At 33.7% G+C, this 60,948-nt stretch overlaps 7 protein-coding genes across 14 annotated transcripts; 4 read left to right on the forward strand and 3 right to left on the reverse strand.

Annotated features, from left to right (window-relative positions):
- The first annotated feature begins 9,165 nt into the window (after positions 1 to 9,165).
- On the forward strand, positions 9,166 to 15,323 carry LOC133689822 (CDPK-related kinase 1-like). 2 transcript variants are annotated; one of them, XM_062109884.1, is made up of 12 exons: positions 10,335 to 10,474; positions 10,899 to 10,971; positions 11,307 to 11,437; positions 12,010 to 12,051; positions 12,145 to 12,253; positions 12,471 to 12,549; positions 12,648 to 12,944; positions 13,041 to 13,153; positions 13,423 to 13,530; positions 13,641 to 13,703; positions 13,833 to 14,000; positions 14,852 to 15,323. In XM_062109884.1, exons 2-12 carry the CDS (start codon positions 10,969 to 10,971, stop codon positions 14,939 to 14,941), a joined length of 1,203 nt encoding a protein of 400 aa, XP_061965868.1. In that variant the 5' UTR covers positions 10,335 to 10,474; positions 10,899 to 10,968; the 3' UTR covers positions 14,942 to 15,323. The 2 variants fall into 2 exon arrangements, with proteins under 2 accessions (XP_061965867.1, XP_061965868.1); XM_062109883.1 differs by lacking the exon at positions 10,899 to 10,971 and having other exon boundaries at positions 9,166 to 10,474.
- A 1,845-nt stretch (positions 15,324 to 17,168) lies between these two features.
- On the forward strand, positions 17,169 to 20,759 carry LOC133689385 (uncharacterized). Of its 3 annotated transcripts, none has more exons than XM_062109231.1 (6): positions 17,172 to 17,571; positions 18,117 to 18,209; positions 18,439 to 18,675; positions 19,233 to 19,335; positions 19,454 to 19,683; positions 20,255 to 20,759. In XM_062109231.1, exons 1-6 carry the CDS (start codon positions 17,246 to 17,248, stop codon positions 20,481 to 20,483), a joined length of 1,218 nt encoding a protein of 405 aa, XP_061965215.1. In that variant the 5' UTR covers positions 17,172 to 17,245; the 3' UTR covers positions 20,484 to 20,759. The 3 variants fall into 3 exon arrangements, with proteins under 3 accessions (XP_061965217.1, XP_061965215.1, XP_061965216.1); XM_062109232.1 differs by having other exon boundaries at positions 17,173 to 17,571; positions 18,442 to 18,675; XM_062109233.1 differs by lacking the exon at positions 19,233 to 19,335 and having other exon boundaries at positions 17,169 to 17,571; positions 19,567 to 19,683.
- Positions 20,760 to 21,508: 749 nt separating this feature from the next.
- Positions 21,509 to 25,406, forward strand: LOC133689387 (uncharacterized). Of its 3 annotated transcripts, none has more exons than XM_062109234.1 (7): positions 21,509 to 21,637; positions 21,758 to 22,197; positions 22,634 to 22,686; positions 22,880 to 22,944; positions 23,057 to 23,135; positions 23,551 to 23,856; positions 24,847 to 25,406. In XM_062109234.1, exons 2-7 carry the CDS (start codon positions 21,797 to 21,799, stop codon positions 24,999 to 25,001), a joined length of 1,059 nt encoding a protein of 352 aa, XP_061965218.1. In that variant the 5' UTR covers positions 21,509 to 21,637; positions 21,758 to 21,796; the 3' UTR covers positions 25,002 to 25,406. The 3 variants fall into 3 exon arrangements, with proteins under 3 accessions (XP_061965218.1, XP_061965220.1, XP_061965219.1); XM_062109236.1 differs by having other exon boundaries at positions 22,634 to 22,665; XM_062109235.1 differs by having other exon boundaries at positions 21,520 to 21,637; positions 21,736 to 22,197.
- Positions 25,407 to 30,418: 5,012 nt separating this feature from the next.
- Positions 30,419 to 31,135, forward strand: LOC133689476 (probable disease resistance protein At4g27220). The gene has a single exon (XM_062109334.1). It carries the CDS (start codon positions 30,419 to 30,421, stop codon positions 31,133 to 31,135), a length of 717 nt encoding a protein of 238 aa, XP_061965318.1.
- A 2,014-nt stretch (positions 31,136 to 33,149) lies between these two features.
- Positions 33,150 to 39,270, reverse strand: LOC133688087 (rhomboid-like protein 20). The gene is made up of 8 exons (XM_062107477.1): positions 39,071 to 39,270; positions 38,844 to 38,944; positions 37,879 to 38,019; positions 37,442 to 37,508; positions 35,446 to 35,597; positions 35,211 to 35,312; positions 34,102 to 34,224; positions 33,150 to 33,742 (listed from the first exon to the last, which is right to left on the reverse strand). The coding sequence occupies exons 1-8, from the start codon at positions 39,093 to 39,095 to the stop codon at positions 33,575 to 33,577; spliced, it is 879 nt and encodes a 292-aa protein (XP_061963461.1). The 5' UTR covers positions 39,096 to 39,270; the 3' UTR covers positions 33,150 to 33,574.
- A 3,134-nt stretch (positions 39,271 to 42,404) lies between these two features.
- Positions 42,405 to 45,740, reverse strand: LOC133690241 (F-box protein At2g26850-like). Of its 2 annotated transcripts, none has more exons than XM_062110468.1 (5): positions 44,750 to 45,734; positions 44,546 to 44,625; positions 44,144 to 44,316; positions 43,843 to 43,917; positions 42,405 to 42,874 (listed from the first exon to the last, which is right to left on the reverse strand). In XM_062110468.1, the coding sequence occupies exons 1-5, from the start codon at positions 45,356 to 45,358 to the stop codon at positions 42,687 to 42,689; spliced, it is 1,125 nt and encodes a 374-aa protein (XP_061966452.1). In that variant the 5' UTR covers positions 45,359 to 45,734; the 3' UTR covers positions 42,405 to 42,686. The 2 variants fall into 2 exon arrangements, with proteins under 2 accessions (XP_061966452.1, XP_061966453.1); XM_062110469.1 differs by lacking the exon at positions 42,405 to 42,874 and adding an exon at positions 43,609 to 43,750 and having other exon boundaries at positions 44,750 to 45,740.
- A 7,427-nt stretch (positions 45,741 to 53,167) lies between these two features.
- Positions 53,168 to 56,788, reverse strand: LOC133689790 (uncharacterized). Of its 2 annotated transcripts, none has more exons than XM_062109831.1 (7): positions 56,632 to 56,788; positions 56,257 to 56,396; positions 55,240 to 56,079; positions 54,990 to 55,133; positions 53,868 to 53,959; positions 53,726 to 53,794; positions 53,168 to 53,575 (listed from the first exon to the last, which is right to left on the reverse strand). In XM_062109831.1, exons 2-7 carry the CDS (start codon positions 56,387 to 56,389, stop codon positions 53,186 to 53,188), a joined length of 1,668 nt encoding a protein of 555 aa, XP_061965815.1. In that variant the 5' UTR covers positions 56,390 to 56,396; positions 56,632 to 56,788; the 3' UTR covers positions 53,168 to 53,185. The 2 variants fall into 2 exon arrangements, with proteins under 2 accessions (XP_061965815.1, XP_061965817.1); XM_062109833.1 differs by having other exon boundaries at positions 53,239 to 53,538.
- Between the last annotated feature and the right edge of the window lie 4,160 nt (positions 56,789 to 60,948).

Raw genomic sequence — 60,948 nt, forward strand, 5'->3', positions numbered from 1 at the left:
ATTTGGATCACAGCTAGAGATCGGATTTTAGAATATTTGTTCAAGCCTTTGGGTGTAAATCAAAATTAAATTTCTTTTCATAGGGGCGCACCTCCTATATTGACTCAGTACATTTAAAAAATTTTAATAAAATTTTCTAAATACAGATCATAAGATTTAAATCCAAAAAATTAAGAACGTAAACAAAACTCTTTAACTACAAGACTAGCTAATGATCCCTTAAAACTAAATCTTCCATGGATAAAAATATTAGAGCTTTGATTCTTATTTTTTCTGCCATGGCTAGTAATGAAAGATAAATGCTAGTGGTCTTTGTTTGTCTTCTGGTGCGTCGTACTGATGGCCAAAGTTGTGTGTTTTTTTTTTCTAAGCAATATATGTATTTTTAAGTTTATAGTGACTATATCGATCTTTTTATTGTACATATAATTATACAGCATTTGGGAGTGCTTTTCAAAAGCGTTTTGAAAAAATTTAAATTTTTTTTTTGTTTTAAATTAATATATTTTTGATGTTTTTAAAAAATTTGAAATAAAATAATTTTTAAAAAATAAAAAAATATTATTGACATACTTTTTTAAGTGAAAAATACTTTGAAAAACAATCATAACCACACTTCCAAACACGCTTTTAATTAGACTGTGGAGTATTTGAATTTTATGGAAATAGTGGTTGAATTTTTGTTAGAGGACAAAATATTAAGAATAATAAATTACTTTTTTATTAAATATTGTTTGGACTGCGTTTTCAAATAATGCAGAAAAGAAGAAGAAGAAAAGCTTAAGTTAATTCCAAATTGAGTCTTAAATCTATAAATTTTATAAATTAAGTTTCAAAAAAATTTAAGAAATTCTTAATCAAGTGTTTTTCTTCAATAGTCATCATCAATATTTGACACGATTGAGAAATAAATTAACCAGGTCGAATTCTTAATCAAGTTTCAAAAAAGTTTTCTTCATTGTGATATCCTCAACCAGGTCGAATTTTCTTTAATTTGACACGATTTTAGTACATAAACTATGCAAATCAGACTTAAACTATTGAAATAAATTAACAAAATGAGACAATTGAGAAATGTATAAGATATTTGGAACCCAATTTGATAAAAAAATCATAGGTTTGAGACCAGATCGAGGTTCCCCCAAGAATTTATTAGAACAAGCCCATCCTCGTCCAAATTAAGCAAGGTTTCTGATAATGGACTTTCATGGACCTTGTAAGAGGAAATTTGAATGACAACTTCTCTATCACTTAGCCGGCTTGCCGATACCAATGATAAAGAGCTATACGTGGTGCCCTTTCTTTGATTTTTTTGATGATTTTATTAAAAATAGAAAATATTTTTATATATTGCATAATGTTTTTTTTCTCTCATTCAATTTGTCTCTTTCTCGTTGTTCTCTCTCACTGATGATGTCTTTCTCAGATTGTACGTATGTTTAAGATAACAACTATGATATAATTGATATATAACCCCAATCTTAAACTGATTTTAAGAACCAGTAGCCCTGATATTGAAGAGGTAAAGCCAGAGAAAGCAGTGAACAAGAAAGGAAGGAGAAGGATCTACAGAGAAGAGCAAGCCATTTCATAGAGGTTTGGAAACCTCTATAGTCCATATTCCACATGTCCAAATATACTGCTCACAGGATCTACCCCCTACTTGGGGGTGTTGGGGTCATGTCCTGGGCTTTCTCAAACACAAGGCATGAGATGCTTACTTTCTTTAGAGGTGGTAGTGCTGGAATAGAATCAAACAAAGTGAATCCACAAAGTTGCATTTCAGTGAGGTTTTGGCAGAGAATCTCTAATCCCAACGAAGCCCCCACGGCATAAATCACGTGGAAAAGGAATAATAAGATAAAATCGACAAGCTGCTGATATAGCTTCCATGCGTCGACAGATTCTTGCTCTCACTTGTTAAAAATAAAGTGAAAATAAAATGAAATGAAAGCAACATAAACCGCCACATATCCATATTCTAGTGAATAATTTCAACGATCGACGTCTCTGCACCCAAGTGGCTCTTCCTTTCCTTTCCTTTCTCTTGGTCAGAGGATTTTTTTAGCAAGAAAATGGCAACTGTCTGTGGTGGGTCACTTAACAATATCATATGATGAAAGATAGATTAGGGTTACTAAATGATCATTAGACGCGCATAATAATGACAATTTCTCTAGGTACTTGCTGTGCCAAACAAACAATGCTCCTAATTAGGTCTTTATTAAACTCCTAATTACAGAAATAAAATATGGTGTGGGGTGGGGTGGGATGGGGCTACTAAATTAGTTAAACACGGTATACAAATAATAATAGTATATTTTAAGCACATAATTGTATTCAATTAGTATCTCATGATAAAAAACAATAAACAAAAATGTATTTGAATAAAGAAACAAGATAAAAACATAAAATGAATATGTTTATAAAATAGTTTTATAATTAATTTTTATCATTTCAAAACAAGAAGTCATGTTTTATTTGTTTTTATTATCTTCATTTTTTTTTCATTTTTTTTTATCTAGAAGACAATAATCAAATATTATTTTAAAGATTTAAGATTGTAGTTTGATTTTTGTGTTGTTATTATCAAAGTTTAAACTTTTTGAATAACAACACAAAAATCGAACATTTAAATCTAAAAGCTATTCGATGGAATAAAAACTTAATTTTTGCATATAAAAATTGATATGATAATACTTTTTTAAAAAAAAAAAAACGTATCTGAAGGCATTATAGTGCCTGAAAAGAACTCATTTCAACACATTTCTTCATCAAACTATGCAATTAATGGCTTACAAGAAATATGTATAACATAGAAAGAGACATTGGAAGCTGCTTTTTATCGCGATTAGCGCTTTACGTACATTTGCCATGGGATTCTCACACTATCAAGTGTGGGTATTAACAAACATTTGACTAAAATTGCTAGTTTTGTCTTCCTGGTCTAGAAGAAAATCTCCTCTTGTGCTAGCTTGGAAATTAACATCTGTATTCCATGGTCTTGCATGTTCCCATGCAATTTTTAAGACACACCAACTCTCTCTTTCTTTCTACCATTTACAAATATTTTTCTTTTCCCTCTTTCATTCCCTGATCATCAACTTTATTCTGTTGAAAAGAAGAGGTTGGGAGGGGAGAATCGAGGAATCAGAATATATATTTTCATAAAACAAAGTCTCCACTCATCAAAGAAAAAGGAATCACTCAAGTCCTTTTTATGTTTTGCCAATATATAATATTTAGGGGCATGCCATCTTATCACTAGTGCCCAAAAGGAGAGCTGAATCTTTCTTTTGCCCCTTCTTCCTTCCAAGAAATTTGTCACTAGAGGGTAAGGGCTAAAAAGGGTCTCTCTCTAAATTTTTAATGTGTTTGGCTTTTGACTAATTATGACCAATTGATTTATATTATTATAGGGCTCAAAATGAGAGATCAGCATACCATAAAATACCAAGCCATTGCCTTTCCACTACACTTGTGCTTCGAAGAGAGTCCAAGGATAATTAATATTATGATGCTCCTTTCACAGTACTCCATATCATTTCCTCGATACAAGGAAACATTTTAAATATGAGATGCATTTTCATATGATTGCTCCATTAATTAATTTGACTGATGAAAACATGGGTTATTAACATTGATCAACTACTAATCATTGAAGTCACTGAAACCAAAATAAAATCTTGATTAGCATGGAAAATATATAGTTTTTAGCTAGTGTTAGCTACCGTGGTAGCCTCTATTTTTTTTTTTATGTGATTCACTTCAAAAAAAAATATTACATTAATTTTTTAGTGATTTTTTATAGTTGTAATGTGATAATGTTATATAAAAACAAAATAAAAAAATCATTTTAATATATTTACAAATAAAAAATATTTTAAAAAAATATTCTGAAATACAATATCAAACATGAGTTTATGTTGTAAGTTGTCCTAAATAATTCAGCTTGTAGTAATTCAAGACAAGTTTGGGTATATAGAGGTTATATGACATTTTATTTCAATGATAACTCTTAAAAGTGTGTTTAACTTGAAAAATTATTAAATTGATATTTTTAATGTGTTTTGACGTTTTAATATATTGATGTAAAAAATTAAAAGAATATAAAAAATATTTTAATATATTAAAAAAATAATTTGAAAATATTTGATTGGGTTAAATGATGGAGTGGTTGAGACTAAGTTTTGATGAAGCAAATGGATGAATTTGACAGCAGGGTTTCCTGACGTGGGTGTGCACATTCTGTGGTTGGGTTCGATGATGTTTTTTTGTATCATCATTATGACAAGCACTTAAAGTCAATCTCACATTAACAAAGAGGACTTGCCATGCCTCGCATGGTGTCTGTATTTTCAAAAGTCTTTTCACTTCCGTATGAGCTTTGCCAATTGGTGCCCCTACACAGCAAACTTATTGAGTTTAAAGCTGCTTAATTACAGATGATGTTGGTTCAAATCCGTAATTTTATTTACCCTTTAAAATATATTATTTTATTTTTAAATGATTCTTTAAACAATGTTATTTTATATTTGAGTTTATAGTAGTCTCGCAACACGTTTTTGTTTTAAAAAGTTATATTAAAAAAAAGGAGAGGTTATATCTACGGTTTATAAATTATAAATTGTCTAAATCCTCAACTCCTAATTAATATAAAATATTAATATCATCAATAGTGAAAACTAATATTTTAGAAACATAATTCGTGCAACAACCAATTTGACCCAAATCCCAATATTTTTTTTAATCAGCTAATAAAGAATAAATGTAAATATATAGATCATTAATAATTTACTAATTAATTACTAATTAAAGAATACACATGTAACAAAACTTAAATAGTGGATTAAGAAATTGCTTTACTCGCTGAACATTTTATGCTCATGTCTAGCTGCTTCTGAACCTTCATCACTTAGCCATGACTCCAGATGGCTCAAGATACATAGTAGTTTTTTTTTCTTAAGATGGAAAACGTAGAGTAGAATCCAAGGTTCCTATTGTCTCCAAATCTTGCGAGAGAGCATGGAGAGAAATTGCACGGGTGCGAACTCTATATTAGAATGGTCAACAATCAACGATAGCAGGTAGCTAGGTAAACTTATTATCATGCTATAATGACATTAATTCGCATGGACTCATATATAAATTTATTTCTTAGGGAGTTGATTAGTTTGACTTCAAATTAATTCATATATATATATACATATATATATATATATATATATGTATATATATATATTTGGGACCATAATCATACGTTTTCATAAGGTATAATTGATTTCAATTAGAGGAAGGAGAATTTTGAAAACTGAAAGTTACGTTTTTTCTTTAATAGTTTGAATTCAAGATATTATACAATATGGTTTAATTATTGATCATATAATATCCTTGATGATGGCTGAAATCAAGATTTTGATGTCGTTTTGGAAAGTGTCGAAATCTTTGAAATCATAATTAGAGTGGTTAGAAGCCTCGATCATTTTCTGCCATTTTAATTTAAGCAATAATTAACCATAGGCTACAAATCATGCACGTACAACCCTTGACTCTCCACATTTGATCAAATCAAATCCTACACTTCCATCAATGGATATTTGAGATCCTCTATCGATCAGATCTCATCATAAAACGTTGAATTTATATGGAAATTTGATTAGTAAAGCAGTCGAACATGGGAGATCAGATCACCTTCAAAGGGTTTGATTTGATCAAATGCATGAAATAGAGGGACCTTGCAATTAGTTTGGCCAACAATTATAAGAAAGAGAGACCACAGCCATTAATAAATTAGAGCATGCATTGCTGGAATAGTTCTTCTAATTTGGCTGCATTGAAGTTGATTTCTTTCAAATTGTTTGATGAAGACTGGTCTGGACCATATATAATTGTCATTACACAGTGCCGGCCTAACTTGAAAGATGTTAACAGGAACTCCTTTCTAGTTGCGACGCCTAAGCTCATAACCATATCCATGAATTAATATGATCACCACTAAGGAAGCTCATAGGAACTCCTTTCTAGATGCTTCTTAATTTGTCTTCTTGGACGTGCATATTGTTCTAAAGGAACAAAGGGAAATTAAATGCTTAAGCATGAATGTGATCGTTCTATGTTTAATATTACAGCATTTAAGCCCTATATATACACACTACATAAATAAATTGTTTTTGCTTTTAAATGCAGTGGGATTCACATAAGACTCCAGCTGTTAAAGGTGTTGTCGCCATGCCTCAGCTCTAGTCAAATTGAAGAAAAAAACATAGCCTCTCTCAGAGACACCACTACGTCTCATTTAGCTGCATGAAAGTAGATGCACCAACTTTCGAGGAAAAGCACACTTAAAAATAAGAGGGCACATACCCTACAATTTAAGGAGGTGCAGGATAAATAAAAGGATGTAATTTAACTAGTTAGATTCTAGATTTATGTTTTATAGCTTATCAGTTCGAGTTCTATAAATTTTAGAATTACTAGAGATTTATATAGATATTAATTTTAGGACCTGTAAGATTTATCAAGATGCACGCAAGTTGATCCGAATATCAATGTTAATCTAGAAAAAAGGATGTGCAGTATATTTTTCAATTAAATAAATAAATGATGGTTTTAATTTGACAATTATTTTATAATTTAAGCACTGATGTTTAGGATTAAGAGTCTGTTTGACTAAGAGTTTGTGGCTGCTTTTAGCATGTAACAGTGATAACATAGTGTTTGGTTAAGAAATGAGTCGTGATTTTTATACGTGGGACCTACCATTATCTGCGTTGAAAACACGGTTTTGTTGAAGCATAATTTACACGTTTTTTATCGTGTTTTCCCTCTCTGCTGCATGCTTTCGCACATCAAGCAAATTAATTGGCATGAACAGTGCAGCATGCTGCACTGTTCATGCCAATTAATTTGCTTGAATAGTGCAGCATGCTGCACTGTTCATGCTAATTAAACAGTGTAGTGCTGCACTGTTCGCGTCCACAGTGTAGCATGCTGTATTATTCTGGCCAAACCGGTTCCGGTTTAAAACTTAAAATATATTAAAACGGGTTCGATCCAGTAAAATAAAAATTATTTTTTATTATTTTAATTGTATTTTATTTGAAAAACTAGTATTTAATATTATTTAATATTTAACTATATAAATTAGACAAAGATTGCTTGATGACGTAGCATTTGCAGAATTGTAGATATTTTAATGGAACAATAAAAAATATTTTATATAAAGTATTATTTATTTTATGATGTAATATCAATAGTTAAATCTATAAAATTTTAAATTAAAAACCATCAATATTAATATATATATTTTTAAATTATTTTATAACCTCAATTTTAAAAGTATTATTAACCAAACACATTAAACTATTTTTTGCTCAACCTTAATTTCAACTACAGTTTTAACTAAACACCTATTTTTTCAAATCAACCTTAATTAAAAATAATTTTTATAAAATAATTTTTTTAAAACCACAACTACAACAGCTATCCCCAATACCAAACACAATTTAAAAATAGCCCCCAATACCAAACACAATTTAAAAATAGCCGTGTTAGGCGTGGATCAGTCACAGCTTTCATAGCAAAAAAAATTATGTTCACAGTACTATATTTTATTGTTTGGAAGACCTTGGCTGGAGATGATCTAATATGAACAAAAAGGAACTTTTTAAGTGAGATTGTGGGAAGAAAATATATATTGAGAATTTTCAACAGAATTAGGTTGGCTAAAGTCTACAATCGATTCAAGGATGGAGGACGGAGTTGGGAGATATCAAATACACCTGCACATATTAATTTTGGTTTGAGAAATATTGCAAATGAATATGACTAGATATCACTTATTATTTTTAATGATTACGAGTTTAAGTGTCATTATAATTATTAAAAATTTATATAATTATTAATTTTAAAATTTATAAAATTAATTAAAATACACATAAATAAATTCAAATATTCATATTAATTGAATAAAAAAAATCACTCGCTAAATGCATGGCTAATTAAGATTGTTGACCCTTAAAAAGGTAGGTGATAATAATAAGATTTAGCTTTTCTTCGATTAGGTCAGGTGTCAAAGAGCAGTCCACACAAAATTAATATATTTTGTCCCTAGTAATATAATAAATCAATTCTTGATTATTTTAATGATATTTTTGTTATTTTTTTTCAAAATAACATAGTTTTAACTTTAAAAAAGGGTTTAAATAACATTGTTTTTAATTGATCAAATTCAACCCATTAATTTAACCCGTAATCTTAGTCTTAAACCTTCATATCATGATTACTTTATTGGTAATTCATCACTTTATTTTATAAATATAGTGACTATAATAAAAAGGGTGGCGCAAGGCTTGAATTCAAAGGGTTAGAAATTAAATAGTAAGATTTGATGTTACGTCAACTGACGAATCCAAAGAGAACTTTCAAATGGGAAATATATGGATCAAAATCATTCAATACCTAGATGTGCAGTGCATGGTTTAATAACTTTGTTTAGCTTGCATGATTCTGTGATTTAGTGCTACAAATGGGCCGAAAATACAGTTTTTATTTTCTCAAATTAGTAAGTGGAGAGTTTGTGGATGTTTATACGAAAAAGGAAGTAGGAGGAACGAAAGAAAAGAAAGGTTTTTTTTTTTTAAAAAAAAATTATAATAATTAATTAAAAATATTTGTGGAATGGTCAATTAAAAATTAATTGATAAAATAACACAGTTTATATATAGCAATAACATAACTTTTATAGTTTCTCATTGTTTAGAATAGCAATATCTAATTAAAAAATATTAAATATGCAAGAAAGATGAGTGAAAAAAATTTTAAAAAAATTATTGGAGGCACTAAAATTCTTATTATAACACTATTAATATCATTAGAAAAATTTTAAGAAGAAGAATCTAATAACATAAAAAAAAATGAACCACACTTAAAAAAAAAACCAAACAAAAGCAGTTCTAAGATAGAATACACAAGACAATGGAAGCCTAGTTTTCTTAACTTGAAAAAAAAAATCACATGTCAAGAAAGCTAGAAAAACCCACCACATTCATCTTAGTTTTCTGGGATCAATAAGGACAGGCTGGAAGGATCTAAACTTCCAACCCCACTTCCATTATTATTTGACAAGAGAAGAGGAAGAAGAAGACAATCATGAATCCACTAAGAAATCCACAGAACTGGCTGCTACTTCCTTGCTCACACACAACTACACACAAGAAAAGGCAAAAAGTATTACCAACAAAAAAACAGAAAGAAAAAGATGTAATTAAAAACAAAGAAACAAAGAGATTTGCAAAAAAGCAAGAAAAAAAAAAGCCTTGTGCTCTCTCTCTTTTTCTTTTCCTTGTAGCCTCTGCTAAGCATCTTTTCTTCACTTCTTCCTGTGCTTTTGCCTCTCTCTCTCCATTCTTTCTCTCTTGGAATACAATTTTCTTGTAGTTTGTTCTCTTTTGCTTCTCTCATTCTTTCCTCCTCTTCTCCCTCTTTAAGCTTCTCATGCAATTTGCTTCTTATTTATTTGTCCCTTGCTTTTATTTCTAAGCATTTGTTTCTTTGATCAGTAAAGTCTAGTTCCTTTTCTTTTTTTCCCACCCTTTGGATTTATATTTAAATTTCCCACCTTTTCTATCCAAATTAGATGGAAAATCCTTGTGCTTTGGAATTTACAGCTCCATCATTTATGGATTGTTTTGACAAATTGTAAAAATTTAGTCTTGATTTCAGTTTCTTGCTTTTTTTTTTTTTTGGTTCATATGGTCTTGATATCTGTACCCTTTTTTTAAATTTCTTTTCTTGTATAATTCACTGTGGAATCTTCTTTCTTTAGCTTCAAATCCTTGAATTCAGTCACTCACTTTCTTTGGTTTTTTTGTCTCTTCAAATGGTCTAAGTTTCTGTGCTTTTCTTCGAGTTTCTAGATCAAAGGTCTGAACTTTCTTGATTTACAAGTAATTTCTTGAATTCTCTATTCTGGGTTCTTGTTTCCATGGGACTTTGTCATGGAAAACCCGTTGAGCTCCAACAAAACCAATCCAAAAACAACACGCTCTCCATTGAAACAGACTCAACAAAGCCACCAAATTCACACACTAGGAAGAACTCAAACTTCCCTTTTTACAGTCCAAGTCCATTATCTAGTCTCTTCAAGACTTCACCTGCTGTATCAAGTGTAAGCTCCACTCCTTTGAGGATTTTCAAGAGGCCTTTTCCACCTCCTTCCCCTGCAAAGCATATACGTGCATTGCTTGCAAGAAGGCATGGCTCTGTTAAGCCTAATGAAGCTTCAATTCCAGAAGGAAATGAGATTGATATTGGTTTGGACAAGAATTTTGGGTTTTCTAAGCAGTTTGCAAGTCATTATGAGCTTGGTGAGGAAGTGGGGCGTGGACATTTTGGGTATACTTGCTCTGCGAAGGCGAAGAAAGGAAGCTTGAAAGGCCAGAATGTGGCAGTCAAAGTTATTCCAAAGTCTAAGGTTTACTTCTCAACCTCTCATTGACCATGATCTTTCGATTTTGACTAGCTTTTATTGGTTTGAGTAATTCCTTAGATTAGCTTAAAAATTTGGATGTTTTGAATTGTTGTGTGTTCTGCTTATGTACAGATGTGATTTATTTTTATGTTTCTAAGCACACCTTTCTCTTGTTACTGATATTTAGCATCTGTAATAGAGGTTTAATGCAATTCTGGCTGCTATTTGTAATTCTAACTGATCTGCCTCGCTTGTGTTGTGATGATATGGGAGTATACGATGAGAATGATGGGTTTGCTCGAGGTCTTTCCCTGAAAATGCAGCGCTTCTCCGTTGTTTAGGACACTTGTAGCTTGTATCTTAACACAGCCTTCCTTATTAATTGGAGTATTGGCATTTATTAATGAATGCTCTGTTTCATGTTTAGGCTATCCAGGCTCAAGACACACGGTTGATGGGTCACTATCCTCTAAATAAGTCACTGATAATTGAATTAAATGGTTTGTTTTTTGTCCAATTATCCATAAAGCTTTGGTAGCTCATTACCCTGTCATGATAATGATATTATATCATAACTTAATCCAATGCAAACAAGGTATTCTGTAATATTCTCCATATTTGCTAATATCAATCTATTTGTGAAAGCATATCCTGTTTTTGTACTAAATCATTGTGCACAAGTACAAGGATCATTGAGCAAAAGTCTCATTCGCCCTACATGATAGAGGCATTAGCACCGTTATTTATGCCATAAATGATAGTTCTTTTGACCATCAACTGTAGAACCAGTGAGCTATTTGTCTTTTTCTCATGTAAATTGGGCAATGTTTTACAGATGACCACTGCAGTTGCCATAGAGGATGTGAGACGAGAAGTGAAAATATTACGGGCTCTAACGGGACATAAGAACCTAGTGCAGTTCTACGATGCCTACGAAGACGACGACAATGTCTATGCTATAATGGAGTAAGTTTTGACTGCACTTATTTTTCATGTAAAAACGGATTTAATTGTGTCACTTTTGCCTTGGTTATACAGTCGATGTTTATGGCTCAAAACTGTGATAATGACTACCAAGAAAATGATGACAGATAGGACAACCAGATAAGCTAAGTAACTAGCTAGTGCTTTTAACCCCTACATGTTTCAATGAATTTTATAAGGATAAAGGACGTACAATGTACAATTTCATGAACCTTTTGGCCAGTTGATCTTCAATGTCAAGAAATGTAGACCAATTATATAAATGATTCTGCCTTGTTCAATCAAATTTGCTTTTAATGAAAAGCTTGATGGAGTTGAATAATACAGAGAGTCTTCGTGTTAACCAAAACACTTGAAAAAATAACTATGCCAGTCTTTTGGTACATTTTCATGGCTGTCATCTGTGAAAAACTTGCATCTAATTATCAAGGAGCAAAAGAGCAGAAAGAAGAAGTTAATCCATTGGTTAGTTAAGTTTCTACATTTATAATAGCATAGACTTCAGACAGATAAGTTGTTGGAACTTACCTTCTACAAATGTTTTTGTTCTTTAGGTTGTGCGAAGGTGGCGAATTATTGGATAGGATACTCTCAAGGTACTGTACTCTTAAATGTTGTTTTCTTTATGGTATATCCGTGTCTTGTTCTGTGATATTCTAACTGGCTGAACTCCTAGTCATATTATACAGGGGGGGAAAATACTCAGAAGAAGATGCAAGGACCGTTATGGTTCAGATATTAAGTGTGGTTGCCTACTGCCATCTCCAAGGTGTCGTTCATCGTGACCTGAAGCCTGAGGTAAGCAATTAATAAAAATAATTATATGCGAATTTCTTGTTGTGTTACTTTTTTCTGGAAGATGCTTGACTAACTTCATGGAAGTTAGTTGTGACACTGTTAATATTTAGTGGAAGAATATAAAAGTTTTGGGTGGGAATTGGGAGGTGTTGTACGTTGTTGTAGATGCAATTTCATTTTGGCATATCCTTATTCTTTTCTAATCATTTTACTTCAGAACTTTCTCTTTACCACCAAGGAGGATAATTCCACATTGAAAGCCATTGATTTTGGACTCTCTGACTATGTAAAGCCAGGTCAGTTTTACTGGATACAGCTTCTCAACATTTTTTTTTTTTTTGGTGGGGGGGATTCGATGGGGGGTGGGAGTTTTGACTATTTGAAACTTCTGCAGATGAAAGGTTAAATGATATTGTGGGAAGTGCATATTATGTAGCTCCTGAAGTTCTACACAGATCATATGGAACCGAGGCAGACATGTGGAGTATTGGTGTGATTGCTTATATTCTTCTATGTGGTAGCAGGCCCTTTTGGGCCCGGACAGAATCTGGAATCTTTCGAGCTGTTTTGAAAGCAGATCCAAGCTTTGATGAAGCTCCCTGGCCTTCTTTATCTCCAGAAGCTATTGATTTTGTGAAGAGGCTGTTGAACAAGGACTATCGGAAGAGACTAACAGCTGCTCAGGCTCTGAGTAAGTTCCTATAGCTAAACTCCTGATGATTTGGTCACCCTACATGTGAAGTCAAAAATATAATTCTAAGGTGGCTACCTGCATTTTTATGTTTAGGTCACCCATGGCTGGCTAATCATCATGACATAAAGATTCCACTGGATATGATTGTGTACAAGCTTGCAAAAGCTTATATATATTCTTCTTCCCTACGAAAATCTGCTTTGAGGGTGAGTAGGATACTGTGTCCTCCATTTTTAGTTGTAACTCAAATGCCAGGTTTTCTTCCTTTTTCTTTTCTTCTTTTTTTTGGGTCAAGTCCTAAGCATTTCATCCAAAGTTAAATGCAAATGTGTAGAGTTTGTCTGCATCTTGCATAAACCAAAAGTCATTTCAAGCTGGAGGAGCCACAAACTTGTTTATGTTTTTTTGGTGTGGTGTCTTTGATATAAATCTCAAATACTTGCCGTGCAAGCAACAAACTTGTCGATTTTGACAGGCTCTGGCGAAGACGTTAACTGTTGCTCAGCTAGCTTTCCTACGGGAACAATTTACATTGTTAGGGCCAAGCAAAAATGGCTTCATTTCTATGCAGAACTTTAAAACAGTGAGCTCCTTCTCTTCCATCTTTTCGCTCTCAGTATTAACTTTCGTACTTTTTTTGTTGTTGCTTTTTGGTGTTTCTCATGTCATTCTGAAAGATGTTGGTATTAACAGGCTGTAATAAAGCACTCTACAGATGCCATGAAGGATTCCAGGGTCCTCGATTATGTTAACATGGTAATGCTTAACGCCTGTTCTGGTTTCTTACCTATTTTTTGCTTAATTGTTTGTACCATTCTATCAAATTTATTTACTAGCAGAATTGATTTAGAGTTCTAGTTAATTGTCTACTCTTGCGTGTTTCAGGTTAGTTCTCTTCAATACAGTAAATTGGATTTTGAAGAATTTTCTGCTGTTGCCATAAGTGTGCATCAGCTAGAAGGAATGGATTGTTGGGAGCAAAATGTTAGGCGTGCCTATGAATTGTTTGAGAAAGATGGAAACAGACCCATTATGTTCGAGGAGCTTGCCTCAGTATGCTCTCTCTCCCTCCCTCCCTCTCTCTCTCTCTCTCTCTCTCTCTCACACACACACACACACTCGGGGGTTTGCACACAGTGGCAGAGCTAGGAATTCTACGTGGGGGACGGTTAAATATACTAAAATGAAAAGGCCGTTGAGATATGTAATGGATGGATTTTGAAGCTGCATATGAGAGGCTAGTAAGTAACTTCTTTTATATATTTTGAAGAAGCCATTATGTACAAAAAATGTCCCAAGACTTTTTTGTAAGAAACCATTACACTTGAGGGACTTACTTGAACTTTGGAGGGGCCAGGTCCCCTGCCACCCTAGCTCTGCCCCTGCATTGACAGACCTTTATGCTCTTTTTTCCTGACATATTTCTCTACAATTTGACAGATATCTGAAGTAATTCAATAGGAATGTTCTTCTAGTCGTAGAGCTGAATTCTAGGTGCAAAGTACCATAGGGAATGCAAAATGGTACAAGACTGGGTTGACCAGTAAGTAGGTCCTGGTTTGACTGCCAAAGTACTTGATATTTGCTTTGGAGTGGGTGTCCAAATTAATTTTTCTCGCCTGTAGGACCTTTTTGATTCAGGTCTTTTACTTGCAACAAACTAAACAAGGTGATAGCAGTGGCAAAGACTCAAATTTGAAGTTTCTAATCATCCAGTTTTTCACTTAGAACATAGGGAAAATGGAGGTCCAGGTCCAGGTCCAGGTCTATTTTACTTACTAGTATCGTCCCTTCCCTGAGGAAAGGAGGAACATAGATGATGAAGCAAGTCTGCTCCATCTAGAGACTTGTTTTTTTCTTCAAGTGAATTCAAGTACTAAAATTATTTGCTTCGCTGTTTTCAGGATATGAGACATTCTGATGGTAAATTAACCTTCTTGGGGTTTGTCAAGCTTCTCCATGGAGTTTCGTCACGAATATTTCAGAAGGCTTGAAGTGAATCCTACCAACACAAACTATTTTGTCCACTGTCCTGGTCCTCCTTGAAACTACAATGTCACGAGGGGACTAAAATGGCACGACCAATTTAACCCAAATCAGGCTCATGTTCTCGTAATCATAACAAAGGGTACCGCTACCGATGAAGCCATGCACGACATGATCACATGTTAAGTATGCTTCCCACTTTCTCTATGATCGGTGCAACTGGGATTAGAGGATTGTACAGATGAGGGAAGATCAGAAAAGTGGATTTAGGATTAGCAGACAGCTAGCTTTAACTCGAGTGAGCTCTGTGTTTTTGGGTTTATCCCTTGTGTACCCATCGCACTAAGTTATCTAATAAACCCTTCATGTGATCTGCATGAAGTTATCAAACTATGAACTTCGATTCTAATGGTTTTCACTTCTTACTGCATTTTTTCACCTCCAAGCTAAACCATTAATCCATCCAGTTACGATTTCGCTATGAACTCCAGCAACCAAGAAACAAGGGGTTCGGAAAGATTTGTGTATACAACTGTAGAGTTACACATTTTCGTGGCGTGATTCTTGACGTCCTGTCATTCACTCAATGATAATCTAGTTAATGTAACAGGACTGGCTTCTGCTCGATTCACTTTCTATGATGGTGCCATGTGGGTTGGCACTCGACATGATGACAATTGAACTGCCCTTGTAATAATGATATTCGTTCACCCAATGTCTGAACAAGAGCTCTTGTACGTACTCCGAATAGCTTGTAATTCAACTGAATTTCTCTCTTGTAAATTTCCAGAATTACTGTCTATGCTCCAATGATTTAAATAAAATATTAAATATATTAAAAAATTATTTTTTTATACAATTCAAAAATATAAAAAAATTATTTTAAGCAAAATAAAATCTTAAATTTTCATGAAACATCGTTTAAAATGTAATTCTAAAAAAACATCTTAATTTAATTTGTAATAATTTAAAAATTAACTAGCATTATAATTATAAGAGTCGAGTTATCATCTAAGTTGCAATTTAGTCGACCTACAAGACAATAAGAAGTCAATTTTTCAAATTTCGACTATGTAATTTCGGTAAAAAAAAAAATTAATCCAAAACATATTTTAAATCAGTAAAACCAAGATTTATAACTATAGCTAGCAAGCGAAAACCACGAATAGAAATACTGAAACAAAGTTTTTTCTTTAAAAAAAAAATTGCATGCTGTCTATTATAAATATAAATTGAAATCAAGTTATATTAAAAATATTAGATGAAGAGTAGTTACACCTCACAACCAACGGTTTAAAAAATCAGAAAAATTAGCTCAAAGGGAAAAAAAGAGTATTGATGTTAGATTTCTTGTATCTAAAGTCTATTTATTTGGAGTGAGAATGTTTCATGAAAATAGTTAGGTACCACTTTAATGATTATATATATATATATATATATATATATATATATATAATTGATCAAGTTTTTAATATATCTCCATATTTTTAATTGTCTTCTTATATTTTATTAAATTCTCTAATATATCTTGTTGACAAATATTTCTATCCAAATTGAAATAAATTTATTTTTCATTATAAAAAAATATTGAACTATTCAAGAATATAGTTTTATTTTTTTTAAAATAAAATCTTTATTTTTAAAAAATTCTAAGTTTTGACCAACTTTAAAACTTTTTATTTCTTAAAAAAAATTGAGTAATTTGATAAATTCTTCTATCATGTCCTCATTTATCTCAAGGAATAATTTAAAATAAAAATATAATTTTGTTAATTTAAATGGAAAAACTTGGTTAAAGGATATATTTAAAGAATTAAACTGAATTATTTATCTATTTTTTTTATCATATCTTCACAACTTTAAGAGATAGATAAGAAATCAAAGAAATTTTTTATGCTTTCATTTTCTAATATTGAGAAAAAAAATATTAAAAAAATATCATTACTTCTTTTTATTTTTTGAATTCTTACCATGAAATCTATGTCTAAAAGAACTGATGATAATTCATTTGATTTTTTTAGTATTCAATTTTCATCATTTGAGTATTTTAATTAAAAAAAAGATCATTTGACTATCAGGGAAGAAAGCAAATTAAATTGCCTATTACATATTCACTCATAATTAAAAAAAAAAAAAACATTCTCATTTTGTACATCCATCAATACTGGCTGATCTGGCAAGATCTAAGCAAAAAAAAATTAAAAAAATAAAATTACACATGCCATGATGCCAAATAATAGGAGCACTCTCACACTAGAGCTCTCAAATCTCCTTCTACATCCTTCTGTCTCTCTGCTTACTTCAATCCTTCAATGGCAACCATAAACAAACCACTAAAGCCAAAACCTTTATCAAAGCTCAGATCCCCAATTCTCACTTTAATACTCTGCATTTCAGCCATTGCATTGTTATACTTGTTTTTTTCACTAAATTCCACAGATGGGTTCTCCTTTTCATCTCCAAAATCCACAAGGAACTCTGTAGACAAACCCAAAAGACAACATACCATTCATGAAAAGTACTTGTATTGGGGTAATAGAATTGATTGTCCTGGTAAACATTGTGACTCTTGTGAAGGTTTGGGTCATCAAGAGTCTAGCCTTAGGTGTGCTCTAGAAGAAGCCATGTTCTTGAATAGGTATGTTTTTTTTTTCTTTTAAGTTATGTTTTTTGTGTCAACATGTTGTTGGGTTTGGTATGTTTTTTGGTGGGGTTTTATTGGATTTGGGTTTTAAACTCTCTTTCTGTTGAATTGATTTGGTATGTTACTTGCTTAGTTATGGGGGGTTTAGGTGTAATGACATTGAAATTGGATTAAGTGAAATGAGCGAATCTTGGATCAAGTGTGATTCTTGTTAAGAAACTGTGTTATTGGGTATCTACATATTTAGCTGTTTGTGATTTAGGGAACTTGAATTGCTGTTATTATTATTTAACTCTTTAACAACTTTTGGTTTGAGTTGAAATGTGTTTTTTTTTTTTTTTTGAAAAGTTGAATTATAAAAGGAAATTGTGACTGGATTGATTCCATGTGTGTAGCAATTAAATGAGTCAATAACAATGATTTATTGAAACCAAATGTTTGGTTGTTTTTTTAGTTGTTAAGGTTAGCAATTAAACACTGCAGAGTTGAGATTGTTTATTTTAGCATGTTTCTTATATTTCCATATTATCTTGTTGCAGAACTTTTGTGATGCCTTCAAGGATGTGTATCAATCCAATACACAATAAGAAGGGGATCCTTCATCACTCTGACAATTCAAATTCAGAGGAAAGGTCAGTTTATTGAACTGTTATGTGGACTGTTGTTATTGCCAGAGCTAAACTGTTGCATCTAGAGTGCTAAATCCAACACTACCTATGCTTGTCTTCCAGTTCTTATGAAAAGAAAGATTCTAATTCAATAAATGGGTTTGGCTTCGATTTTTTAATGAATACATATGTAATGCTAAACTATCAGAAAAAGCTAAAATTCTGTGATCTGAACTTGCTTCCTTCTATTTAGCAGGTGGGCAGAAAGTTCTTGTTCCATGGACTCTTTGTATGATATGGATCTCATATCTGAAACTGTGCCTGTAATCTTAGACAACTCAAAAGATTGGTATCGGGTATTATCAACAAGTATGAAGTTGGGAGCTAGAGGAGTGGTCCATGTGGAAGGGATTAGTCGAGTTGATCTCAAAGAGAATAGTCACTACTCAAACCTCTTGCTCATTAATCGAACAGCAAGCCCACTTTCATGGTATGAAATGTAGCTGCAATTTTGCCTTTTTCATGTTTATTCTCATCAAATGACTCAAAGACTGTTAACTGCATGAATGGGAGCTATGTGAAAATTGGGGAGAGGTGATTGTGGGAAGAAAGATGGATGTGTTAGTTTGGATAATAGTTTTAAGAATTGTAAATAATGATAGTTCACCTGCTTTGCTTTTAAATTTCACAATCAATACAGATATTATTCTTGATGTGCAAAATTTGTTTACATGTTTTCTCTAAATTTTTGAAATGGAGTAATTGGCCTGGCTGTAATGAAAGGATTGGTTTTTCTTCATGTGGTTTAGAGAATCTGGACCGTTCTAGTAAGCCAATGCTGGATAGAAAGTGACTGCTCTATTTAGAGGGGGAAAAGAAAAATTAAAAGGAAAGGACTCGTGACTGCTATACTCTGGGAAAAAGAAAAAGGAAAAAAGTTTGCACTTGCTATTTTCAGTGTAGCTATATGTCATGATATAATTTGTCTTCAAGATTTTTAGAATCTTGCAAATTTCTTTCTAGGTTCTAATCATAATAGCCATTCAGGTTCATGGAATGCAAAGACCGAAACAACCGTAGTGCTATAGCATTGCCATATTCATTTCTTCCTACAATGGCAGCAGATAGATTAAGGGATGCTGCAGATAAGGTCTGTATCATGTGATATTGCTAGGTTCTCTTTGCTTGTTTCACACCTTTTGTCTGCTTCTGTTTCCTCTAAAACAGAACTTGATTAACCTGCAATTCATCTCATCTCATGTGCATAGATTATGGCACTTCTTGGTGATTATGATTCCATCCATGTTCGTCGAGGGGATAAAATAAAAACTAGGAATGACAGATTTGGGGTTTCTCGAACCCTGCATCCTCATCTTGACAGGGATACCCGTCCAGAATTTATATTCCATAGGATTGAAAAATGGGTCCCACCTGGACGAACTCTTTTTATTGCTTCAAATGAGAAGACACCGGGATTTTTTTCACCTCTCGCTGTCAGGTAAACCTTCTCAAGCTTAAAAATTTGAAAATTATACAGACTAATTCTTAGCTGTGAAGTAGCACAAATGATTTGCTCATGACAGATTATACATACAGATCTGAAAATTCTCAAAAAGAAATAAATTAGAGATCAGCATTGATGCTTTAAGAAATAAATCTGCAATTATGCATCTCTGTTAATTTCTTGTTTTATTGCAAGTACTTCTTAATTGTAACTTGCTAATTCATTATGGCAAATATCATTCTGCAGTTAATATCTTGCATGATTGACTCAACCTGTATGGATGTTTGGCATGACATATTTATTCTCTTTGATTAAGTTGGTTTAACATGTTTCTGATGCATTTCCGCTGTAAGCTTTTTCAAAGTAATACTTCCTTTCTCTATAAATCAATGGCTCTCGCTTTGTGCCTTTTACGAGATATCTCTGATCTTATAGAAAAATTTCTGCCATCTTTCAGGAAATTGGAAGGGACCTTTTTTTAAAAAAAAATGTTAAATAAGGTTTTGTTTTAATTTTTATACAATGGTGAAGTTGATGTTGAACTTTGGTGGCTCATAATTTGCAGATATAAATTGGCGTATTCATCTAACTACAGCATGATTCTGGATCCCGTGATTGAGAACAACTATGAATTATTTATGATTGAAAGGCTTATTCTGATGGGTGCCAAAACATTCATTAGAACATTCAAGGAAGATGATACTGATCTCAGCCTCACCGATGATCCAAAGAAGAATACCAAGTCATGGCAATTGCCTGTTTATACCATGGATGAAGTAGAGCAAGGAAGCTGATAAAGCATTTATAACCATTTCCCGTTCTGTCTCCAATTCAGCCCTTGAGTTCTCTCCTTGCATGCCATTCTTGCATATACGGTCATTCTATGATTATTCTCAAGTGACAGTATAGTGTGGCATACGGTATACGCTTGGATTGATTATCATGGACGAGTCTCGTAGCTTTGTTGAAGATAATCAGCGTGATGTTGGTGATGAGGGCCTATTAATTTGCCAATGTATATTCTGAGCTTTCTCGTAAGTTTTAATACAAGGTTGCATGCGGTTTCTTAAGATGTTGATTGTTATTGCAGAAATATTTTGTAGAGAAAAGAGGACCCTTAAGCCCTGTCTTCCACCTTTTTCCCCTGTTCATGTGGTAACTTATCCATGAATTGCACCGGCATGCATAGAATATCATCTGGTAGATACTTGATTTTTACTGTAATGGTCTATCATGTAACCATGGTGCACATGAATCATGAGCACGTCTAGATCATCCCGTTTTATTTCCAAATTGAGAATTGAAAGGCTCATCTCATCAATCATGAAGTGGGAAAAACACACCAGAGGGGCAATGGCGATGCATAGAGAGCTCACCATAGAAGGCATGGAAAGTGTAAATGGAAGGTTTAATCATGAGTGGCCAGTAATTATTTGGCGCCACGTGGCATGTTGTTATGATAGCTTCGGTTGTTCGTGTCCTCTTTTAACGGTTCACATCATGGGACGTTACCTTTTTTCTTCGAACATGGCTACACTACACACGATTATGTCGCTTTGCCTGTACAAATCTAGCCTTGTCTCTTACTCAACTATGAAAGACATGTCGTTTTCAAGGGAGTTTGTCCTACGTAGAACACACAAGCCTCAAAAGGCAACCAATCTTCACCACCTGTCCTGATATTTCCACGCCACACCCCCTCCATTGGAAGTGCATGGTGGGCCCAATACTTTACAGGCAAAAAGACTACCATTCCATCTCCTGCCACGTAGAAAAACCCCAAACTCATTCACACGTACTAAATCAGTTTTTCACACGTGCCAACTCACCGCCTATAAATTCCTGCCACTCTAAAAAATCGCAGCAGTTAGTAGCAGTAGCCGTAGACGAAGATAAAAAATCAGCATAAAAAAAGGATTCCATCCTTCTCCGGAATATTCCTTCTAAGGTCAGCTCAAATCACATTATTTCGAATTAATCGAAAAAATTATCAATTTTAATATAATTTTTTTAATTAATTTTTTTAATATAATTTTTTTGTCTTAGAAAATTCCATAATTTTTCGCAGGAGAAAACAAGTTTGTAATTTTGTTAATATATATTTTTGATGCCGTATCTTGTACGCGAGAATCTTTTCATCGGAAACATAAGCGACGCGGCGGAGGTTCTGCAAAACGGAAGTGAGGAAATAACGCATATGTTATCGGTTTTAAGTTCCGTGTCGATATCGTTCTTTACGGAATGGAGAAGCGGAGTCATAATTCCGACGAAGGAGATAAAGAAAGTGTGTGCCGGTGATGAGTGGAGGAGTTGTTTGGCGGTGAATAAGGTTTTGTATTCGTTAGAGTATGCAGGGAAGGAATTGAAGCTAGTGAGAATGGCGGTGCCGATTAGGGATATGGAGAGTGAGGATTTGTTAGATTATTTGGATGTTTGTTTGGATTTTATTCAGAAGACTAGAAAAGAAGGAGCTGTTTTGGTGCATTGTTTTGCTGGCGTTTCGAGAAGGTATGATAATTCTTTCTTTTTTTTTAATGTAAATTAGGGTTTATTTGTTAATCTTAAATTAGAGGTGGATAATGGATTAGAGTAGTGGTGTTATTTGTTTCCAGAATAGCATGAACTGTATTTGGGACCCACCAGTCAAGTCCGCTTTAAACATGGATATTATGGGATGAATAACGAAGATCTGAATTGCATGCTTGTAACTTAGATGTGCAAGTTTGTGGCTATTTACTTTTGGTTAATTTAAAACAGTCATGAAGTGTGTTTTGATATTTTTCAGTGGACAGTTTATTGATCATGAAGTGGGTTAAACTAGGAAAGAAGTGTTTTAGGTTATTTTCTGACCCCATCGATGAGTGTTAGAAATTGTCCAGAACAGGCCTGCCGTGAATTCTCAAGCCCTAATGGTTTGGTCCTCTCTTCGTTGTTTTCTTTGCAGTGCAGCTATCATTACAGCGTACTTGATGAAAAGTGAGCAATTATCTCTTGAAGGTTTGAACACGTCCACTTTTTATTTGGAGCATTTTGGATCTGCTGATTGGTATATGCTGGTGGCCTTCATTGTTTACATTCTGAAAATATGGTGGTTCTTTTTGTTTGACAACAATGAAAATATGTGATGTTATCTCTTTTGTATTTTTTTTTTTTTTTTAGTATTTCATCTTTTCCCTACATGTCCCTGTAGATGCTCTTGAATCCCTAAGGCAAAGCTGTGAGTCTGTTGGTCCCAATGATGGCTTTTTAGAACAGGTGATGCAAGACATGCTAAACAAACCTATATGATTTGTTGGGATGCATTAATGGTGACTCTGAGATTTTAGTGTCTTATGTGATCCTCATAAATCTTTTTTTTCCATTGCAGTTGAAAATGTTTGAGGAAATGGGCTTCAAGGTTGATCATGCTAGTCCCATATACAAGCGGTTTCGCCTGAAAGCACTGGGTACATGTTCTTAGTATTTGATCCTGAGTTGCTGTTCTTGTTAATAATTTTGTCGTGTGTTAAAGTGGAAGGTCATTAGTTGGGCACTGCATAAGCAGAATTTTGGAATCATGACATTAGTATGTTCTCAACCTTGAGCGTTTGCATCAAGTGGTTGCTCCCAAAACTTTAATCCGTGTATAAGAGTTGGCTTAGCATAAGTGGTCATGTATTTGATACTTTTCATACTCATCCATTGAAATTTTCGTTCTTAACTTTCTATCAACGTGGAACATTATTACAGATCCTAAACTTAGTAATAACCTTTATGACTGTTAAAAGCATATTCTTTACTGTTTCAAACATATGGAATGATCAGATATGGTGAATCTGTGAATATCCTTTTTATGAAGGATTAATTTCCCCATGCTTCCAGGTGAGTTTTACAACCGCGGAGAGAAGATAGACAGTTCTAAATTTGGGGCAGATCCTGGTGTACCTACACAAGTCTCCTCTGAGGAAGAAGCATCTCCAAATGGAGGGGAAAAAGGTATTCCTGCATACCACTGCAAGAAGTGCCGTCGAGTAGTTGCATTGCAGGAGAATGTTATGGATCATGTTCCAGGAGAGGGTGAGACATCTTTTGCATGGAGCAAGCAGAAAAGTGGCAACCCCCTTAACAAGTCTGATGAGTCTGAGTGTTCTTCTATTTTTGTTGAGCCTTTAAAGTGGATGACAGCAGGTATGTGCAATCTTGTTTGTAGAAATTCTGGTGCCACTGGACTTTTTTAAGTTCAGTCATAAAGAAGAAGCTGCGGAACTAATTGCAGCTTCATTGGTTAACTTTGGGTTAGCTATAATGGCTCACTACTGGTTAGAGATTCTTTGAAACCTTGATTTGGTTTTTCAACCAATTGGTCAACCTCGGTGTTGTTCCTTAATTATAGAGTGCAAGCTCTTCTCATCATCAGTTGAGATCATTTCTGGGCTTAATATAATATATTTATGAACTAAGCCATATGGTTATGTCACGAAGGTGTACTGTTCTATGCAGTTATTATGATTCACTCTTTAAGCAAAAGCCATCCTTATATTCAGTACATAGAGATTTCTAGTGGAAACCACTAACTGATAAAAGTAAGGGAAATTTATGAACCACGCAGAGTTGCAGACAACCCAGTTCCTAGTGCTAAAGCCATAATGAATCAATTCTTTTGATATCTTAAAAATGGAGGCTCTATTTATATCTTCTGTTGAAATTTTTCTACGTAAGTTCGAATCCTGCCTCTCCCACTTTTTTGTTGTAGACTTCAGAGAAGAGAAAGGAGGCATTCGTCAGCATAGGAAGGCCCACCGAGCGAAGCTCTTTTTTTTTTTTTTTTTTACTCGACACTTTAGAAAGCATCTTGAAATATTTAACAGATTCCTGTGAGAATTACGTGTAATTTATACCTGTTATAACAAACTTGGGTGCATTGCATTTGGAGTTGGTATCCCATTTTTTCTAGAGAGGATCCAAACATGGTTTTTGATTATCCATGTTTTGCCTAAATCTTACTTGGCTTTTTCCAATCATCATCGTCATCTAGAACTCAATTGATCCTGATCCTTGGTTTATGCCTTACCTTAAGCATGTCTTTTTATTGGATTCATTGATTTAAGGAATCGGAATTGTGCATATGCTTGCTGGCAATGATACCACTTAATACAATAGCTCTTCCTTGTTGTCCAGTTGAGGGAGGTATGGTGGAGGGCAAGTTGTCCTGTGCTCATTGTGAAGCTCGTTTGGGCTACTTCAATTGGTCTGGTATACAATGCAGTTGTGGGAGCTGGATTACTCCTGCCTTTCAGCTCCATGAAAGCCGAGTAGACGTTAGCACTGTCTAATACCTTCGAGGCAAAAGAAGATGCCAGCTTATCATTTGACCACAGAAAGGCTCAGTTCTCTTAGCGAATTTGATACCAAGAAGAAGGGTATGCTATTTCGTCCACAGTCTGCACTTGCACATAATGAGCAAGCCCCGCAGCATTTTTCGAAGTTGCCATGTATTTTTCCACAAAATATCTTTGTGAAGCTGGAGCTGTATATTTGTAATTCGAGAGAAATATTGCCATGTATTTGGTGTATGATATGTTCATGCAATTATACCAATTTGCTTGGTAGTTGGAGTTTCTCCAAATTGCCTTGGTCCTAAAAAATGTCTTTGGTTAATATCTCGAGGAGATAATTGAAAAAACAAGACATGAAAACATATTTGTGTTTGGTAATAGAGTATAAAATTGTCTTCCGCACACCGTAGTTGCATGAAAAAAATCGTGCTGTCCTGGTCTAGATCTTGTTGTCGAAGTGATTATTTCTATTTCGCGTTTGATTAGTGAGGGATAAGATAATAAAATATAAAGAAATAAATATGTTTTAGTATTTAACCCTTAATTTATATCATTATCAAATTTGACATGTTTAAAAAAATAATTAAATATTATATTTTTACTTTACTTTTATAAAGTGTTGAGATTAATAATAATACAGTAATTGTTTTTTTATTCATATAAGGTATCCAAGTTAGCTTGTATGTATATCGATTAATTCCCACGGATTTTGAAGTTAACGATTAAATAAATTTCCAAAGACTATTAATATTAATAACTAAATGGCTTGAATTTGAGAACAGACCTTTTAATTTTAATTTCTTACCATTTGATCATCTATTTCATGGTTGTATAATAATTATTCTTGTTTTTACATGAATTAGTTGGAGATTTGGCAGTAAAGACCAATTAATATCAAATCATATAATTTCATTTATTTACATACTTTGCAGTATAATCACGGAAGTAAATATTTGTATTAAAATATAAAATAATAAAAAAATAGAAGATAACAATTTCACAAATCCAACCTATATATTAAAAATCAAATTACTTGAGCTAACAATACATGGTTAAAAATCCTACAATGGTTCACAATTCTAAATATTGAAATTTAAAATTAAGTACTTGAATGTAACTCTAACTAGTTGACAATTGCAATAACAAATGCATTTTTTTTTTTTTATGATTTGATCCCCAAAAACTTCTTTCAAAATAAGTGTTCCTTTGAAAGCTTAAAGATCACTCGTATCACTTCTTCATCATTAAATCTAATATCTTTAAGAATATTACCGATTTACAGCATGTTTTTGTTGCCTTAGAGGGTGCATTTTAAATTATTTTTGGATGCTTTTTAAAAGTTTATTTGGCATAAAAAATGTTTTAAATTAGTATTATTTTTAGAATTATTTCATGATTTTGATGTGCTAATATATATATAAAAAATATTTTATTATATTTTTGAATAAAAATTTATTTTAAAAAATACCATACACCACAATCTTAAATACAAGATAAGTTTATTCTCAATATCTGTATACATGTTATACCGACTCATCAAAGTCCCAGTTTTCAATTCATACAAAATATAAAAAAGAAGGAAAAAATAGTTCAATAAGATTTTTGAGCATCAACTTAATTAATTCTCTGTCTAAAACAATATGTAAAACCTAAGTTCTTATAATCTTAAACAACCTTGTGCTGACTTGATGCAACACGGGTTTTATTATAGTTTTGAAATCGGGTCCTGTCTGGTAGGTTGACCTGGGACCTGGCTGATTCAGGGTTGAAATCAGGCCGGGTTGAAGAAAAAATCAGGTAAGAAAAGGTTCGGTGTGACCTGGTTAACTCGGCAAGATCCAGTCAAAAATATAGTTGTAACTCATTGATTTTTGTTTTTTTTTATTAAAACGATGTCGTTTTAATTTTTTTAAAAAAAAATTGATCCATCCAACTTGATAATCCGATTAAAATTCAATAACCCGATCAAAACTTGACACCCCAATTTTAGACGGCCGGTCTGAAAGCTAAGGTTTCCATTTTGAAGCATTCAAAGTTTCACGGTACGTCAAACTTAATTTCTCAGACTTGATTGGCAGTTGCACCTAATCTGTGAACGTAAAAAATTTTATGATTAGAGAGAGATTTAAGAAATTGGTTAAAAAAAAACAATAAAAATAAGAGATCTAATCTGAAAAGAGATGCACCTCTACCGTTGATTAAGAAGATGATTATTGTTTTTTAACTCAAAATAATTAAGGTTATTTATTTAAAAAGAGTGGGGCAATTTTGAAATTAAAAGTTGCTTGTAAAGATATTTTAAAGATAGAAATATATATTTTCTGCTTTGGAAGGAAACAAAATCACCCTAAAATTATTATTGAAATAAATTTATTTTTATATTTCTGAACATATTTATATATTTTTTATATATATTATTTTGAGTAGGATATTAACACACACACAAAAAAAAATACTTGATCATAATACACCTTTACATGTGAAATTAAACATGATATAACCAGAGCAAAACCTTAGATTTAAATTCTACTTTTGTTATTTTAGATTTTTAATAGTGTTTTTTATTTTAACGTAGATATCTAAATTAATTTATATATATTTTAATTAATTTTACTAGTTTTAAAATTAATAAGTATATAATCCTCAAGTTATTACTAATGATATTTTGTTTTGATTGTAAGGGTAGAATACCACTGAATTGGTGTCCTGTCATGGGAAATTTTAGCATGATGTTAATATCAAAGTTATTAAATCCAAACATTTAGATCAGGGATGTGTAGCTTAATTTAGATTGATTTGATTATTAAAATATTATTATTTTAAAATAAAATATTAAATTGAGTTTTGATTAGATATAATTGAGTTAATTTTTACTTGATTTTTTTAAAACTTGGATTAGGGTAGGTATAAGTTGAGTAGATTTCATATTAACCTATCAGGATTTCACATTAACCTATCAAGTTTAATAATATTTGTTTTTATTCATTTACAAGAATAGAAGTAATAATTATGAGAATCATAATATTTGATAAATTTTATCAAGCGTTGACTAGCATTTTCCCTTGTAATTTCCCAAGGCTTAACTAGCTGAAACCAAGTTGTAACCTCTGCACTCCATTTTTCCATCATCTTCTGTGTTGTCTCATAGCAACTGATCCTTAGAAATCTGTATAGCAGCAGAGGTATGTCTCATAACCTTTTTGCTGTCAGCTTTCTTTATTCTTGTCTTTGCATGGTCTTTCGTCGTATATTGTATAGAAGAAGACTTTTAGGGTTATGTATTTACTGTATGTTATAAGCTGACGCCAGGACTTCATGCCCTTTTTTCACAAGTAAAATTGCTAATTGAATGTTGGTAAAATCTACTCAGATATATGGCTACATGAGTTCTATTTTTATTTAGTGCTAACGATTTTTATGTTATCATATAGTATCCATTCTTTTTTTATATGTAGGCGGTAAGTAGTGAAGCTGCTGATTCTAAAATCTCATGTGTCAGAGGGAGGAAAGAAATAGAAATCCTTGTTTCAGTTGCATAAAAAATTGGAGAATACTTGGTGGCACCAGTAGGGAGACAATCTGGCTATCTGATTAACTATAGTAGCAACATAAAGGATCTTAGAGATCAAGTTGAGAAGCTGACTGTTGAGAAGGATGGAATCAATGAAATAGGGAGATATCTAGAAGAAGTCAATGCTAAAAGCTTGCGAGATTGGTGTCCAAATCTTAAGTCTGCTTAAGCAGGGAAGCTAAGAAGAAGAACGAAGACGTAGTAAAGATCCTTGAAGATGGGAAATTCACCAGGCTAGCCTATCCTGATCTCCCACCAAGTCTTAGAACTTCATTGATTGGAGAAATTCAAGGGCCTGAAATCCAGAATGTTGGTTGTGAATGAAGTGATGGAGGTTTTTAAGAATGATAAGATCACCTTGATTTGGTATCCATGGTGTGGGGGTGTGGGTAAGACCACTATGATAAAAGATGTTACCAAAAGAGTAGAAGATGAGCTTCAATTTGATGTGTTTGTAATGGCAGCCGTGTCTTAGAGTCCTGATTGCATGAAGATTCAAGGAGAAATCGCTGATACACTGGGTCTGAAACTTGATGAGGAGAGCATAATTGCAAGAGTACAGTCGACTGCATAGGAGAATAATGGATTGCAGATGAATCCTTTGAGTATTAGATGATGTTTGAGCAGTCCATGATTTTGAGACAATGGAATCCCATCCTGGAGATCTCAAAGGGTGCAAAATTATGTTGACATCACGAAGCAGAGATACTGTCCTCCGTGGTGAGTAACATTTTTTTTTATTATAGATTTTTATAAATAGAAATAATTTAAAAAATAAAATGGGTCTGCAAACAGTCAGATCCAAAAAACTTGGGCTTGTTAGTTAGTTAAGTTCAAAATAGCATGAATCTAACAAACACATTAGACACAAAGAACTTGGATTTTACAGTCAACCAAATCCAATATAGCGTGGATCTGACAAAAATATCAGACCCAAAATATTTGAGTTTGGTAGTCAATCAAGCCCAAAATAAAATGAGTCTGACAAATATGTCAGGCCTCAAGCATTTGGATCCAATCATTACTAAGTTCTAAAGCTATATATTTGTTCCTAGACTATTTCTTAAAATAAAAGTATTAAAAGCATCATGTCTCTCTATCTAGAATAATTATGTGAATAATTTATATTAATGTAATGATTTCCCTATACTCATAAGATATATACAAGATCTCTTTAGAGACCCTATCATACTTATCATTTTATTAATGAGATATGAGGATATTTGTCTTTCATTAATGTTGTCGAAAGTATAGGACTTTTTAATCCTTCTTTTCTTTGAAAACGACAAAGTTAAAGGGTATAAATTCCTCCTGAACCATCCAGATAAAGGTTCAGAAACTTTTATCTCTTAAGATATACTTATATAGATTTCAAATATTAATAATCTTAAAACTCAAGAACAATTATGTTTGTTCATTGATTTTAAAGTTTTTTTAAGTTATTTATTGTTTTTTCTATAAATATACTGATTTTATCATATTGTAGTTGTTTTTACCTGTACTTAAATTTTTACTATTAGTCTGGAGTCCAAGTATTAATTAATTAATCATTGTCTCAGACACTAAAAAAAACCTATTATTTATACCCCTTGGATTTTGAAACATCATCTTCACTTTGTATGATTAAAAGTCTCAGTCTTGTCAAAAGATGAGGCTTGGGAGATTTTCCAGGAGATGGCAGGTGATTCCATAGATAGTCCTAATTAATTTGCAGCCCATAGCAAAAGAAGTTGCCAATGAAAATGGGGGCTTACCACTTGCTATTGCAATTGTTGGAAAGGCACTGGTGACAAGGATGAGTATGTATGGCAGGATGCACTTCAACAACTAAAAAAAGTCTAGCATGTCGTTCTTCTCAGAAATGCAGGAATTATTTGTTTGTTCGCGAATAGAATTGAGTTTCCATTTCTTGGGAGTGAAGGAAGCCAAGTCTTGCTTCTTGCTATGTTGCTTATTTCCAGAAGATTATGGAATGGGCTTCGAGTTGTTTGATGACATAAATACAGTAGAAGAAGCAAGGTATCGAGTTTATGCTGTAGTTGACAAGCTGACAAGATGCTCTCTCTTGCTGGAAAGCAACAAGAACATGCATAATAAAATGCATGATGTCGTGAGCGAGACGGCCATATCTATCTGCATGATAGGTGAAATTGGATTTTTGGTAAGATGTGAAACTGCATTGAGAGAGTGGCCTAAGAAGAAGAAGACATTCAAAGATTGCGCTGCAATTTCTCTTATGAATTGTGAAATGCATGAATTTCCTGAAGATTTGGCGTATCCAAAACTTAAGCTTCTACAGATCATAAACAATATTCACCGTTCAAGTGAAATTCCACATGATGTATGTGATGACATGATAAGACTTAAAATATTAGCTTTGGGGAACAAGTGCATCCCATCTAGACCATCATCAGTCCAATTTTTGAAGAACCTTCAAGCTTTGTCAATAGGAAATTGTGGTGCTCCTTTTGGGGACATTGACATATCTATTATTCAAGCACTGGAGAAGCTCGAAATCCTCAGCCTTGCAGGATCTAAGATTTCAAAGTTGCCAAAATAAATAGGACTTCTAAAGCATCTGAGATTGTTGGACTTGACAAGAAGCCACTCTCTTAGAAACATTGTGGCTGGTGTCCTATCAAATTTGTACCGTTCAGAAGAGTTGTGTAGGAAAGACGGTTTGATAGATGGGAGTCTACAGAGGAAGATGAAGGGAAAACCAAATCTAGCCTTGCAGAACTGAAGTCCTTGTCTCATTTGATGGTTTTAGTTATTCGTATACTGGAAGCCAAGCTTTTGTCTAAAGAATTGCACTTCAAGAACTTGAAAAGATTTGATATATCCACAGGCTTCAAAAGTTGTGGTGAAGATCTTCAATTCCCAAACAATTTGACACTCGAAGCCAATGCAAAATATATTATGGACAACTGATCTATCTGTTGCTGAAAAGTACCAAATTTCTCTTGTAACTCCAGAACTTGAAGAATGTGCTATGTGAGTTGGGCAAGGATGGACTTCCCTAGTTGAAGCTATTAATACCTGTTGATTGGAAGGATCAGGAGTATCTCATTGATGTAACAGATTGGACTCCTCATGCTGCATTCCCTCTCTTGGAGTCTCTGACTCTGTCATTGTTGCCTAAACTAAAGGAGACATGGCATCGAGGTTGGTTGGTGGACAATCGGAGGAGAAGGTGAGTAGTCTCGCCCTGCTTCCAGGCTTCGGAAACCTAAATTTCTTGGAAGTTTTTGTCATGCTGAAAAATGTATTTCCATTTCCAATGTCCATAGCAGGAAGTGTAGTTCAACTCCAAGTCTTAGGGGTAACTTCTTGCAATAAGATGGAAGCCATTTTTGTTTCAAGAAATGAAGGGGAAGATCTCAAAATGGCTGAAATGGTTGTATTCCTATACTTAAAATATCCCTTCTTGGATCAACCTCCAAGGCTAATTGTTTTTGGCAAAGAAATGAATGCATCTGAGCTTCGTTCTCTTCAAATGAGTGAGAGCATGCAGCAATTGGTAAATGATTTGTTATGTTCATAGATTAATGGATTGAAGTAGTTATTCCTAATGCCCTTCAATTTTACCCATATTATGCATTATAGTATTACAGGCTGCAACATAATCAGTCCTCCTGTTTAGTGTTCAGATCCACACAAGCCACTGCTAGATACAAATTGAAGCAAGAAAAGGAAAGAGGTTTGTGCTGGTCATTTTCTTAATGGTGAAAATATTACTACTTCTTAGCATGTCAGTCTTACTTCCTAGCCAAGTTGCAGTGGCAGCACAAAGGGTATTCCCAAAGGCTTTTCCATGTTGCATTGCTTCTTGCAGATGAAGTGCTTCAGCTGGAAGGGTTTTAAAAAAAAAATAAACCTAGAGTAGACTATGTTTGACACGGCTGAGTTGCAGGTTAACTCGCGACCCAATTAACCTGATTAATTTTAAAAAAAATTACTGAAATCATTAACACACCTAACTCATGATCTAGACTGAAACAAGTTTAATAACTTGGGTACAAACATATGTTTAAGCAAAAATGATGGGAAAAGGACTCGAATCTATGTAAAGTTCTTAAAGACTTTGTTTCATTTGATTATTCATCTTCACGTGCTATTAAGTTGCTTCATTCTTGCTGTTTCTTTTTGGTCCTGTGGTCATCAATATTTTATTTTCTATAACGAAGCCTACAGTATCCATCAACAAAATGCCACCCCTCCTCAAAGAGCTTTAGAAGCTCCTTGCATCCACAATGAACTGCAGCACAAGTCAATATCTCAGCCCATGCCAATTGGCATCTCCCATTTGAGTTCATTTGGCCAACAATCCTCCATCTTAAGTGATTGCAATGATTCAGCAGGCACACGGGCCATCTAGCTAAAAAGCTGACATGTCGCCATGATCATGTTCGATTTCTTTCAAGCAAAAGGATCTTGCCGCAACTCTTTGGAAATAAAACCCCATCCATTTGGCTCCTCAACTCCGAATACTCTTCTCCGGCTCACCAGCATTTTCGAACACGTGTGTACTATGTATGTATACAAACAATCATATGAGCGTGAAATCACATAACTATACCTAAACAGAAAATTCAATATTAGACATAAATTTACAAAGTGTCAGCATATGAACACGACCATTTTCACCAGATGTCCCATAAGAGATCAATTGATCAGAAAGGCTACGAGTATGTGAAGACAACTATGTACTTGCCCCTCCATGACATGCATATGCTGTCAACAATTATACAAGTTCCTAAGTTTTAGACACATTTCTGTGTGAATTACTAATCTCAAAAGAGACAACTTAGGTGGAATAAACCCCCCCAATAAATAAACAAGAGGGAAAACACTAAAAAATGATGCCAGGAGCACCTGATGAATCCCCGAGTGTTATCTGGTTATCAAAATAAGTTCATCCGATTGATCACAATGTCTCCCTATTGATGGGTTTATCTCCAAATTAACAGCCTGAATTCCATTTCACAGCATTGATGAATCAGTGGGACTGTGCTTCAAGAAGGATGTTTGTAGCTGTGTTGACATCATTCCTAGCCTGCACAAGTGCCTGTCTAGCTGAGTTCCTATCAAAACCCATAGAAGCCAGAGTAGCAATGGCCTCCTCTGATGGCTCGGTGGAAGCAGCCATGGGAGCAGGATAGGTTCTCTGAAACCAAAGAGAGAGATCAGTTGTTATGGATAAATTAAATGCAATAAACAAAGTGATGTTGATGCAATCTAGGCAATTGATTCACACACTAGCAATTTCAGAGGTAAGAATTTATTGTTTCAAGTGCAAGATTCAAGAAAAGAAAAGGGCCAGACAACTCCTTAAATTTGGGGTCTTGGGCCTCCCAAAAGATCTTCATAGAAAATTGACACTATAAACTTAGAAATCTTATCTGTTCATAAAATCCAAACTCAGATTCCGACCTCCATGACAACAAAAAAATAGTAAAGGAAAACAAAGAAAGTGATGGTGACAAGGGAGAAGGCAGCAGGGATGGGTGCTATCAAGAAACTTGCCTGCACATGACGGCCAGCATAGGATGGTGCACTTCCTGTTACATTCCTAGAAGTTGCTCCACGCGGACTGCCCGTAGATGGCCAAGAAAGCCTTGAGAAGAATGAAGCTATGAACTCAGGGAACTGTAGCAGATAGAGTGAACAAGTGAAATGAAGTGTTAGTTTAACAGCTTCAAGTCAGCTTTAGCAATGGGAAATGTGAAGAAGGCAAATAAAATTGACACTGCAAACAGATTGAACATTTGTATTAAATTATTAAAAAAAAATAGGTGAAGGAAAAAAGGTAGGCAGCAATACTTTCTAAAGCAATATCTTAACTGAACTTGTTTCCTTTAAAAAAGACAGTCATGCAAGTTAAAAAACAGAAACAACTATCCGATAATCAAACAAATGAACAAACATCTTTATTTGTAATTTTGTATAGACAAGAAGCTGAAGCATATCTTGCACTGTGCACACACATGCAAACATCTCATTTCTTCACATTGCTGAACCCCAACAAGTTCCCACAGATGATCAAAGATCTGATGGTTCATGCTAATCATAATAAAACTTATTTTATTATCATAAATCACCCAAACAGGGTCTGTCCAGGAATTATCAAATGATAAATAGTTCATACTTGGCAAGATTAAAATCATAATGAAACTTTTTGCTCAGATACAAGCCCCATAATGCACGCAGAAACCTAAAAATACACCACATGACTGCACACCTGAACCAACCTAATCTGCTACTTTATTGCTGTCAAGGAATTTTCTCAATCAAAATTTATAAACATGGTAAAAGAAGTTCTGGTTAAATTATTTTCAAACTCAGAATGTCCTATGAAGAATCTTCTCAACCAATCTTTGTGCATTTACAAATAAGTTTCTGTTGAGTTAATCAGATCTCCATCTAACAATTTCCTACTGAGTTTTCTCAACCAATCTTTGCACATAGAACAAAGAAGCTCCAGTTAAGTTGATCAGATCACCAACTCTCAATTTCCAATTTGATTTCAATACAAAGCAAAGACCTAAAAAGTTAGATACCTCACAATCTACGCTATCATCTTTGGTTGTTGTCATTTACTTGCAGAAAGGAAGAAGTGAAACAAACAAACCTACCTTCGCCTTACGGATGCCAAAGAGGTTCAGACGATACAAGGAACCAGCAAGGATACCACATATCCCAGGCAAAATTGATCTTTTCCATGATGATAAAAGAAGCTGCAGAACCAAAGCTAATATTGGATCTCTGGGATTGGAAAGAGAAACTAAAGGGTAGATGTGGAGGAAAGTAAAGGGAGAAGGAAAAAAAAAGCAAATACATCACATGGATGGCACAAGTATTCTCTTTTACCTGAACACCTGCTAGATATATGAAAGACTTGTCAGAAAGGTGGACTCCAACGACTCGAAACCGAGTTGATACTGGAATGTCAAAGTAGAAGGGAACAAATGAAGCAAATATAAGACCATAAGGTCCTGATGTCAAAAGGTTGGCTAAGGGATCTGCATAAAAAAAGAAACATCAATTATAGGGCACAATAGTAATTCAGCAGAAAGAACATTTTGCTGAAAAATATTACAATCACCTATAAAGAATCGTGCAGTGGATAAATAAATAAACTCTTAATTTTGCTAGGACACTGCAGGTAAAATAAACTTGCACCCTTAAAAAGAGTGTATAAGAAACATTATGTTGAAATTTTTCTTCATATTCAAAGGATTATGAATTCTGGTATCTGCAAGCTGGAATATGGCAAAGGTATGCAGGCAGCACTCGTTTGACTACAGCCAATATCATCCAGCAGAGCAAGGGTGATGTGTGTCACCACAACCCATGATTAAAAACCATGTATTTGAACTCCAGCCTCTGGACCCCAGAACTTCCTAGCATGACCTCCGCTGAGGTTCTTTACACGAGAAAAATAAAAAGAGAGAGAACCAATGGGCAACATATATCAATATATTTCCTAGCAAAAAGAAAACAGCATAGCCGCAATTTTACCCCAATTAGTTTTTAAAGTGGTAAGAGAAATACAAAAACTTCCATATAACTGGGTCATTGATGCCAAAAATAAAAGAAGCAAAACTTATGTCTTTTTGTAGGCAAGGGTATTTTCATAATTTCCAGATTTGCTGGAAAATCTGGAAATTTTGTTGTTGTGAAACCTGCAGCAATAATGATGAATATTGCACAAGAGAGAAAACAAGAAAAACACAGAGTGATTTGGCAATGTGCCTACTACATCCACATGAGCGAGGAGCTTTATTTCACTAGGAGCTTTATATGTCAAATTAGGGTTACATATTGTGTATTTATAGTAGACTCGAGCCACCCTAGGGGTATTATTAATATTTTCCAATAATACCCCTTTACCATACAACAGGGGCGTTGCCCCCACACCCCCAGCCTATCAATCATCCCCGGCAATAAAACAGTAATTTACATCCAAATCTGCCTATAAACCACAAACTACAGTATTTGTCTAGGTTTTATTTTCTATTTAGTATTATGTTAGTTCTACAGTAATCAGATTTATTAGGTTTTTCCTATTCTAAATAGATTTCTTATACAGGAAATTAAGTCCTTGGGCTAGGAGGCACTAGCATCTCTATATAAGGTTCTGAAGTCTTTCAGTATTTTAATTACAGTTTAAGAATAAAATTCTAGCAATAGGCTTTTGGATTTGTTAATCAATCTCCCTTAAGTGTAACTCATGAGAACCCTAGGAGTGAAGCTTAGGTTTTTCTATCCTATAGGTGTGACTCCTAGAAACCCTATTAGCATAACTAATAATTTCTACAATTCCCAGAAGAAATCAACATCAACACAGACCTAAACAGCCTCTAAACTCGGATCCAAAACAGCCACCCTAAGCTGTCCTGCATCAGTCATATACTTGAGGATGTAAAATATAACTAGGTACAGAAAATAGATGCTAATCATCAGCTCAGTAATGGATTTCCAATTAAAAATCCAGCAGTATGTGCTCAAGCAGTTCAGAAGAAGGTTTGGACGGATAAGCCCTCCCCGAGATGGTCTAGATCAGATGCTGAAAATAAAGGTGGAAAAGAAGAGGAGTAGAGGCTCATCTAATTTATACAATGCAAACAGTCCAACAACTTCCATCATTTATGAGGTGAGGCCTCTCCAAGAGAAAAACAGAGCGCACCCACTGGAGGAAGAGGGAGGGGGATAAAGCATTTAGCTTAAGCTAAAAACTAATGACCACCACAAAATTGAAATTGATTTTCTTTAACAGTTTGGGGATATGAAACATTGTTTAAGAGATTGATGAAAAAACACTATGAGAAATAGCAATGTAATGGACCACGGTTACAGGTCATACCTTGAAGGAGTGTGACAGCAAAGACCTCAAGGAGCAAAGAGACTATCACAGAGAACAGAATAAAAACCTGCATAATGTGGGCAGATTTTCAATATTTAAAAGAACACAAAAGGGAGAAGAACAATAAAGAATAAAAGCACACACTAAAATACAATCAGATTAAGTTTCTTCCCGATATCCAATCTTTATTAGCAAATAGAGAACCAAATCATAAGCTAAGCAGCAAAAAAAGAAATAAGAAAAAAAAAACATTACGATAATATAAAGAAAAAAATTCAAACTGTGATTGATCAAAGAAACAGACCTCCACTTAACAAACACGTGTTTCTTAACTGGGTAAATTTTTCATTAAAAAACGGTAACAGGTAACAGCACAAAGATTTATGAAGACATGGAGAATCTCTGAGTGTAGCAAATCAGGCTGGAAAAAAACTCACAGAGTACTTGTTGGAACCAATCTGTCTCTCAAAGACCCTGAAGTAGTAAAGAAGATATAGCCCAAACATCATTTCTGGCGTAGATGAAAAGGCAAAAACTGACAAAACTAACTTCCAGAGACGTGGATTCCTGAAAATATCCTGCAATAAGGAAAAATAAATTTCATAAGGTGCATTCCAGTTTTAAATTCAAGGATTACACTGCACAAGAAACATCAGAATATAATACTTTGAGGTCAGCAATTCAACAATCATCTATGTAGTGAAATCATGATGTAACCTATCGTTTAAAATCATGATGTCACAGTGCATTGCTCCAAACAGATGCCTCAGTCTCCCAAGTGTACACAGTCCCTCCCTCCAGAAATAAAAAAAAATCTCTGCCACAGGCGCCCAGTAAACCCCTACTCAAGTCAATCTTCAATTTCAATACAAGTAATCATCACAAAGGATTTTACAAAATCAAGCTCCTAATCTCACACTACTCCTGAGCTGACTCCTCAGACATTTCCATCTGATCGCACTGTCATTTTCAAAAAGTTTCAGCTTGTACAGCCAACCATCTCCAATACAACAACTCCCAAATCAACAACATTCCACAAAGCAAACTGAACCCACGAGATTCCCTGCCCAACTACATGCTCTATCATCCCATTTATCTCTACTTCTACTCTACACTCTCCTTCCCTCGCTTTTCAACGCCCATCAAGCAACCTACTTAGTTCTAGTATTTCCTTCTAAGCAATCCAATTCTAACCTCAAATTCAAGCTCAGAAAGAAATTATCAAAACACGGATAATTAACAACTAATCTTGTTGATATGAAATTTTAAAAAAAAGAAAAGAAAAAGGAAACCCAACAATCTTTTCGAGAAACAAAATAGAATTTCTTATCCTGATTCGATCAATCTACCACTAACGAAAAACCCACAAAAAAACCACGCCAAAAAACAATAGTAAAGCTACCTGATACGATAATCCAAGCTTGTTAGAGCCACCTTTGATCCCCAAGAAAACGCTAAAGATAGCGCTTGCAATAACACATATTCTTGTAACTGGTGCATTGTCTATTTGTCCCCAAACCCCCACACACACACAAAATCACAAAATTTATAAACAAATCAATATCAACATCAACGAAAAGGAAAAGGAAAAGAAAATGAACAAAAAGGGGGTTAATGGGTTTTACGCACTGAAACCAGATGGGCCGCCGTTCATCTTTCTGAGTCAAGGAAGGGGGGACCAAGCCACGACGACGACGACGAGCTTTCTACTAATTTCTAAGTTTTCGTTAGGGTCTAAATTACAAAACTTTTTTGAGTTTGAAGAGGAGAAGGAGGCTGGTGGTAGATGGAAAATTGAGAGTTAGAATGAAATGGAAGTGTGCGATTATATTTTTTTATTATTATTATTTATTTATTGTATTTTGGAGTCAAGGTTTTTTTTTTATCTCAGATAATTTTTTTTCTTTTCTTTTTTTTTAGAGGATATAAATCTATTGAAATTTTCTTATAAAAATGTATTTTAGAGAATTTTTTTTTAGTGTTTTTCACTTAATTTTGAGCAATGCAATGATATTTTTTCCCAACTCTGTTATTTAATACCAATTTTAGGAGAAAACAACTAGTTTACTTATTGCTATACGTTGGATTAAAAAAAACATTTAATATAGAAGAAAATATATAAGTAAGAATTTTTTATATTGTTATTAAACTCGTTTAACAAGTAAAATTTAGAAATTCTTAACTCGAATCCTTACTAAATCTAAGTTTCTAATTATATTATGTGAAAGTTTTTTTAATATAATATAATTAATTTGACGAACATAAAAACTAAAGAAAAATAAAATAAAAAAAATAACATAAAAAACAAGAATTAGACGTGTGAAATTAAAGGTAACCTAGACACTGTTAAAAAATGTTTCACTTAAAAAAATTGAAGTTTGCATATTTTTTTTTAATATTGAGACAATGATTTATTAGATCGATTATGGTTGACCTTGGTTAACTCATCTAATTTGTGATCTGGGTTGTGGATTCTAATAGGTTCAATAATATGTTTTTTTAATTATATTATAAAAAACAAAGATCAATTCAAAATCAACTCGATATTAAAAGATAAAATTAAAAATAAAAATAAAATAAAAGTTCATCAAAACCCCAAATTAAAGGATTTTTTTCGTAAAAAAAAATTAGATAAGGCATGCAAGCCTAAGTTGCCAAGCATATAAAGGCCTTAAAAAATCCTAAACGTGTGGATCTAGTTTAGACAACCAAACAATCAATAAAAAATAATTATATTTAAAAAAAAAACTTGAAGTTGACAAAAAAAATCTAGATAATAATGTATTGGACCGATTTTAATCAACCTAAGTTAACTCATCAAATCCATAACTTAGTTTTTGGACTCCAATAAGTGTAATAATACTTTTTATTTTAATTATATAATAAAAAAATCAATATAATATTAAAAAATAAAATTGAAACAAAAAACAATAAAAAAATTCAATAAAAACTCAACATTTAAGGTTTTTTTATAAAAAAAAAATGCTAGACCAAGACCTTTAAAAAAAACATTTCTATTTTTTTTTCTTTTTTATAAGCCCTTTATTAAAAAAAAAGGTCATCTACTATGACATACTCACAACCTAGCCACCGTTGTCTTGGTTAAAAAATCATAAGGCAGGGCTTTTAGGTTGAAATCCATTTTTCAAACCATTTTCACCCTAAATATATCTAATAAACACCATAAAAATCTTCTTGAACCACCTATTAACCTTAAAATACTCCCAAAATCTCCCAAAAAAACCAATATCAATTGAACCAAAAAAATCAAAACAGAACTTGATCTTTTTTTTCTCATATGTTTATATAAAAAGTCAATTACCATCAAACTTTTCTTATTGAATAAACTTTTTGATCAAAATAAAAATTATCATGAATATGGAGCAAGCCATGTATTTTCTCATGTTTCAATTTGGAGCTTAATTTCATATAATTATACTATAAAAGGAGGCAATTGAAACAGGAAAAAAAGTTGGAGCGGATGTCAGATCGCTTGTTGTGCTCAATTTAGATTTCATCCATTATCGTGGTGGTTGCAAAATCATGAGATAAGGTTTTTTAGGTTGAAAATTCATTTTTCAACCCATTTTTATATGTTAAAAAAAAAAAACACACACACACACACACTCCTAATAAACACTATAAAAGTTTTCCTAAACTACCTACTGGCCTCAAAATACCCCAAAATTACCCAATAAAATCAAAATCAATCGAATCATAAAAATCAAAATGGAACTCAATCTTTTTTTTAAACATGTTTACGAGAAAAAACCTATCACCATCAAATTCTCCTCATTGGATGGAACTTGTTGACACCAAGTTTGACCATTTTTGTTGTTGATATTGTAACAACTAGCTATTTTCTCTCTCTTTCATTATTTTTCATCAACTTTGTTTGCCTCTCTCTAACTCAAGAACTGAAAAATGAACAAAATAAACTTTTAAACTTGAATAAAAATTATTATGAATTTTAGGTGAGCCATGTATTTTCTTTTTATTTTAATTTGGAGCTTAATTTCATATATTTAGACCATAAAAGATGCAATTGAAAGGAACTTTTTTAAAAAAAATCAAAAACTTAGAAAAAAACAAAAAAAAATATTTTATTTTCGTGCATACAATCAAATTCTAAAAGTTTTTCATGCATATTTTCAAAAAAAAATAAAACCATAGTTTTATCATATTTTTAAAAAAATACAAAAATAGATATTATAACCAGTTTTTGATTATTTATTAAGGTTTGGCTAAAATACAAAAAAAATATAACAATTATTCTATTCGGAACATTAGGAATTAGTTATATTTAAAAAATAAATGCGATGCTAAAATTTAGATCTTAGAATGGTTAGGATTTCACATAATAAGGTAGAGACTGTTTCACGAAGAAAATCTGTTTTAAACCTTAGAAAAAGACCAATGAATAGAAACACAACCTAGAAAAACAATCAAGCAGCAATGTAGCTTACTCTAGGTGGAGTGCAGTGGGGGTTATGCGTATTCTCTTTACACAATCAGTTTGTTACTCAGACTCTCGCACATCATAGATTTTCTCGTAACCATACTACTATGTAACGAGTCCTAAACTCATAATCATAATTTTATGATTACGCTCAAACTCTATTTTCAACACACCTTTCAGGAGGGAGACCTGCTATTCTCGACGTCGCGCCACGCCTCGACATATGACACTAATTTAATGTAATTATCCGAGTCACAAGAAGCATCATCTAAAATATATTACATAAAAGCATAGTTTTAAAACTTGAATTGTAGCAAGACATGGGTTACATGTTAGGAGATTTGACCGGGTTTTACCCGGGTCATGTTCTTCCCTCATTTTTCTACAACCCATACTGGTTTGGGTCCTAGGTCTGAGTCGCCAAGCCAGCTGGTTTTATAACGGTGCATGAAAGTTGAAAATTGCTGTGCTTTCAAAATGAACTAACTACTGAAGACTCAGAAATGTATCAACTGAGAACAGAAAACTGATCAAATTTTCCCCGCACAAGACTCATTAGTGATGTGTATATATATATTCCTTACAAAATTATTATACACATAAGGCTACACTATTCTTAGACCGTGGCAAGCTTCGCAAAAACTCCGAAGCCTAACGTTCAACTTTCTAGGAGCATTTCTATGACTTTGAACTCTCTAAATCATAAACCAAGAGAGTAAAAAAGAAGGGAGCTATGTACACGGGGATGTTGTGAGAGTGGAAGGGAAAGGGTCCATAAAAACCATACTAATCAACGATTTGGTTCGGCCATAGCTGCTTCCATTTTGAGATTTCTTCAGCCTTGCAAAGCTTTCTAATTCCTCCATAAAAACCATCAGCTTCGTTTCCTACTTCCCTGTGGTCCTTCCTGTTTATTATCGTCTGTCTCCATCGAGATCCAGGAGTGTATTGCCTGAACTCCAGCACTACTGTATCTGTTAGCAAGATTTCATGTTAGCAAATAAAGCAAGTGCTGCAACATGATATGTGTGCCTAAAGTAAAAGATGCTGCCCACATGAATGGCATCAACATGTAAAGAAACCAAAATATTCAGATTCACATGCACCCTGCGATGGGGTTCATTAAACTAGGTACACAGCAAGATGTCAGCTTGATGTGCCTCAATCTTGCTTTCTGAGCAGCAATTTGTTCAGTGAGCCAGAACTAACTATAAGCTAGACACAATTATGACAACTAACCAGGGCTGTAGTAGTGCCATCATACTTAATTATGTCTTTAAATTTGCATCCTCTGCTTCCAACAAGATCTATGACTTAGTGAGTCCTTGGATTAATTGATAATGCTGATAAGTTTTATTCCACTTGAAAGGTCTGTTTTATGTGTTGATGTTGTCTGCATATGAAAGACCAGCTGTTTTTGTTTGCTATGCTCGTTGGTTCTGCAGCATATTTTGGATTGCGTAATTCGATCTACGATATGTCATTGTTGAATTGGCTGCTTGAATTCATCAAGAAAAGATGCTGGATAGAGATTGATGGGTGAAGGGGTGAGCCATTAAAGTTAATGAAGAAAGTGGGGAATCGATAATGCATCATGCACATGTTTTGTCGCTCACTTTGGAAGAAAAGTGAACATTTTAGAAGTGGCCTAACTGGTGTTAAGCTAGCCTGAACCACTCAAGCTCACTTGCCAGACAAAGCTAAGTAATGACAGGACAAGTTCCCAACATAGCGAGAATAAGAAAGATATTTAATTCTTAAAGCATTTGTTCTTTATTAAACAGGACGAAAGCAACAAAAAAAAAGTACGTAGACATAGTAGTTTCTCACGCTCCAGGCTAGTTCTGTCACTTAAAAAATGATAAGAGTAGGTTTTTCCATGTCAGAGGGGGAAAAAAGATTGATAAAAGGATAATTTTGCAGTCTGTGGTGAGTTACTCACCGTTGTGTCGACAACGGCATCGATTCTCATTCCCATCACATAATTCCTGATGCCCCACAACAGCATACCACCAACCTGCTCATTTAGCAAAAGATCATTTCAATGATATCCACAAACACAGGATTTCATGACCAAAACATGAAGACAGAAACTCAGATGCAGAAACTACAGGTAGAAAATTTTGCAGATATTCCAAAAATCTCAAAAAGGGGTTGAAACATGGTTCTAGAAAAATAATGTAGAAGGTAGAAACTCGATCGATCGATTCCGAAGGCGGTAAATTTTAGGATTGAGAGCATACCATAAGGGAATTCTTTGCTTCTCCTCCATTGGATCTCGATGTGATCACCGGGTTTCAAGTAATTCAAACAATCAGAAGTATGAAGAACATGTGCAGGAGTATCAACTGGTGGTGCTCTTAGCCTTTCCCAGTGTATGCTTTGCTCTATTGTTTGCCGCGCAAAAGGAGAATACCTGCAATTAAAAAATACACTATGATTTCAGCACAGGGCCCTGTCTTGCAGATGATCTGATCAAGTAGAAATGAACAATTTCAGCATAGATTACTTCTCTTCTGGAACTAAGATTTTTCCAGCTATATTAACAGCTATAATTCAATGTGTAGGAAAAGGTTTGGCATAGGTTAAAATCTCCAAATGCTGCAGATACAACGTTTCAGATTCCGAGTTCTCTCTTTCCATACCTTGCCTGAAAGGTGTCTGTCTTGGAATCATAGCTGAGTTGTGCATCATAACATGACAGCATAAATCCAACATGTCCGTTCTGAAACCAGACATGAACAAAATCTCATTGGATTTGCCAAAAACAAAATTAATTAAGAGAAATTGATATCAGGAATTTGAAGATGCAAAATTGATACCAAGAATAGGTCTTTTGCAACCCTTACCTCACGGTTATAAACCTGAGCTGGAAACCAAAACTTGCCACTTTCAAGAGAGAGATACAAAGCCATGATTGAATCAACTGGTAAACAAGTTGCTGGCTTGCTTCTACTTTCACACTTGGGTTTAAACCAACAAAAAGGCCACATACTAATAAGAGATCCCATGAAACCCTTTTGATTTCTTTGATCTAAAAGGCTCGGCCTCTTACTTGAGGCTATATGCCATTGCCATTCCTTATAAGCAGACTCACCAATCACTCTACCCCATTTCTGCTTCAAGTGTTTCTCCCATAAGTGATCGCTTCTACACCTATCCCTTAAAGAGCTACAAACTCCAGCCATGCTGCCCAATCCAGCAGGTGAAAGCCTCTCGAGGATGCGTTCCAAAGCCAACTCAGGCAAATCCAGAAGAGAAGGAGAAGGCTCCTCCTCCTCCTCCTCCACAATCTCTTGAACTCTTGAACCAAGATTCACCTTCTTCAGTGGCATTTTCATAGGAACTTGAAACAAACTAACAACAAACCTTCCTTTATTGAACCATGAAACAAGAAAACTAGAAAACTCACCCCAAAACCGAGGTCCCAACGACAACATCCTCCCCTCACTCCTCATTGGAGAAAATAAAAGAAAAGCAAGAAATCAATTAGCAAAGCATTGAATATGAGGAAATTATCAAATGGGGGTGGTTCAAAACTTGTTCTCCTACCATGTAAATTGACAATCTATGATAGCTAGGAGAAGCCAAAGGCTAATAGCCATAGAAGAGTAGTGATATAAATACACAAGCAAAGTGAAATCGACCAATAGACTTTAGATTTAAGAAAGGGTGGCCATAGCTTGGTAAAATCGAGGCAAATATTAAAATAAAGGAGCAAAATTTAAGATAACACAACCGACAGTGCTTTGATTGTTGGCAGTTATAAGTTATAACACCACAATGGATAAAATAACAGCCAGCAGAGGTCGCTTTGCTTCTTAAACATGCTATGTTTTGGCATCTACATACAGTGAATTCCTATTTATGGGACCCTCCGCCTATGTGTGTTCCCAGGCCTCTTGCTTGACTTCCCTACATTTCTGTAGTTCAAAAGAAAAATTACAGTCAACCCCTGCATCATCTCTCTCTTCTCTTGGACTCCATTTGTCATTGTGCTATGGTATTGTTGGAGATGCTTTTAGTTTAAAAATAGTTTAAAAGTTGATTGATTTTTATATGTTTTTCATATTAAACTATGATAAAATTCAAATTCAAGAAAAAAGTTATGATTTTTAATTTTTTTCCGATAAAAACTGCACTTTTCGTTTGTCAAAACTTCACAGCTTAGGTTTGCTTATCCAATTATTGAGAAAAGAAAGAAGGGAACATCAACAAAAGTAGGGAAAACTCCATGATTGATGAAGATTAGGATGAACTTGAAGTGGGTCCTTTTCAGTTCAATCAAACTTTTATCTCACAACATCAAAGAGAAAGAAAGAAACTTCTCGAAATTGGGTGGTAAATACATATGTGGTAACACATTATCATCCAAGTTTTAAAGTAAGACTCGGATCGAATCAAGCTCGTCAGTCCTGACATGCTCTTACATCTATTTTTATGGCCAGTATGTTAGGAAACAGTCTAAACTATATTTTTAAAAAAATATTATTAAATTTTTTTTATATTTTCAAATTATTTGATGTGTTAATTTTAAAAATATTTTTTAAAAAATAAAAAAATATTATTTTAATACCTTTTAAAATAAAAAAAAATTACTGCAACCGCTGTACAAACTCAAACAGAAATAAAATTCATCATGATTTGTCACTGTATAATAAAAGCCAACAAGAACCTTAACCTAACTCCCACCAAACACACAACAGCCACACCAGATCGTGCAGACCACGTAAATTACTTTGACAGGATTCATGAAATCGTGTCCTAATTAAAGAACGAGAAGGTGACAGTATATATACATGTATATGCTACTCCAAAGTCTACAACATTACTTTGTTGAGATAAAAAAAAAAAAAAAAACTTCTAGGTTTTGTGGATATAACTCTCAATAACTCTTAAGATGTTTAGAGTAAGGTTGCTTCTAGTTTTTAATATATTTTATTTAAAAATTATCAAATTGATATATTGGTATTAAAAATAAAATAAAATAATCTTAAAAAAATATTTTAATTCTTTTAAAAGTAAAAAAAAATACTTTTAAAAAGCATTATTATTTAAAAAAGTTGGGTTATATATTTGTTAATTCAATCCAAAAAGATTTGAGAGGTTTGATGACAACCATCAATTCAATTCCCATTTTGCATATTTTTATATATGTAGTTTATTTAAAATTAATGTCCACGGAGATTTAGACTAATTTCTTTATTTTCTTAAAAAGGATACATCTTGCATAGGCTATAATTATCTTAATTAGTACTTGTTGATTATGATTTATATAGAAAATGGAGCCACAAAATAATCAGCCTGTCGAATTCACTCTCAGAAATAATGCATAATTATATATCCTTTGAATGAGAGGCCAAGGCAGGTAGGCAGGTAAGAGAGATAGGGATTCCTGCAGAGTTTTCAAGTGAGATTTGAAGATTTTGGTGATCTTCCACTAGTGGTTGTTGAGCTAATTAATGGCAACCTTTGATATCTTGTTTCATGAGACAGACCATTCGGTTCCTTAAATGTAAGGGACCACTCCTCTTATCCTATGTGTACTAGGTTAGGAAATTAATCCGAAGATTTTGCACCACAAAATAGATATGCCCTTAGCTACTAAACCTGTCTCGGGGTTGACTGGTTCAAGGTCTTGGATAACGGATCAAGAATATTGACTTTACATAAAGTATAGTTCATGGAACGGCAATGTTATCCAACAAAGTATTTAAAAAAAATCAATGAAAAAATATCAATGAATTTTAATCGAGTTAATATAATCACGGGCCAATTTAAATTTCTGATATAATAGAGTAACTTTTATTTTATTTTTTAAATCTGATGTTGGCTAGATTTTGAGTCGACCCGCCAATCTTTTAGGTTTTATAAAAGCATTATCTGTTAGGGTATTGATTTTGCCCTGTTTTCTTGAAAGAAGAAGGGATAGAAGGATATGTATAATATATAGCTTGCATGAATTAAGGGTTAGTGGGGGGTCTTTAATGGAATATTGGTCAATGAGAAGAATCATTTTGATATGGATGCTCCCTCCAAATCTTGGATTCACAAGTAAACCATGGACTCAAGTAGACCACCATCTTAAGCATAAGAAACCCAACATTACAAGGTTTAGAATTAGTGTGATGTCAACATTACAAAATGGAATCCAGAAAGAAGGATAAAGAAATGGAAAAGGAAGGGAAGGGGGGGCTAAAAATATGGCTCCTTTGGAAGGCAGTTGAGTGGAGCTTTTCCATCAATCAATGAAAGATGCGCTAGCTACATTGCAAGCAAATGAAGGTTGGGTTTTAGGATCATGTGGGGCCTCAAACTTTCTGCATCATCATCATCAATTTTAATTGAGATTCATGTATCTGCATATTGCGATCATGATTTTGATGCTTTTTTTATTATTTTATTAGCTCCCATCTTCAACTCCAAATTTCCTTGTTTAGAAAATTAGGCTTTAATCTTTTTTAGATGTAATGTGTTTGGAGATTGCGGTGGTGATTTTTAAAAGTGTTTTTAGAATATTAAAATTTATTGTTTAGAATATTAAAATTAAGTGTTTTTTAGTTATTTTGATGTGTTAACATTAAAAATTAAAAAAAATTATTTTAAAATATTTTCAACACAAATAATATAATAACAACATATATATTATTATGTTCGAATCCTATAATTGTATAGGAAAAAGGAATTTTTTAATTGAAGACATGTATCCCATCTTAAGATTAGATAAGTGAAAGAACACGAATGAAAACATATACATTTGGACAAATTTATATCCCACTAGATTGTGTGCACTCACATAAGCTTTGAATATATTGCAATCCACTCATTTTTCATATGCTAGAGATCAACGTTGTCAAAATTATGACTTGTAAAGTTGTATGATTTATGAGTTAATTTGTATTTAACATGAAAAATCAGACTAAAACTTAAAAATTAATAACATCATACTTGATTTGAATGAACTCGGTAAAATCATGCAAACTCATGATTTTGCACTGATTTTACGAGTTTTGATGGAGTACATATACTACCTTAATTAACTCTCATTTCTATCAAATTAAACAAACAAAAAAAAAACCTAGCCTACTCGTCTCTCTTTCTCTCTCTCAAACCACTCGACAAGCTCGGTAACATGATTGTATCATGATTGAAATCAATTTGAATCTCTTAAACTTAATTGTTTTTATTTTAATTATGTGTTTTAAAGTATCTGAATTATTGCATTATTTATTTTATTTTTGTCTTAATTGTATTATATTGTTATTTACTACTTGCTTAAAATTATTTATATAACTAGTTAAAAAATTTCACTTACCATTTTACTATCTAAATTTACATTGTATTTTTTATATTATATCAAAAAAAAAATTTTGATAACCTCTAGAGATTTTTATGAGAAAGGTTGTGCGAAACCTTTTCTTTCATGATAGTTCAATATGGAGACATGCTCGAGATTTGTAACGATCCTAGGCTTGACACTTAGCTAGAATTACTGATTAACACATCAACAAGATTTACTCCTAGCTAGCTTTGATTTATTCTTATTTAAATTCAAAGTTATTATATTAGAATATTTTAAATTTTAAATTTAATTTCTTTTAATTTCTTTTCTATTTAAGTATTAGCTAAGTAGAATTTTGGGATTTTGAAAAAATCATGAAAAATTTTATTCAGACTTTTTATTGAGTCATTTGAAGAATTGGACGACCTCAAGTATACTTTTATGGAGGCTCAGGCAACCTCAAATATGCCCAAAGAAATATCTTTTTATCTTCTTTTTTTCAATTAGGTCTTTGTGAGTCAATTTATTTTAATTCAAATTGTTGTTATTAATTATTAACTTGAGTTTGTTACAAGACTTTTCTCAGTGTCATCACTTCACAAATATGATATGAATCATGTAAACTAGCTAGCCAGACATGCTCTAATATTTTGTATTTTGTAATGATTTTCAAATGTCATTTTGTTTCCTAGAAATTTATATTGATAATTAGTTAAGTTTTATATGAATAGCATAATAAATGAAAAAATCAATGAAAAAATAATCACTTTCTTTTCCATATTATTTATCTCTCACAGTAGGTCTACAAAAACATTTGTGATACATATTGTCATAACCCAATTTTGAACCATTTTATTTTAATTATTATTATTATTTTATTTACTGAAAAAAATGATGATGAAAAAATAATAATAATAATGATGGAAAAAACAAGTAAAATGAAATAAATAAAGAATGAATTAAAATTTGGGTTAAGGGCAAAATGATTGAAAGTTTGGGGGTTTAATTAAACTTTGAAATTAATCTAATTAAGCTTGAAATTAATTTAATTAATTCAATTAAGGGTTTAATTGGAGGATTAATTAATTCGATAAAGCTGCACTTTATTTTTAGGGCCGCCGCGATGTCGGGTGCGACACATATAATATATGAAGTATGGTTATAAAAACTATCCCGGTTTAGCCGGTAATTCAAGTCAACTTCAAGTTAATTATTGAAAAAATTAAATAAATTAATCTAATTTAAATTACATGATTTAAACTTTAAATCGAGTCAAGTTTAATAAAAGATACTGGATTATGCGTAAGTAATTATAATTATCATAGTTGAAAATGATATTACAATGGAAGCGTTTTTTTTTCTTGCTTTACCACATTTCAGTACTATCAATTCATACAATTATGCAAAGTATGTCCCCCACTTACATTATTCACCCAAACACTATGAGTGACTTTATGCTAAAAGTTGCTGACGTAAGCAAAAGATTTACATAAGTGCCCTCTTCCTTCACTATCAAAACGAAAGGAACATGGATCTAGCCTAGCTTAGCTATCCTCTTTTTTTTTTTTCATTTTTTTTGTTTTTTGTTTTTTTTTTGTTCATGAACACATTTGCCATTCCTCCACTGCCAATCAGCGTTTTTTTAAAATATTAAATGGCCATTTTAACTTTAGAAGACAAAAATATAATAGAGTTCATGTGAGTGAGGCACCCAAATCATATTAAGTGCTCAAATATTATCTTTTCTCTAGTTTTTTAGGTTATAGCTGGTTAATATTTCAGAACAAAACAAACATATATAGAAGAGATAAAATCGTATTTTGTTAAAGAGATAGTAATATAAAATAAATATATATCGGGAATAGTTTTATAATGAATTTTTTTTTTATTTTAAAAGAAAAAAATACATGAAAACAGTATCTAATTACTAGAGTTTAGAATTTGGGATGTACGTAGCTAGGTGTGATGCTCTTGAAGGTGGCTGTAGTAGAATCCTTGTCCAGCCCATAAAGATAAAAGTGATGGGATGATCTCCTCCAAATCTTTGATGCTTTCTTATGAATTATGCTTCATCAACTACCTCAACTCTCCTCGTAGTATTCTCATTCAAAAGTGAAAGTACAATAGAAATTCACCATTATGAGGATGTGATATCATGTTTCAATTAAGGTTGTTAAAATCTTTAATTAAATTCTAAAATTGCATAATTTTAAGAGTTAATATATATTTATTATGCAAAATTATATAAAAATTAAAAAAAATAAAACTAAAATAAGGTAAAATCACAATTTTATTATCAATTGTATGATTTTGCAATAATTTTAAATTTTAAATTCTTATTTTCCTCATTGCATACCATTTTGTTTACTTATTAACGCATGAGACTCACAAGCGTTTGTATCCATGAATTATTTCTTCAATCAATAGTGCAACGATGAAGGAAACATAGTCTTACTTAAACCATTCTTAACAAATAAAAAATTATTTATTACGAGATAGAATTTTAAAAATTCTTATTCTATAAAAATATTTTTATGGATAAGAGTGATGGGTCATACTCTAAAATCTGATCCACCATGATTAAACAAAAACTCTTACTTTGAATTGCTTGATTCATTCGTTTTAGTTCATATAAAGCCTGCATTTTATTATTGATATTCATAATGAGTAACAAATAATATTTGAAACTTATGAAAGCATAACAATATTTAAAAGTGATGTAATCAAGGCAAAAGACAATAGATAAGCTAAAACAATACAAATGGTCATGTATTTGGAGAGAGTATTGGAACTTGTGTTAGCCAACAAGGGAGCATAATTGTGAAGATATGGTTTTTTTCAATGTATTTTCTTGGACGCAGGGTCTTACCAACTACTTCCAACTTTTTCCCTTGGATCTTAAATGGTAGTATTGTATAATGCAAGAACAAATACGTCACATCTTTATTGATGAAATCGCTTTTTGTCTGTATGAACCATGTATGAAAAATAAAAACTTACTTATGATTTTACGACCCGAGTTTACATTGTATTTTTCATGTCGTGTAAAAAAATAGTTTTTGATGACCTTGATTTCAACTTTCAAGATAATTACAATGGTGTCCACTAAAGAAAAGAAAAGCGACAAGAAGAGATGGCTCAAATGAGAAGGGGGACTTAATCTTTTTGTGCTAGTATGGCAGGGGGCTAGAATAGAACCAATGATGCTGGCTTTAAAGATCAGGTCGGGTGCTTCAACTTTTAGGATAAGAAAGGTGGCAACAATTGTGGTTTAGGCTGGCTGATGAATGGGTGGGGTGCGACATTTTAGTGCCAATCCCACCTAAACCCCACTTGTTAATCCACATGAGCAATGTTCTTCCCCTGAAGATAGAAATGATTGGTACAGGCAAGAGGTGTTCTAGTTTCTCAGTGGCTAATCCAACTTCAAAATACTCAAAACAATGAAGTTTTAAGTTTTGCTAGAAATTGGGCGAAGGTGACGCTAGCTCCTCTATAGCGACACCAAATAGACTTCTCGAGAGTCTTGTTTCTTTCACCTTGTTACCACCGTTGCCACACCAAGCATCCATCACATCCTGACATAACGATACACTCACTTCAGCTGGGCTACAATTCTGAAGTAACTGGAATCTGAGTCATTTAGATCTGTTTTTTTCCTTCATCATGATCGATTTCTACGAAGTTTGAAGACACCGAACTTCTTGTTGTTTGTGACCCAAAATCCATCGACCAACATTCTTTGTTCCTTTCTTTGTTTCTGTCTATTTCAGATCTGCCAGCATTTGCGTCAGGAAGCAATTTAGATTTCTGCTTGGTCGTTCAAGAATGAAGTCTATGTCTACTTCTCGTTTTGGAGCACCTTGCACCTTATTCTCCTTGTGGGATTGGATTAAAAACAGATCACCCATATCACAACTATGAAAATTCTTGAGATTTACTCATCTGTGTATGATACGGGGGGGCTTAAACCAACCCATGGTACTTGAGACAGTGGCGATATTCATATAACCATGCAAAATTGCAACAAACACGAACACTTCAGCACAATCAGGATAAAAAAATCTCTCAAGCGAGACCGTTCTTTAGACAAAATGCGAGATGTCCAAGGGCAAACATGGCAAGCGCATATAGTTACAGAAATCGTGATTCTTGCACAAAAGTGCAACAAAATATCTGGAAACAGTGTTTTGTGTGATCTTAAACAGATGCTCAAAGACCCAATCCAACAGTGCGGCCATCTCTTCGTCGAAGCCCAGCAGTATACTGTTTTTCTAGATCCATCTGGAGTTCCTTCTGTTTCTCTGCATCTTGACTGTCGGGTTGGGGCTCCACCTTCACATCTCCTTTTACACCCTACAATTGGCCATAGGCACCAAGGCAAACTCAGACTCTGAAACTGTGTTAGTAGGTGAACTAATTGAGAATGGAAACATGCACAAGCAACAATGGATCCTTTCTATAAAACATTCTTAACCAACCTGACAGCAGAACCACTTTAGAACAGATAGAAAGAACCATGAAAAAACAAAATGAGAATTACCATGAGTTTGTTGAACTTTTCTTGCCTTTCACGATCGCCAAACATAACGGTATCCCACCGGCGACCAGTCTGTAAAAAGAGTGAGGGTGTTCAACAGGTAAGTAGAAAGAAGCAGCCAACACAAGCAGAATAAAGGAGATACCTCTTCTGGAGCAGCACTCTTCTTACTCCCCCAAAGCAGCTTCTTCTTTTGCTCAGTAGACATAAAACCCACTCCAACTAGGTTCTTGTTAACTGTATCATGCATGAAAAATACTTTCAATTGAAACAAGTTCAAGGAGATAAAAGACTGTCAGTGCATCATTTGATTTGAATAACATCTATAGCACCCATGGGCATCAAACAATGGAGACAGATCCATCCATTCGTGTCACACAGAAATAAAACATACATTCCTCTCAAATATAACGATGCATGAAGCTAGATGTAGCTCACCAAACACTCCATTCATTCAGCTCTATCATAATGGCCTGCTTGGCATAAGTGAAGATGGTGCAAATGAAGGGTGAATATATAATGGTGAACTTGAGAAAAGAGGAAATGAAGGGCACTGAGAAAGACAAAAGGAAAAAAAAAGTGTGCAAAAAAAACAATAGTAGCAGAATGGATGCTAGGAGGTATAATTAGTATAAGTAAAACTAACTCTACAAAAAGGCACTAATAAGATGCCACATATTTAATGTGACTAAAAAAACTACAAACAAAAAAAGAATCAACATAACCCAAAACATTCTCATCTATGAAAAAACTTCCTTGTGAGCTGGAAACGCAAAATGCCAAGTCAATTATCCCACAGGAGGCAAGAGAAGCCTTTTTCTCTTGATACCGGAAATCATGTTGCTGTATTCCTCCTTCAACCACCAAAATATACCTAAATGGATTCTAACCTGTGCTCACTTTGCATTTACAAAAACATATCTGAAAACAACTGGAGTAATGGATCAACCCAATCAATACCAGCCAACATGTACCAATTTCTATAAAGATGTGTCGAGGCCCCAAACATGAGTTGGATCTTGTACAGAATAAGTTTCCATTCCCCCGGATTCATAAAAGAGCATGAAACTGCAAGCTAAATCCCTCTTGAAGTATACACTCTGTACGTGAATGATTCATACTATAAGACTAAGGCACTCGAGAAATCTTCTTATTTCATATCATGGGGCCAGACAACCCAAGAAGTAATGCATGCAATATAAAGAGAACCCTTCAAAACCATGGCACAGTCATAAAATATCAAATATCATGTAGAAGTATTGTGTACCTAATTCAGCAGCTTTCATAGCAGCAACCTTTGCAGCATCTAAATCATTAGCTGCCTCTGAAGTATTGGCATGTGCTTGTCCTACATTGACCTTATTATCAACCTCATGGGCTGGCATTGAACTTGAAGACTGCTTTTGATTAACTACAGTTGTAGAAACTTCATAATTAATAGAGCTCAACTTGTAAAAACAAGTATGCAAACAAGATTAAGTGACTCAACAAAACATCAGACAAAGCAAAATGATTACCATCTCCGCTGTAATCTGGGTCCTTGCTAGAGCTAAACAATTTTGGCTTTTTGGCAGGAGATTCTGGTTTTTCGCTCCCAAAAGCAGATTTATCATCACTCTTCTCCCCTGGTGCTTTACTGTACCGATCCTTATCCCTGCTAGTTTCCCAGTTATCATGTTTCTTCTTTTCCTTCAGGCCATTCAATTCCTTTGGGTCATTCTTATAAGACTCTCTAAGGCGATCCCTTCCAGAAGAGTCATTTCGATATCCTCTGGTGTCCTCGTAATAGGATGATCGATCACTTTTATGATCTCCAGAACTCCTATGATAATCTCTTTTCTCATCACGACCATCTCTGTCCCGCCTGTGCCAATCCCTATCCTTCTCTTCAGAGACTATGCTAGTATATTTCCTACCAGATCCAACTCTATCAGGTGAAAAGTCCTTATCTTTCAACTTCTGATGCTCCGATAATTCCCTCTCTTTGTCCATGTTTCTGTGACCTGAACCATCATGTCTATCACGAGAATATTTCTCCGAATTTCTAGCATAGTCCCTTGACCTACCACGCTCACCATCCTTTGACTCCCGGCCAGAATGAGAAACCACCTGATGATGCCTGTCTCCATCATCTACACGCCTGTCATGTCTACTATAGTCATCATTCCTAGAATAACCATGAGAGCTTCTGGAAGAATAGCGATCAGAATGTCTATACGATTCTCCATTCTTCTCATACCGACTCCTCCCAGAATCCCTATCCAGTTCTTTCTCTTCACCCTTCCTTCTCTGAGAAGCTTTTGCAGGATCATCCCTCTGAACTACTGGACTTGAGCTTTGATCACGCTTCGGACTCCCTATAAATTACACAAAAAAGCAACCGAACAAAACCAATCAACCCTCACTACACTACAATGCTGTAACTCAATAACAAATGTCTAGCAACAACATTCTAACGAAACCATACCAAACTTGAATCAAGCTAAAAACCACAACAAACCCAGAAATCCAAAACCAAAGTTTAACAAACTAACCATCAGACAAGGATGACCCATTCATAGGAGAATGGCGTCGATATTTCCTGTTAGCCATATCATTTGAAGGCTTACGAAATGTTGCTTTCGTTTCAGTATTCTCCAACTGCGGAGACTGAATGCCGGAATCCATTAAAACCCTAAACAACAAATACACCATAAATTAATTACTCAAAACAAGAAAACTACAAAGCACATCAAACACAATAATTAAAACAATTTAACTATTTAATAACTAAATTTAACAATAGAAAGGGGAAAAAAGAAAACAGAAGAAAAATTGAAAGCGAATCTAGGGTTCGAAAGCCACTAATTTTTCACGCAAAAACTAATCGAACCGAAAACAAGCAGAGAGAGAGGGTAGAAGAAACGAACCTGTGTCTTTGTTTTCTCTCTTCTATCTATCCTACTCCACTCGGTCTCTAGGGTTCGTTCTTTTCTCTCCCCCTATGTCATGATATTTGTTCGTTCGAGTTTGATTATGTCTGGACCCGGTCCGGTTATAATAGTAATTTAGAATGAGACAGAGGTTATTTTTTAAAATATTTTTTATTTATAAAAGTATTAATTTAAAAAATATTTTTTTTATATTAATTTATTATAAAAATATAAAAAAATTAAATTAAAAAATCAAAATTTTAAAAAACATTAGGTTTTATGCATGGAAAGTCTGAAGTGGTGCTCTTCAATGGGGTCTCTGCCGCAATTCATGCACCCAAATTATTAACCTCGTTTTTTATGGGTGTTATGGGTTGGACATATTCATTTAAATTAATTTAAAATATTATTATTTTAAAAAATAAATTAAAACTATATTATTTTAAAAAAAAATAAAATCAAATTAATTTTTAATCGGATTAATTCAGTTAAGAGTTGACTTGTTAGGTTGATCAGGTCATATCAAATTAACTTACCTTATTTAATTTAAAACTCAGTTTAAACTAAGATTTTAATAAAATTAATTCATAAATTCATAGGAACATGTTTAAATAGTTAATTTTTATTTGATGATTAAAATATATTTTTAAATTAGCTTTTTCTACCATTTTTTTTAAATGGAGAAATTATAATATATATCAAAAAAATGGTAAGAAGAATTTATTCTAAGATAAACTTATTATACAACAAAATTTAGTCACAGCATAGTCAGCTTCTTCATTAGGATTTTCAGTAATAAAACCAGCAACTGTGATTGTAGATTGTATTCAAAATGACTTATTCAACTCATAATGTTGACCAAGCATTCTGAACTGTGAGCTTACGACTGCAATATTTAGATCCTACTAGGAGGTGTGATCTTCAACCATTCGCAGACAATTAAATTCCAGATCTGTGATGATTCTGCCTAGTTAGCCGAAGGATGTATGTCACTCTTTCCTGGTTCATTGAACGATCAATTTGACCACCAATGGATTTTTCCTATGAATTTTGATGATCTCCTCCTACCTCCGTTAAGATCCAACGATCCTGCTAACAGCGGAGGTGGTTCTGCCAGCTCCGGCAGCCGCATTTTGCCGTCCATACAGCATAAGGAGAACCTTGGATTCCTTGTCAGTCCTATCCCGATACCACATCATTGCCCCGCCACAACAGCGGTACTCAAAGGAGGACTTGAGAATCAGTTCATACTCCAACCATCTTTGATGCCTTTAATCTTTAAATTTATAGTTCCCACAATCCAAATATCGGAGGAGTTCGAACCTTAACTATATTTAGTTGATATGTGTTGAAGCATGCATTAAGTTTTAATGTTTTTCAGTTAATAATTCCTTGATGTTGGGGTAATCTGTTAGTGCAGAACAACATTTGAATTGGTCTAGATTTCTCACCACGTTTTTAGAAAGTAATAACGTAAAGTTTGTTTATTCTGTTTTTCTGTAAAGGCTTATATATACAGCCATTAGTAACTAAATAAATATGCTTCATTCCTTTAATTACTAAGAGTTGTCTATTATCAGAAGAAGCTGAGAGTTAACAAGTGGTATCAGAGCTACCATCACAGGAGCCTGATTGAGTGTTCTAAGAAAGTACAATTTCTTAAGGAAGAAGCAAGAGTGAGTGAGTGATCAAACAAAAGAGAGAGTGGAGAATTATGGCAACAGAAAACAACAGCTTTGTTCAACCGGCGATTCCACGGTTTGATGGTCATTATGATCATTGGGCTATGCTCATGGAGAATTTTCTCAGGTCAAGGGATTTGATAGAAAACGAGATACCTGCAGCAACAGAAGAAGCAACATAAACACAACGTAAGCTCATTGCAGATTTGAAACTAAAAGATTTAAAAGTCAAGAACTATCTATTCCAAGCTATAAATAGACATATTATTGAGACCATTCTCAATAAGGAGACTGCCAAGGCTATTTGGGATTCGATGAGATTAAAGTATCAAGGGTCTACAAAGGTGAAACGTGCTCAGTTACAGGCTTTGAGAAGGGAATTTGAGATTCTTGGCATGAAGGAGGGTGAGAAGGTCAATGAATACTTTGCCAGAACACTGATCATTGCAAATAAGATGAAAACACATGGAGAAAAAATGGAGCAGAGTGTGATCATTGAAAAAATCTTAAGATCAATGACTCTTAAATTCAATTATGTAGTGTGTTCGATTGAAGAGTCTAATGATCTGTCTACTATGACCATAGATGAACTTCAGAGCAGTCTGTTGGTCCACGAACAGAGAATGCATGGACAGAAGGAGGAAGAACATGTTTTGAATATCATTAATTCAGAAAATGATAGAGGAAGAAGTGAATACAAGTTTGAAGGAAGAGGCAGAGCTCGTGGGAATTTTAGAGGAAGAGGTCGAAACAGGGGTAGGCAGCCTTTCAATAAAGCTCTTGTGGAATGTTTCAGCTGTCACAGGCTTGGTCATTATCAATATGAGTGTCCTCGCTTGAGAAATGTTGCAAACTACGCTAAGTTAGATGAAGATGAGGAGATGCTGTTAATGTCATACATCAAGATGAATAATTCAATAGCACAAGAGAATGTATGGTATTTAGACTCCGGGTGCAGTAACCACATGTGTGGTATTAAAAGTTTTTTCTCAGACCTTGATGAAAAGTTCAGACAGTCTGTGAAACTTGGAGACAATTCAAAGATGATGGTGATGGGGAAAGGAAATATCAGACTTCAAGTGGGTGGCATGACTCAGGTAATTACTGAAGTTTACTTTGCACCCGAATTAAAAATAATCTTCTGAGTGTTGGCCAATTACAAGAAAAGGGTCTTTCAATTCTTATTCAACAAGGGATATGTAATATTTATCATCCAAGGAGGGGATTAATTATGCAGTCCAGAATGTCAACAAATAGAATGTTTGTTGTGTTGGCTTCAGTAATGCCTCAAGTTACAACATGTTTTCAAACTGTGACTGAGGACAACTCACATTTGTGACACTATCGATTTGGACATCTTAGCTTCAAGGGATTGAGAACTCTTATCTACAAGAAAATGGTGAGAGGACTTCCAAATCTCCAAGCTTCATCAAAGGTGTGTTCAGACTGCATGGTGGGAAAACAACATCGTGAGGTTATTCCCAAGATGAGCCTGTGGAGAGCTTCACAACGTCTTTAACTAATTCATGATGATATCTGCGGACCTATCAAGCCTGAATCACATAGTCATAAAAGGTACTTAATCAATTTTATAGATGACTATAGTAGGAAGACCTGGGTTTATTTCTTATCTGATAAATCTGAGGCATTTGATGTATTTAAGAAGTTCAAAGCACTTGTTGAAAAAGAAACTGGTAATTCTATTTGTTGCCTACGTACTGATAGAGGTGGAGAATTCACCTCGTTGGAGTTTAATCAATTTTGCAGCACAAATGGAATAACTAAGCAACTTACTGCCTCTTACACACCCCAACAAAACGGGGTGGCTGAGAGAAAGAATCGCACTGTTATGAACATGGTACGCAACATGCTGTCAGGAAAACAGATTCCTAAGGAGTTCTGGTCTGAGGCTGTCAACTGGGCGATACATATATTGAATCGAAGTCCAACTTCAGCTGTAGAAGAGGTAACACCTGAAAAGGCCTGGAGTGGTAACAAACCTTCTGTGCATTATTTTAGAGTATTTGGATGCATTGCTCATGTCCATATTCCAGACAAACGAAGATCAAAGTTGGATGATAAAAGTGAGAAATGTATCCTGTTAGGTGTAAGTGAGGAGTCAAAAGCATCTAGGTTATACAATCCGGTTTCAAAGAAGGTGATAATTAGTAGAGATGTGGTATTTGTCGAAAATGAGAAATGGGAATGGAAAAGAAGCAATGAAGAGATAGAAGTTGATGTTTTAGAATGAGGTGATGAAGAAGAAATCAGGACTCAAGAATCTGAAGAAGGTGGGAATGCTGAGATTGAAGAAGTAGATGGTGTGAATGCTGAGATTGAAGAAGTAGACAGAGGAGGTTTTAATTCTCCATCTGGAGACTTAAATGCAACTGCAGAAGGTTCTTTAAATCCAGCTCAAGGGAGGAACAGAAGAGAGCCTTCTTGGATGCAAGATTATGTGTCAGGTGAAGGATTATTAGAAGAAGATGAGACTGAAAATTTTGTGATGTTCACTGTTTCAGAAGACCCTGTGTGTTTCGAAGATGCTTTCAAAAGTCTGAAGTGGAGAGAAGCAATGAAATTAGAGATCAAAGCCATCGAAGAGAATGAGACCTGGGAGTTAACAACATTA

This window comes from Populus nigra, chromosome 3 (genome assembly GCF_951802175.1).
Source record: "Populus nigra chromosome 3, ddPopNigr1.1, whole genome shotgun sequence".
NCBI classification, from domain to species: domain Eukaryota; kingdom Viridiplantae; phylum Streptophyta; class Magnoliopsida; order Malpighiales; family Salicaceae; genus Populus; species Populus nigra.

Coding starts and splice junctions, on each gene's coding strand:
- LOC133689476 (XM_062109334.1), top strand. CDS start 30,419: ATGTCGTTCTTCTCAGAAATGCAGGAATTATTTGTTTGTTCGCGAATA.
- LOC133688087 (XM_062107477.1), bottom strand. CDS start 39,095: ATGAACGGCGGCCCATCTGGTTTCA. Junction 38,945..39,070: donor CGGCGGCCCATCTGGTTTCA/GTGCGTAAAACC, acceptor GGGGACAAATAG/ACAATGCACCAGTTACAAGA. Junction 35,313..35,445: donor TATATCTAGCAGGTGTTCAG/GTAAAAGAGAAT, acceptor TTGGTTCTGCAG/CTTCTTTTATCATCATGGAA.
- LOC133689387 (XM_062109234.1), top strand. CDS start 21,797: ATGCCGTATCTTGTACGCGAGAATCTTTTCATCGGAAACATAAGCGAC. Junction 22,198..22,633: donor TTTGCTGGCGTTTCGAGAAG/GTATGATAATTC, acceptor TTTTCTTTGCAG/TGCAGCTATCATTACAGCGT. Junction 22,945..23,056: donor ATGATGGCTTTTTAGAACAG/GTGATGCAAGAC, acceptor TTTCCATTGCAG/TTGAAAATGTTTGAGGAAAT.
- LOC133689385 (XM_062109231.1), top strand. CDS start 17,246: ATGGCAACCATAAACAAACCACTAAAGCCAAAACCTTTATCAAAGCTC. Junction 17,572..18,116: donor GAAGCCATGTTCTTGAATAG/GTATGTTTTTTT, acceptor ATCTTGTTGCAG/AACTTTTGTGATGCCTTCAA. Junction 18,676..19,232: donor ACAGCAAGCCCACTTTCATG/GTATGAAATGTA, acceptor ATAGCCATTCAG/GTTCATGGAATGCAAAGACC.
- LOC133689822 (XM_062109883.1), top strand. CDS start 9,986: ATGGGACTTTGTCATGGAAAACCCGTTGAGCTCCAACAAAACCAATCC. Junction 10,475..11,306: donor AAGTTATTCCAAAGTCTAAG/GTTTACTTCTCA, acceptor AATGTTTTACAG/ATGACCACTGCAGTTGCCAT. Junction 13,531..13,640: donor CTATGCAGAACTTTAAAACA/GTGAGCTCCTTC, acceptor TGGTATTAACAG/GCTGTAATAAAGCACTCTAC.
- LOC133690241 (XM_062110468.1), bottom strand. CDS start 45,358: ATGAGGAGTGAGGGGAGGATGTTGTCGTTGGGACCTCGGTTTTGGGGT. Junction 43,918..44,143: donor AAGCAAAGAATTCCCTTATG/GTATGCTCTCAA, acceptor CTAAATGAGCAG/GTTGGTGGTATGCTGTTGTG. Junction 42,875..43,842: donor ATGCCGTTGTCGACACAACG/GTGAGTAACTCA, acceptor TCTTGCTAACAG/ATACAGTAGTGCTGGAGTTC.
- LOC133689790 (XM_062109831.1), bottom strand. CDS start 56,389: ATGGATTCCGGCATTCAGTCTCCGCAGTTGGAGAATACTGAAACGAAA. Junction 55,134..55,239: donor CCCAGATTACAGCGGAGATG/GTAATCATTTTG, acceptor CTACAACTGTAG/TTAATCAAAAGCAGTCTTCA. Junction 53,576..53,725: donor AAAAGTTCAACAAACTCATG/GTAATTCTCATT, acceptor ACACAGTTTCAG/AGTCTGAGTTTGCCTTGGTG.